General features: G+C 44.4%; 1 long non-coding RNA gene across 1 annotated transcript; it reads right to left on the bottom strand.

The window, feature by feature from the left end:
* Nucleotides 1-21833: 21833 nt before the first annotated feature.
* On the bottom strand, nt 21834-70888 carry LOC133160159 (uncharacterized). The gene is made up of 3 exons (XR_009715817.1): nt 70686-70888; nt 68633-68730; nt 21834-24122 (listed from the first exon to the last, which is right to left on the bottom strand). It is a non-coding gene; the product is annotated as an uncharacterized LOC133160159 (long non-coding RNA).
* Nucleotides 70889-72089: the final 1201 nt, after the last annotated feature.

Below are 72089 nucleotides of genomic sequence, written 5' to 3'. Positions count from 1 at the left end.
TGACTGTTTTGTCATAGCTCTGTTGTTCGTGAGTATTTTTAATTGAATGAAATTTCAATTGAATATACAGTGGTGTATAAAATGTGTAGTTAGGCAAACAAAATATTATTCTATTTACATTTTTCACAGCAAACATTTGACAGAGTGAATGTCAGTACACAGTTAAGGATGTGTATTCAGGAGCAGATACCATATTGTATTTTATTTTCACTATTTAAGTTACAGAGACAATAAGGTAACTGTGTCATAAGGGCATTTATCTATAGAAAATGAATTGGAAATAAAATTATTTTAAAAAATCTACTAAATAAAAAAAACATATTAATGGACATAGGTACTCAAATGTAACATTTGACACTAATTTAGACTGACAATTCAAAATCAAATGTTGCCTAACATAACCCCTGTTAGAAAAATGTATATATATGTTATCATGCGTTCTCTAATCAATGCCTTACCGCAATATTACTGCAATATATGCTTGCTGTTTGGCCTTTCTGTTTTTATGATGTACCACAGAAGGACAGTTCCTTTCTAACAAAGACCACTTTGTTAGACAACATGCCTCATTGCTGTCCTGCACCCCAGATGAACCTCCAAGTGACCATTAAAGTCAGGGTTTCTCAACTATCCTGATCGTAGGATTAGGTTGGAATGTATATAACCAGTAATAAATAACTTAGCTTGTTGCATCCTACACAATGTCGTAAAACTTCCCTTGCTATGTTTTAACTAGAGGTCAAAGGTTTTTTCTCCTGTATCCAGTCCACTCAAACTCCTCTTCCCAGATGTTCTTATCAGTATGTAAACACCTAGTGGTTTTTGCTTACGAGACAAAGCCCACATGCTTTCCTCCCCCCTTTAGTGGTTATGTCTCACACTGTGGGTAGGGCAAATCCAAATAAAAAGAGCGGGAGTGCCTACAGATATTCAGTGTGTGTAGAGATTGTATTATCTGTACTGCACTGCTCGCGAGAAAATACTTAATATTCTGTCTCACTTGTGGTTTGTTTGCTGTTGCTCTTCTTAATAGTTATTCAGTCAGCGAAATGAACCTGACAGAAATTGGGGGCTCGTTCCGGGATCTCAACACGCCCTGAACGGTTCCAGCGGGCTCTTCGACGCAGGTGACAATCCTCGGCCGAGGTAAACAAAAGCCCTTTGACGGGACTGTCTCGATCAGTCCGGCTGGACACCGGGAGGGTTGACGAGATCTTCCGAGGAAGAGAATCAGCAGACCGTGAGTAGGAATATTAATTCTACTAAATAGAAACAGTTAAATTCTGCAGGGGCGGATGTGGAGCCCCCTAGCTTTCAAGCTAGTTAAATTCCGCAGCAGGAGGGGCGGACTCCTCTGTTATTCACTTAAAAAAAAAAAAAAAAAAAACCTTGAGAATTCTAGACCCTATCAAGTACAATTAGAAACAGTTAAATTCCGCAGGGGCGGATGTGGAGCCCCCTAACGTTTTATGTTAGTTAAATTCCGCAGCAGGCGGGGCGGACTCCTCTGTTATTAAAAAACGCGCATGGTATGCTTGTGAACGGTTTGACTGAGAGTGATCTCATTTGAGCGCTCCTCTTAAATAGTAAGCGAAAGTCCCTACCCCGACATGAACTAAAATGCAAAGATTGGAAAATAATTGAAAGGCAGGATCCCAACCGATTAAAAAAAGATTGATAAATGGGTTAAAAAATATAAATTTGAGGGAGAACTAGAAGCAGTACAAAAACGAAAACAAATGAAAGCTTCAAAACACACTTTTCTGGTAGACCAGGATAGTGACACTTTTTACCAAAATGCAGGCAGAGGACAGAAAGGCCAGAGAGGGCGAGCAATGTCTAAAGGAGGCTTTAGAGGCCGAGGAAGAGGAGTTGTGAAACCTCCAATAAAATGCTGGAATTGCGGAGAAAACGGTCACATGGCACGTGACTGCACAAATTAACAGAAACACTATGACTAGGCCAAAATCAAATCAAATCAGGTTTCCATGTAATGAAGTGGGAACCTGGCTGCCAAAATTAAGGAGAAATTAGCTTAAATATAAGGAGATATTTATGTTAAAAGGATAAAGATAAAGAAACATTGAAGTTAAAATTTGCTAAATACCGTTTTTGTCCGTGTATAGTGCGCAAAATTTAACTAATTTATTGTCCTAAAATCTGGGGTGCGCATTATACATGGGTACAAAAAAAAAAAAAAAATTTTTTTTTAATTTTTTTTTTTTTTTTTTAAGTCCCAATGATCGTCACACACGCAGGGAGGCAATGGGTCCCATTTTTATAGTCTTTGGTATGGTCTTAACTAGGCTGGATGTAATTTTTTTTGTTGGCGTTGATTTCTCCGACTGCCCGTAAACGCACCACCGCGCTTCGTGCGCGCACGGGACAGCAAACGAGCAGGTGATCGAGCAAGCCTTGTCTGATACGAGAGCATTGCGGTCGCATGGAGCGTGTTTGAAGTGAACAGCAGAGAAGAAAGGAACAAGGCAAAGTGTTGTGAAATAAAATGCACAGAACGGATGCGCAAGACACGTCAGCTATATAAAGAGCGAGAGTTGTTTTCTTCCTATTAGTTTCAATTCACAGTTTAATTAGCAGTTTCAATCAGCAAATAACAAAATGCGTATTACAGGTAATATTTTATTTCACAACACTTTGCCTTGTTCCTTTGGTCTCTGCTGTTCATCCTAAAACACAAAGGCGCTCTTTAAGCAATGCGACAGTGAGCGCCCGGCGCGCTGCGGTTGCGCGACCGCACCAAATTAAGCTCCCTGCGCAGTGCGCACTGAGGTCCACTTAAATTTTAGAAAGTACATCAGGACTTTAAAAATATCTTCTAAATTTCAGCGACGGCTCTGTCACAATAATCGACCAGCCCGGTGCAGTTGGGCGGTCGGCGGCGCGCTACGGTTGAGCGTTCTCTCGCGCGCTCTCTCTCTCGCTCTCGCACACACGCAAACCGGATATCATACGGAGGCCGCCATTACAGATGCGCAGAACGGATGAGCAAGACACGTCAGCTATATAAAGAGCGAGAGTTCAGTTCTCTACCTAAATCCGTATTACAGGTAATATTTTATTTCACAACACTTTGCCTTGTTCCTTTCTTCTCTGCTGTTCACTTCAAACACGCTCTATGCGCACGGAGCGCGGTGGTGCGTTTACGGGCAGTCGGAGAAATCAACGCCAACAAAAAGAATTACATCCAGCCTAGTTAAGACCATACCAAAGACTATAAAAATGGGACCCATTGCCTCCTTGCGTGTGTGACGATCATTGGGACTTAAAAAAAAAAAAAAAAAAAAAAAAAAAATTTTTTTTTTTAAAAAATTCATAAAAATTGGGTGCGTATTATACATGGGTACAAGCTTTTTTCCAGCATCAGCATGCCATTTTTAGGGGTGCGTACTATACATGGGGGCGCACTATACACGGAAAAAAACGGTAAATAGAAAAGAATGACAAATAGCTTCTAAAAGTGAAATAGAGAATAAATCAGAAAAGTAACACAAACAAAAAGGTGTGTTAGTGGGATCGATGTGTATATGTTGAGCGTCATCCTTTTGTGCTGGTGTGTGTGTGCGTGTGCGCGCAGAGGATCCTCATGAATGGGTGTGCTATGAGTGCGAGTGAGATGTGTGTCCTATGGAAGAAATCAGTAATGGAGAATGTTCTGGAGGCTGTTGAGCAATAATAGGGAAATTGAGAAGTGGACAATGATGTGTCTAAGTTGGTTGGAGAAACTAAGATGAGCAGTGTGTGGCAGTAGAGAAAATAAGACGTGTGTGGCAGTGACTAGAATGGTGCCTTGATAGGACGAGAATGAGACAGCAAATGTTGTGTAGAAGACTGAAAGATGTTGAAGGTGAACATGATGAAGGGGGCAACGGCAAAGTTGGCCTGCCCTTTGAGAAGGTGAAACTGATAAGCGTGCCTGCGCTCGCGCGTTGTCGCGGGGCGGGGCTGTCCGCGTGGGCCTTTGCTATGCTCGTGTGGGCGGTGGGCCGGCATCATGGTTGTTGCAGGAAATGGCCAGCCTGTGACCAATCAACATTGATGCTGCGCCCCCACTTCTCGCACGAGGGGTGCTGTGGCTGCAGGCGAAGCAGGGAAAGTGTGAGTTTCTCAGAGAATGTTTGAATATTTGAAGCAGGGTGATGCTTGAGGAAGATGTGACAATATTTGCATGAAGGATAAAAGGCACTGATGAGAAAACAAAAGTATAACCAAAACGTCAAAATAGAGGATGACGTTTGCGCAGCGTTGTTTGGATTTATTGTTTGTGAGCTGTGTCTCTGCTGTAAGTTTTTGTGTTGTCTGTGTGCTGTCAGTGTTATGTGTTAAAATTGGCTAATGTAGGTGCACAAAAGAATTTGCTAGATTGTAGTCTATATGATTTGCACCGCAAAACAAAAGCAATTTTGTGAAAATAAGAAGAAAAGAAAGGCAAGCAATTTTTTGTGGGCAGAAACTGGTCCACACTGCATTAATGCCTAGCCCTGATGAAACAAAATTTGAAAGATGGAAAGAACTTGCTTTCTGGAATTGGATGAAGCAAAATTATTAAGTAACATTTCAAAGCTAAATTTAGAAGAAATAGTCGATTGGTTGTGTCAAGACTACACAAGTTTTTACATTTGAGAATAAGAGAGTGATTGAGTTAGTTAAAGTTAAGAAACAACAACAATTGACTATTATATTAATTTACTGGCGGTTACTTTGTTGTTTTTTATCTTTATGTTGATTGGTTTGACACCTGGAGGGAGGAAAGATTAGGATGTGGAACACGGGTTGAGACAACCAGTTACACACGCAAAACATGTGTGCACTGGGACACTGAGAAGCATTTTGTAAGGTGTGTCAAATTAAATGAAGATGAAATCATATGTAGTAATACAACACTTTACTACATATGGATTCTCTAAATCGTACAATTGAGTAAAATAAAACATACTTTTTGATTTTTGTTCAAATTACTAAGATTCTTGTGATAAACGATGAGAAACTAATTGAAAAAAAAAAAAACCTACAAGAAACTACAACTAAGCTAGTTGTGGAAGCAGTCCAATTGCCACGACAAATAGCTATATGCACGTGTGCAGGGCACGCACGAGACTGATAAGGTGTCAAGAAGTAACAAGCTTGCAGACGGAACCGCATAGCTGCGGTGCAAAAGACGCTTCAAATTTTATACACACAAGAAGCGGATTGAATTACTGGAATTTTTTTTTTTTTTTGGAGATGTGCAGCGACAAAGTCCATAGACTGAAACTCAATTATGGACGAAAAGTGGGGCATGAGTGGAGAATGGTATCTATAAATGACCAGAAGACTGACCTATCCTACAAAAAACCTATACAAATGGGCGGCAATATTGAGCCATGGTTGTATGTCACATGGCTCAAGAGGAGGGATAGTGGGGCAGGTCAGTCAGCTTTATACAACATACGGATTTGATTCATATTCAAAACATTTTCAAAAAAAATAAATAAAATAAAACAATAAAAAATTGTAGAGCTTGTTTAACATGTGCTAAACACAATCCACAGGGTTATAATGCCTGGTCATAATAGATGCATTCTCAAAATTGTTTGATTTGGTTTAAACAAAAACACTGAATGCCTTAACAGTTGCAAAAACGTTATGTAAAAAATAAATAATAATAATAATAATAATACCGAGATATGGGATTTTGAAAATTAATTCTCGTGACAGAACTGGTATAAAGTGTGGAAATGTGCATGGGAAAAATGGAAGATCATGGACAAAATGTTTAGACCTGGTCAAACTGTACATAAATATTACAAGTACTGTGGGTTTAACCCCGTATGAAAAATTGTTTGGGCGACAATATAGATTACCATGTTTTAAAACCAAGTGGGAAACTAAGGATGATTCAAATTTGGCATTTACATTTTATATTTATAATTAATATTTTAAAGGCAAAAAGAACAAAGCACGTTCTCATTAAGAGCATTGAAAACAAAACGCTGGTGTTCTTCCAAGGGGGGAAGGGCCACATTGAATATTGATAATTACATCAACTGCCATTAAAATAGCAGAAAGGTCAGTTGAGGTAGTCCTTGCAAATTACAAAAGGGTAATTTCTTTTGAGGTAACGTTCAATCGGGAAAAAGTGACCCAAAGGGAGCCTTACCTCTTAGAGAAATGCCGGGAACAAGAAAATGGAACAATGACGTTATTGCATGTAAGGTGGCTATCTTTGTTGCCACTTTGTTAACTTCAGCAATATGGTATTTGTGGGAACCAAGTCATAATGAGTAGGGGAGAGATGAGTGAACAACTTATATTGATCACTCCAAAAAAAAAATATATATATATATATGCCGCATTGTAGCAATTTAAAAGATCAATTTGACCTTTGCAGGATGATCTGCTGTGTCAGATCTGGACTGCCATGAGAGTATGATGTTTATATGTATACTTTGTCAACAACCGCTGTAGATGTTAAAGAATGGGCTGAATATATGTAAAGTGAATGTGGATCATTTGTTTCAGGTAACTAGTATAAGAATAAACTGCTAAACGAAACAATTGATTGCTAATGGCAAAACAAGCTGTAAAGACAATTGAATATGTCATGTGTATGGGTTTGCGACCATTGCTTTATGTTCTACCGTCACCATTGATCAAAGATCGTGTGAAGTCTATCACGTCGATTGGATTGTAAGATGTGTGACAGAGCATTCTATATAGTAATATCCATTGAAGAAAGAAAAAAGAAGCCATTGCTTTCAGAGAATGTAGTCAAGCTAAATTGTATATGTATCAACATCCCAAGATCTGAAAAAAGAAAAGAAAAAAAAGCTGGTAAAAACCAAAATATCTTTGAATTTGACAACCGACGATGATCTGACCGAAATTGATGCAATTGGTGTTCCCGGAGGAGTGCCGGATAAGTGTAAGCTGGTGAATCGGATAGCTGGTTTTGAATCCACCCTGTGTTGGTGGTGTACTCTTAACAAAAATGTTGACAGGATCAACTACATCCATTACAACGTGCAGAGGCTTGGAAATTGGACCGAGGCGGGTTTCAGGGCGGTCCACTCCCAACTGGCCGCGACTTCCCTCATGGCTTTCCAGAACCGAATGGCCCTTGACATGCTACTCTCAAAAGAGGGTGGTGTCTGCGCCATGTTTGGTGAGCAATGCTGCACATTTATTCCAAATGGTACTGCCGCTGATGGAAGCCTGTCCCAGGCCCTTGAGGGCCTGAGGACCTTGAATGGGAAAATGAAGGAACACAGTGGAGTGAACACGGAGGTTTGGAACGACTGGCTAAACGTGTTCGGACAGTACCGTACCCTGGTTTCCTCGGTCCTAGTCTCCCTTGCCGTTTTTTCTGCTGTTTTGACCTTGTGTGGATGTTGTTGTATTCCGTGTCTACGGTCTCTAATTAACAGGTTAATTACAACTGCTATCTCTCCAGTAGCTGAGACTTTTCCGTTGCTCCAAGGGGAAGACTTTGCGACTGGCGAGGGTTGTCGCTCTGGCGATGGCCCCATCTGTGAAGCTCCTGTGGTAAACCTGTCCGATTTGTTTCCCGACTCTGACATTGATTATTAAGGTTCGATCTCCCGGGTTTAAATTTGTTCTTATGAATTGTGATCCTACGGCTGAAAACCTTTTTGAAATGGCCGCTTATAGGTGATAAGATGGTCTCTGAGAACTTATGATAAACAGGAGGGAATTGTTAGAAAAATGTATATATATGTTATCATGCGTTCTCTAATCAATGCCTTACCGCAATATTACTGCAATATATGCTTCCTGTTTGGCCTTGCTAATATTCTGTCTCACTTGTGGTTTGTTTGCTGTTGCTCTTCTTAATAGTTATTCAGTCAGCAAAATAAACCTGACAATCCCTTTGAAATATTCTCTTGGTAGATTTGTACTGAACCTTAATTTACGGCTGTGTTTTGTCTTTTCCCAGTCTCCCTGATGTTCATTAGTGGGTGGAGCCTCTGGCCCCACACCTGTTCTCCATTAGTGGAGTTGTATATTTATTTAATAATAATAATAATAATAATAATAACTAGAATTTTGCAATTTCTGGAGAAATTGCGTGTGAAGGCGAAATGTATGAATAACTTCTTCGGGGAATGCTGCCGAACGATGTGGAAACGTGTTGAATTACTTGAGAAATGTCCCCCACCGTCTGTTGTCTTCCGGGTTAGAGCACGCTGGCGTCAGATTTGTTGACTGCCGCTTCTGTCCCGGACCGTGTCCGTTACTTGTTTTTCGTTTTCCCGTTTTCAGTCCACCCGTCTCTTCTTTTATTTTCTCGTGTTGTCTTCCGTCCACCTCGCTTCCCCGCAGCTCCGCTCTCACCTATCTGTCTCCTCTACCAACTACGTTAGCCAGCTAGCCAACAGCCAACTGGACAAAACCACCACCAGACCCTCCTGCCTCCCGACTCGGAGCCTGTGGCCGCCTGCTGCGGACTCGACGGCAGCTCTGGCCCGGTTCTCTGGCCTTCCGTCCGGCGTCCGCGTGGGACGGGCTCCACTCCCTGCGGGCTCGCCGACCGTGGCTCTGCTGTGTGCCGCCGTGGTGCGTTGGGGCCTGCCGTTCGAGCGGGTGCAGTCGAGGTCGACTGGCATCACCACCTGGTCCACTGCTCCTTCCACACGAGGCTGGGATCCTTCGCCGTCGCCGCTACATCTGTCCGGCATTTCTCTGATGGCTCACCCATCTTCTCTTTTTGGACTACCAACCCCCCGTCACCCTCACCTCCCGTACTGGCAACCTTAACAACCTCCGCTCCCGCCCCCGCCTTTCCTGCTCTTCTATCCATCCCCTTTGCACTGCTGACCGATGTCCTGTTAACTACAACCTACTGTCTCCCCCCCCCCGTCCACTCTTTTTTTTTTCTTATTCCATGTAAAGCGTCTTTGGGTTATTGAAAAGCGCTATATAAATTGAATGTATTATTATTATTATTATTAGAATATTTGGAGAATTTGTGGTGAATTTCAAAATAAAAGATGTGAAGTTTTTGGTAAGTTGTGGAATAGGTAGAAAAATGATGAACAGTTGAAAGTTGGAATGGGCTGAATCGGTTGAAAAATTTAGAAATGAGAAGGGAAAAAGGAATTGGGCGTGAATTTCAAAATAAAAGATGTGAATTTTTTGGTAAGTGGGAAGTTGTGGAATAGGTAGAAAAATGATGAACAGTTGAAAGTTGGAATGGGTTGAATCGGTTGAAAAATGTAGAAATGAGAAGGGAAAAGGGAATTGGGCGTGAATTTCAAAATAAAAGATGTGAATTTTTTGGTAAGTGGGAAGTTGTGGAATAAGTAGAAAAATGATGAACAGTTGAAAGTTGGAATGGGTTGAATCGGTTGAAAAATGTAGAAATGAGAAGGGAAAAAGGAATTGGGTGTGAATTTCAAAATAAAAGATGTGAAGTTTTTGGTAAGTGGGAAGTTGTGGAATAGGTAGAAAAATGATGAACAGTTGAAAGTTGGAATGGGTTGAATCGGTTGAAAAATGTAAAAATGAGAAGGGAAAAAGGAATTGGGAATGAATTTCAAAATAAAAGATGTGAAGTATTTGGTAGGTTGTGGAATAGGTAGAAAAATGATGAACAGTTGAAAGTTGGAATGGGTTGAATCGGTCGAAAAATGTAGAAAAAGGAAATTTTAGAGAATTTTGGTTGAATTTCAAAATAAAAGATGTGAAGTTTTTGGTAAGTGGGAAGTTGTGGAATAGGTAGGCAAAAGATGAATAGTTGAAAGTTGGAACGAGTTGAATCGGTGGAAAAATGTAGAAGTTAGAAGTGAAAAAGGAAATTTTATGAAGTTTTGCAAAATTTTATGCAAATTTTAAAAGTGAAAACGTGAAAATTTTGAATTTGGCAAGTTTGGGAATGTCCCCAATGTGATTTGAATGTGTTGAATCATGTGAATTTGAAACTGGAACAACGTAAATGTGAAATGTTGAATCTGCCATTAAGAATGAATGGGGCAAAAATCGCCATAAATTTGTGAATTATGCGAAAACGAAAAATTTTTGGAATGAGAAAAATGTGAGCACCCATGCCATGAATTTTTGGAATAAGTGAAAAGTGGAATGGAGTGAATCGGTTGAAGTATGTGGAACTAGTTAAGCGCCAAAGAAAGCTAACGGAAAGCTAGCGCAAAATGTTGATAGAATAACTATAGTTGTGAACATTAAGCGCCAAAGAAAGCTAACCGGCAAGCTAGCGCCCCTCCAATGTATGTAGAATAACATAGTGTGAAGGTCTTCACCTTCACACTAATTATAGATAGGGTTGTATCGATACATCGATACACAATTCGAATTTTAAAATCCCCCCGATATAAGTGCCTCTACTATACCCTACGATTATTGCAATCGATGCTAAACGTAAACATCGATTTATATCGCCGTGTTAGGACCTCGGACATTAGACGCGACTTTATTGTGTAATCAGTTCAATGTTGCTTGCTTCCTCTTTTCCCGGGCGTGTTGTGTTGTGAGCAGAAGCAGGCACGTGAAAGGGAAGTCTGACAACTCGTACGCGGCTCCTGGGCTGAGTGCTATGGCTAAGTGTCCAAAAAGGCAAGGAAATTGGCTCCCCTTTAGGCTTCAAGTCAATCTTTGGCAGCACTTTGGATTCTAAAGAAAAGATGACTCAACGGACAAGGACACATTGCTGTTTGTAAATCCTGCCCATGCGGTAGATCAAATATTCGGGGAGCACAAAAATCTTCGCCGCACATTTAAAGAAAAAACAAGCACATTAAAGTTCATGTGGTTAAATAAGCACTTTGTTATACTTACAAATACTCTTGTAATTTCCTAATTAAAAGAGGTTGCAGTACCATTGTTGATTTTGCGTATGAAATTGTTATAAATCAGGATATTGTTCTATATTTTTTATTAAAAAAAAAAATAAAAAAATCGATCGTAGAGCACTATATTCACGATATATTGTGAATTGAATCGCAGCAGGCTTTAAGATATCGGCTAAATATCGTATCGTAGTTCTTTGTATCGATATTATATCGTATCGTGACAAACCCGCGTTTACACCCCTATAATAGGACGCTCAGTTTTAATATAGCGCTTTTTTACAGGTTCGAGGACCCCACTCTTCACCACCCTGTCCAACTGTGCTTCCCCTTTTGGTTTGATGGCATATGAGACGGGTCTAGCTTTCAGACACCTTTGGTAGCTGCCTGGTTTCATATTCAGTGTCACCATAATGTCTGTCATGATCACAGCTGTCTATCAGTCAGTCCGGTAACTCCACCTGTCACACGCCCACTGCCACAGCCAAATCACACACACCTGGTGCTGGCTTGTTTACTGGGCTATTTAGGCACTGCCATTGGAGCACTTCTTGTCAGTCTGTCCCGTGATGCTGTTTGTAACCTCACTGCGTTCTCACCGTCTGACTCCTGTTGCCGAACTGCTTCGCCTGTTTGCCCGTCTTGTCTTGCTAGCCGCCTGTCCTGATCATTCGCCTGCTCTCGACCACGTCCTGCTTGACACCCGCCCGCCCTGACTCAACGCTCGACCTCGATTACGGTGTCCGCAAGCACACTTCCTCACTACGTGCTTGCCTCGCCGCTCTCTCCACCAACACAGCTACTTGGCTCAGCAGCGCTCCATGCCACCCCCACCTTGTCGCCGCCGTGCTCCACAATTATCTGCCACGCTGCGGAATGAGTTTCACCCGGCTATAAACCTACGCTTTCACTTCCCCTTTCCCCTTATTTAATATGGACTGTCAACTCACATTTGGCTGCTCCGCCCGCTCTGTTACAATGTCTTTCATGCTACCGAGTTCCCCATCAAAAACCTTGGAATGGTTTCTTAAGATGTCTTGTAAACGGTTAGTTTCTCCCTCTCGGAGAATGAACAATTCAGATTGATCTTCCTCAGCCACTTGCGACCCATCATAGCTGGTAGATTCCCTGAAACGATGTGCAAAGGGAGAGTCTTTTTCTGATCGTTGTGTTCCACGGTTACGTACACAACACCCAACACTGGGACTGGCGCGCCAGTGTAGGTCCTCAATTTCAGTCTAGTCCTTTGGAGGACCAGGTGTTTAAATTTGTCTTTATACACAGGTTCCGATACTATGGACACACGTGTACCTGTGTCCACCCCCATTCGGACTGGCTTGTTCTCAAGTAACGGTGTGACCCAATCGTCGTCATCATTGTCGCCACTCATAGCCAAAACAAGTACTGTGTCCTCTTCTAACTCACAATCACTAAGGTCATCCTCTTCATGCAGAGCAGAACAGAAAAGTGCGGTTTGACAGAGTCTTTATTTGATGCGGGGAAAAGGGAAATGGGCGTGCTGGCTGGAGGACGGGGAATGCTTTTGCCGCGGCACGGCAGATGATTCCGGGGCGCAGCGAGAAGCAGGCACATAGCGTGGAGAAGTGCCTGTGAGGAGTGAAGCCGTTGTCAAGCGTTGAATCCGGGCGGGCAGCGAGCAGGACGTGGTCGAGAACAAGCGATCGGTCAGGACAGGCGGCAAGCAGAACATGGTCAACAATGGTCAGATGATCAGGGCAGGCGGCAAGCAAGACGAGACGAGACAAGTCAGCGAACGGAACAGGTCGGCAACGGGAGTCAGGCAGGTTGAGAGCATTGATCATATGGGCAGCATCATGGGACAGACTGACAAAGAGGAGCACACAGACAGGGTTTAAATAGCCCCGTCCACTAACCAGCAGCAGGTGTGCGTGATCTGGCTACTAGGATAGAGTGGTGTGGTCATGCGTGTGTGACAGGCGGAGTTACCAGACTAGTTGATCGTGACATCATGTTGTATCTTATTTACATATTTCTTCCAGGTTACACCATCTCTCTGTTTCTCCTTATTTTGTTTGTGGGACTGAATTTTCTTATTTCTACAGATACGTTCAATGTGGCCCTTCTTACCACAGTACCTACAGTCCAAGTCCTTACACCAGCACTCTGGTGCCTGATGTCCGGTTTTCCCACACCGATAGCATACTTGGCTTGGTGATGCTTGCCTTGTGGACTATGCACTTGGGTGGATGTGCTTCGCAACTGAGCTTCTTTTGCAGCCATCTCCATGGCTGATGTGCTAATTTCAATTGCCTTCACCAGTCGCAAATTAGCTTCCATCAACAGTTGTTTTCGGATAGCCTCGGAGCGCAGACCACACACCAGCCGGTCCAGGGAGGTGTTATTTCGTGTAAGTCCAAATTCACAATGTTCAGATAACTGTTTCAAAACAGCAACAAATTGTGAAACAGATTATCCCTTTTGATTTATTTTATGGAACCTGAATCACTCGGCGATGACCAGCGGGTTTGGTGCATAATGATTCATCAATATTGTCACAATTTCTCCATAAGTCTTGTTTCCTGGCTTGTCAGGTTGGGCAATACGACGCAAAAGGTTGAATGTCGTTCCCCCCATAATACTTGGATAAGTTGGTACGACCACATCCACTCCAATCTTGTGAGCGAGGACAAAGTACTCAAACCTCTCGGTGTATTAAGACACTGAAGTTGGCCTCCTCAAATGGGCCTATATGCCCGATCGGCGCCGCCATTCTCGATATCCTCCAGCAATTAGCCTCTTGAAAACGTCTTCTATCCACCACAGGGATTTCTCCTCCCGACGCGGCGAACCACTTCCTCAACGCATGTTTCCGCCGATTCCTCCTCCTCCCAAAGCGCAGCTCCGGCAGCTAGCTAACACCACCGAACAATAGCTACAACAACGCGCGGCTCACTCACGCAAAAAAAACTCGGTTAAGACGGACTTTAGGCCGAAACAACAACGCAAGGCCCCACCTCGTCGCCAGTTTGTTTTAACTTGGGGTTGGGCGATTTAGCCGAGAATGAAGAATCTGGAGGCGACCATCCGTACTCACGAGCTTGTATTGTAGTTCAACGTCACACTTCAACAACGCATGTCATCATCCCACAATACCCAGCGAGCACCACGGCACATTGCTAAGAAACGTCAGAAATCAATACACAAAAGAAACGTTTGTAAGTAGAAGCAACTTTTCACATAGGAATCAATGTAAAAGCAAATAATGTGTGCCACACTATACCAAAAGTCACACTTTTTGCCGTATTACTTGAAAAATTACTAGAAAATGTCATTATTCTTGACTTCCTAGCTTTGCTTGGGGTATCCTGTTCTAATTTTATACACTTGCTAAATATACCCGCTAGAAGACAGTAAAAGTCTGGTCAATTATTGTATTCTTCCATGTACTCCTTGCAATGTGCTTACATAATCCTCATTACTTTTTGGTGCAATTAGTGACTGTTTCAATTGTGTGAGTAGTCAATGGATGCACCTCGCGCAGTGAAAACTTCCATCCATCCGGCCGGCCGTCCGTCCGTCCGGCACGCCCCGCACTAGCAGGGCTCATTGCCGCTGTCCCGCGCATGTAAAAAAAAAAGCATTGCCGTCCAAGAGTCAGGATGGCAGTGTTTTCTTTCCTACATGCGCAGAAGCCAGCCGCGCACCCTGCGCTTGTCGTCAGTGAAGCACATTGCTCAGAGGCACGCATCCACACCATGAGTCCTCATTCGCACTGTTCTGACCTGTTCCTTTGTGCGCGGCTGTGTCACGTCTCCGTTCTCGCCCTGCTTGCCACGCTAGACCTCAGGGGTGCGCATCACCAATACAGATATGCGCGTGCTAATCGGTGCTGATTGCCACCACCTGGCCCGTGTTCCCCACTGATTAGTAGGGGTGTAAATCGCGGGTTTTGTCACGATACGATATAATATCGATATAAAGAACTGCGATACGATATTTGCCGATATCTTAAAGCCTGCTGCGATTCATTCACGATATATTGCGATATAGTGCTCTACTAGGGGTGTAAATCGCGGGTTTTGTCACGATACGATGTAATATCGATACAAAGAACTACGATACGATATTTGCCGATATCTTAAAGCCTGCTGCGATTCATTCACGATATATCGCGATATAGTGCTCTACGATCAATTTTTTTTTTAATAAAAAATATAGAACAATAACCTGATTTATAACAATTCATATGCAAAATCAACAAGGTACTGGAAACTCTTTATTTAGGAAATTACAAGAGTATTGTAGTATACGAAGTGCTTATTTTAACACTGAACTTTGATGTCGTGTTTTTTCTTTAAATATAAATATAGAGATTTGTGGTCCCTGAATATTTGATCACCGCATGGCAGGATTTACAAACTGCACGTGTCTTGTCCGTTGAGCCATCTTTTCTTTGGAATCCAAAGTGCTTCCAAACGAATGACTTGAAGCCTAAAGGGGAGCAAATTTCCTCGTCTTTTTGGACACTAGTCATAGCACCAGCCCAGGAGCCGCGTACTAGTTGTCGACTCCCCTTTCACGTGCGTGCTCTGCTCACAACACAACACGCGCAGTGCGCTCCCGGAAAGAGGAAGCAAGCAACAATGAACTGGATTTCAAAATAAAGTCGCGTCTAATGTCCGACGTCAAACACGGCGATATAAATCGATGTTTACGTTTAGCATCGATGCCAATAAATCGTAGAGCATTATATCGATTAATCGATGTGTATCGATGTACCGTTACACCCCTATGCTCTACGATCGTTTTTTTTTTTTTTTTTTTTAATAAAAAATATAGAACAATATCCTGATTTATAACAATTCATACGCAAAACCAACAAGGTACTGCAAACTCTTTATTTAGGAAATTACAAGAGTATTGTAGTATACAAATTGCTTACTTTAACACTGAACTTTGATGTCGTGTTTTTTCTTTAAATGTGCGGCGAGATTTGTGCTCCCTGAATATTTGATCACCGCATGGCAGGATTTACAAACTGCACGTGTCTTGTCCGTTGAGCCATCTTTTCTTTGGAATCCAAAGTGCTTCCAAACGAATGACTTGAAGCCTAAAGGGGAGCAAATTTCCTCGTCTTTTTGGACACTAGCCATAGCACCAGCCCAGGAGCCGCGTACTAGTTGTCTCCTCCCCTTTCACGTGCGTGCTCTGCTCACAACACAACAGCGCCGGGCGCACTGCTCACGGAAAGAGGAAGCAAGCAACAATGAACTGGATTTCAAAATAAAGTCGCGTCTAATGTCCGAGGTCAAACACGGCGATATAAATCGATGTTTACCTTTAGCGTCGATGCCAATAAATCGTAGAGCATTATATCGATTAATCGATGTGTATCGATGTTTCGTTACACCCCTACTGATTAGTGTTTATAGACGCCGTTCGTCGATGGTCAGTCTACGCCGTTTCGTCTGCTTTGACACACGCACGGTTACCACCTGATTCTCGTTTGCCTGATCCGCTTTATAACGAGATGCCACCAAGACGCGAGGTCGCTGATCGGCTCGTCAGTCGCCTCATGCACACGCTATGCTGGCGTTCTAGCCTCCCTTTTCCTTTTTTCGCATTCCCTAAATAAACAGTCTGTGTTGCACATGGTTGTCCTGCGTCGTTCGTGACAGGCTGACTGCCGCGCTTCCCACGCTTGTCCGCAGTGACGCACATTGCTCAGAGGAATGCTCGTGCTGTTAGCGTGTATTTAAACATCATTCTCCCGTCACTGACAAACCTGTGAAGTAGCATATTCATGAAAATTGAAGTGCAAAGTGGCAAGGGATCACTGCTTAAGATCTCTACGCTAATTCATTCCAAAAGGAGCGTCGAGAAACGAGGCCATCGCGTTCTGAACCAACAGTTCATACAACGGTACATTAAACCACAAAAAACAACGAAAATACAGTACAATAATCCCTCACGGCTTCAGTACATCGCCCCCCCCCCCCCAAAAAAATCAAACATTCAAATATTCAAAATAAAAATTCAAAATTGACAAATTGTGGCATATACATTACATTGTACATTATACATTATTTTCTGTGGGTCATTTATTCTATTAATATAGTATTTAGACGTTTGAAGATATCATTTAATGTTCTAATGATAACAGATGCACGTATATGGTTTAATATACATTTAGTGATACACAAAAAATGTTTGTATGTTAAGAAGGAGAGGGTGACACTACTTTGCGGATTTTCACCTATCGCGGGTGGTTTTGGAACCAATTATGTCATGCCGTTATGGTTTGTGGATTGTTATTTTCTTGTCTTTTTTGTTGTATTGTCACTTCCTGTTTCATTTTGATGAGTAACTCTCCTCTTGTTTCAGTTCGTGGGCCCTTCCTCTGTGCGTCAGTCTGATTGTCCTCCCTGATCTGATTGTGTGCACCTGTGCCCTGGATACTAATTGTGTCCACCTATGCCCTTACACACAGAAGTGTGTATTTAGTCAGCATTTTCCCCTTGTCTTGTGCCAGTGCGTCTTGTCTCGTCAGGAGTACCAGCGATCACGTAAATCTAAAGATACTTTTGAGAACCTTGTTTATTTTGTGAAGAAACCTTTGTAGTCTCGCTTTGCTCAGAGAATTTCAGTTTTGTTTTGCCACCTTGTTTTCCCTCTTTGAGGTGTTTTTGTTTTTTGCCGGCCGGCTCAAGCCTGTCGCAATAAATTACTATTTTTTTGGTCACTCTACATCCGAGTCCTCTCCTTGATCCTAGTTTAACAAATTATCCGCGATAAACGAGGTACAGCAAATGCTTGGAGCACAGCCTTACATGGTCTGTATGCAGTGCTTGACATGTCGGACATTTAAAAGACAAATAAATGAAACACGACAAAATAACACTATTTAAACACAAAACGTACTTGCCCATGGTAGATGTTCCAGAAATAATGTCCGAAAATCGATTCAATGTGAACGAAAGGAAGGCTATTGTTTCCAAACACATTGTCACGGATAGAAGTGCACACAGGCACCCCGTACCGACTGTGTTATTGTGCATGTGCGCAAGTTGAGCTGGTGTGTTTCTCGTGGATATGTTCTTTACTGAAGAGGCCCCGCATTAAAGCTTGCTCTTAAAATCATCCGTCGTTCAGCCTCTTAAATATGACATACAGCAGCTCTCTTTTTATTCGGTTATTATCTTGTGAACTCAACTCTTCAGCGTGAACCCTCGTGAACCTGTGGTCTCGCTGGTGCAGCTTTCTGACTATTGTTCACAAATACATGCGGACAGTAGGTCTTGGCTTTTCTTGCATGAACTCAACTGTCAGCGCACAACTGCAGCCCGACATCACAATCATGAAAAATCTTCTTTTTTAGCTTTTAAATACATATTATTGTGCACTTGGAGTCTCCAAGATTGTAGAAAAGTTTCATCTATCCGTCCAGGAAACGATGGACACAGTAAAGCGGTAAGCTTGAGATGTCACAAAAATAATGAACTATATTCCACTTTTATACTATTGCGTGTCTATGATGCCCTGAGTCTTTATGCTGATTTTAGCGCTGTGCGCTCTGTTTTCACTTCTTGTGGATGTATTTTGAGTAGTTGTATCGGATGATTTGCATTGAAGGTGCTGTTTTATTGTTGTATTTGTTGCTTTGAAGACCTGTATTTAGCCACACTTGTTGTCAGTTATGTAAGAGACTTGTTCCCCAATTCTGCCACAATATACTGTGCTCCAAAAGATTAAAGGAACAGTGTTTTATCAGGGTATAGCATGAATTCAATTACACTTTTCTGATAAGGTTTTGGTCAGGTACGCGACAAAGGGGGTTGTTAATCAGTTTCAGCTGCATTGGTGTTGTTGGAATTAACAACAGGTGCACTTGAGGGGCAACAACGAGATAGTCCCCAAAACAGGACTGGTTTTGCAGGTGGAGGACATTTCAAGTTCCTCCCGCTTGAACTTTTTTAACTGGTTTTCCACAAGTGTTGGCTTTAGCTGGAGTCATTATCACAACTGGGAGCATGAGGCGATTTCTCAACCCTCCTGAAGTTGAGCAAATTGTCCAACTCCTCCAGGATGGCACATCCACACGTGCTGTTGCAAGAAGAGTTGATGTGTCACCCAGTGCAATCTCCAGAGCAGGGGTCACCAACTCCGGTCCTCAAGGGCGCCAATCCAGCCTGTTTTAGGTGCAGCCCTACAACAACACACCTGATTCAAATAATCAGGACCGCTATCAGCCTTAATAGAGCTTGCTGATGAGCTGATCATTTGAATCAGGTGTGTTGTTGTAGGGCTGCACCTAAAACAGGCTGGATTGACGCCCTTGAGGACTGGAGTTGGTGACCCCTGCTCCAGAGCATGGAGGAGATTCCAGGAGGCAGGCAGTTACTCTAGGACAGCTGGACAGGGCCGTAGATGGTCCTCATTCCATCAGCAGGTCGATATCTGCTGCTTTGTGCAACGAGAAACAGGTTGAGCACTGCCCGAGCCCTACAGAATGACCTCCAGCAGGCTACTGGTGTGAATGTCTCTGTCCAAACAGACTTCACAAGGGTGGCCTCAGGGCACGATGTCCTGTAGTGTACCCTGTGCTCATTGCTCAGCACCGTGGAGCTCGATGGGCATTTGCCATATAATACCAGAATTGGCAAGTCCACCACTGGCGCCCTGTCCTTTACACAGATGAGAGCGGGTTTACCCTGAGCACCTGTTATAGACGTGAAAAGGTCTGGAGAAGCCAAGGAGAGCGCTATACTGCTTGCAACATCATTCAGCATGACAGGTTCGGTGGTGGGTCAGTGAAGGTCTGGGGAGACATTTCCATAGAGGGACAAAAATACCTCTACAGGCTAGAGCAGTGGTCCCCAACCACCAGGCCACGGACCGGTACTGGTCCGTGGGTCACTTGGTACCGGGCCGCCAAGCCGCACAGAAAAAAAAAAAAAATATCGACGATCAATTAATTCAGGTCAAGACACTTGTCTTATTTCTGACATGTAACCGGTCCGTGGCGCAAAGAAGGTTGGGGACCACTGGGCTAGAGAACGGCAGTCTGACTGCCATTAGGTATCGAGATGAAATCCTTGCACCCATGGTCAGACCCTACGCTGGTGCAGTAGGTCCTGGGTTCCTCCTGATCCACGACAATGCCGGCCTCATGTGGCAGGAGTATGCAGAAGGAATCGACACAATTGAATGGCCCTCACGATCACCTGATCTAAACCCGATAGAACAACTCGGGGACATAATGTTTCAGTCCATCAGACGCCGCCAGGTTGCTCCTCAGACTTTACCGGAGCTCACTCATGCTCTTAAACAGATCTGGGAGGACATCCCATAAGAAACCATCCGTCGTCTCATTAGGAGCATGCCGCGACGTTGTCAAGCATGCATACAAGCACGTGAGGGCCACACAAGATATTGAAAATAATTTTGAGTTGCAGAAATTGAATTTAGGCAAAATGGACGAGCCTCCCACAACATTTTTTCACTTTGATTTTTGGGGTGTCTATATACTGAGCCCTCTGTAGGCTGAAAACTTTGATTTCCATCAAAAGATGTAGCATCGTTTTGTTCCTGAGACAAACTGTCCATATCAGTATAGATATCCAACATTTTTGTTGTCACCATTGAAATCTGATGTATTTTCAAACTGTTCCTTTAATTTTTAGAGCAATGTAGTTTAAAAGATGAGAAAATAATCTTTGCATGTAAAGCTGCTCATTATTCTCTGAGTAATCTATGCATGTAAAGCTGCTCATTATTCTCATCTTTAGAATTTACGGGGAAGAACATGAAGTCATAACTTTGAAAAGTTTGAAACCAAGCAAGATCAAAGTCAACTTTTCCAGACAGGGTGGGTTGTTCTTGAAATGATGAGACAAAAAAAAAAAAAGCTCCAGGATTAGTGCCAAGATTCTTACGACTTCAATAATACACACAATTATTAGCAATTTTACACGTCAAATGCTGCTTTCAACATCAAGGCGTGTGTTGACAGGTGTGCATACTTTCTGTCTGCCATGAGTTTGGAATTTCATGTGGAAAGCACCATGAGTTAAAATAGAACAGTAACACTGTCTGGAGGTAGCAACGTACAAAATAAGCCTTGTTATGACCCTGCTTTTTCATAGATGAGTCACGGTCTTAACCATAAAGATACACACACACACATACACGCACACACACACATACACACACACACGAGCAATTTCAAAAATACATGGATGGATGAGTTGTTTTATGCAACATAAACTACTTGTCGCAAGTTTTTTTTTCTTCGTCAGTCATTCTCAGGCCACACAGATACACGTTAACACTCGTGAACTGTTCAGACAAAAGTCTTCAGTTAACTTATGGAACCTTGAAAGGTAAGTCAGAGTGCCTGGAGAAAACCGGTTTGTGTGAAAAACAAACATGTCACAAGGTATTTTTGTTCAATTGTATTCATTTTCTTGAAACTCTTCAAAGTTTAACGTGTCTTCAAACAGTCGCCACAGTCGTGAGACTGTGCTCCTGTTATTTCATTCGATGTAAAATCCACAGCTGTATAATCCAATCCTTTCCCATTTACGTACATATGGCCAGTTATCTGACTAAGACATTAAATAACAATAGCATCTTGAGTCTCTCGTTATTTGACATACACTCATTTGAAAATGTAAAAAAATGCCCATTGATTAAACAAAAACAATGAATTCAAGTAAGATGCCTAGTGATTCTGAAGCCAACAAACAATTATCTAGTCCCAGTTATTAAAGGGGAACAAAGATCCTTTTTTTGTGAGTGGGGAATGAGAAAAACATATTTTTAAAAGGCTTGTGGTGAGATGGTAATGGGGAAAAAAGCCTTGTGTTGAGTTTGGGTTATCATAAAGTGTGTTGAATGTGTTATTACCTCATTAAGAAAACACATTTTTGATGGTACATGTCAGGTTTAATTTGCTGACTGAATAACTATTAAGAGAAGAGCAACAGCAAACAAACCACAAGTGAGACGGAATATTTAGTATTTTCTCGCGAGGAGTGCAGTACAGATCACTTCACAACAATCTCACTACACTAATTATCTGTATGCACTCCTGCTCTTTTTATTTGGATTTGCCCTACCCACAAAATGAGACAAGCCCTCTAAAAGGGGAGGAGGGAAGCACGTGGGCTTTGTCTCGTAAGAAGAAAAATCACAAGGTGTTACATACTGATATGGAACAGTGTGAGAAAGAGTACGAGTGATCAGCAACCATTCTTTGTGTCTGTGATGAATTCAGGAAACATGAGTGATCAGCGATCATTCTTTGAGTCTGTGATGAAATCAGGAAACATGAGTGATCAGCGATCATTCTTTGTGTCTGTGATGAAATCAGAAAACATGAGTGATCAGCAATCATTCTTTGTTGAAAACGAACTGTCTTGGTAGATGTCGTCATTTTGCTGAGTTGTCAGCTGCAACCTGTCTGACCCAGCTGTAATCTCTCTTTCTTCTGTGGTACAGCAAGGCCAAACAGCAAGCATATATTGCAGTAATATTGCGGTAATATTGCGGTAAAGCATCGACTAGAGAACGCATGATAACATATATATACATTTTCCTAACAGTACATGTGCATGTGCCAGGAAGTTGCCAGATAAGGAAACTACAGTGATCCCTCCTTTATCGCGGGAGATGCATTCCAGAATCACCAGAACCACCAGCGATAACCGAAAATCTGTTAAATAGAAACGGTATACGTTAGAGATGCACCGATCCGATATCTGGATCGGATATCGGCCCCGATATCAACAAAATAGATGGATCGGGTATCGGAAAATACAGCCGATCTGTGAGCCGGTACTTTCCTTAATCTATTGGGACGCGGGCTACGTCATACGTCAGCAGCACGTGTGCCGCATGCCACGAGAGTTTTCTAAACAAACGCAAACATGGAGCGAACGTTCGCTTCTCTTCCCCGGGTTGCTAAGCGGACGTCAAACCCTGCGCGTTCGCTTCTCTTCGGGTTGCTAATGGGACGTGAAAGGCTGCGCGTTCGCTTCTCTCCCGAAGGGGGGGGGGGGGGGGGCGGAGGCTAATCGGATGTCAAACGCTGCGTGTTCGCTTCTCTTCCGGGGGGGTGTTAATGGGACGTCAAACGCTTTGTGTGGCGGGCTCCATCTAGTGTGGAAACTGAGAAGCTGAGCTCAAGCTTCTTGTGCGGGCCATATTCAATTATGTTTTCAGAATTTGCTGCGGGCCAATAAAAACTGGACCGTTAGTTTGGACACCCCTAATTTAGAGCAAAGAACTGTGTAGTCTGCCTGATGCCATTGCCTTTGGTCTTTTCTGTTCCACATGTAGAGTTATGTAGCTTGTTAAGTCAACCATAATATCGGATCGGTATCGGGTATCGACCGATACGCAAAGCCACGGCATCGGTATCGGTATCGGAACTGAAAAAGTCGGATCGGTGCATCTCTAGTATACGTATTTATAAACTATTGTATTGGATCATTGTGTTTCTTGTTGCCCGCTAAGGGCCATGGGTGTATTGCAGGTTGAACACTCAGCTGTGGAATCACAGCGGGACGTGATGTACCAGGAAGATATCTTGTTAATTGGTTGCTCAGAAGACAATTGAATCGTTCTTAAATCTAACCCATCCATTTGTTATACCCCTTTAAGTGGCAATAAGAGTAAGTTAAAGATTTATAATTTTATTGGCTGGCTGGCTGGCTGGGTGGACAAAACATTCAAGTAAACAATACAAAAAATAAAACCAAGAAGGCACAAACAATGAACAAATAAGAGCAATGAATTAATAATAAATAAATAAGAGCAACATGGTTGAAACGGAGCAATTGTGCATACAGCAGACGGTCAGTATATAGCGCAAAAGTACAGGAGGAGTAATGCAAGGCAGCCAACATGGCCCAATAGGCCAGGACGTTATGCAGCCGAGGGTGGAGGGGGGAGAGAGTTCAGGAAGAGCCTGGAGTATGAAGCTGTTGGTGAGTCTGGTGGTGCGGGAGCGCAGGCTCCTGTCCCTGTTCCCAGAGGGCAGTAGATCAAACAAAGTGTGAGCGGGGTGACTCACATCCCTCACAATCGTGGTCGCCTTGCGGGTGAGATGGGAGGTGTAAATGCCCTTCAGGGAGAGGAGTGAGTAACCAATAATCCTTCCAGCTGTGTTCACTATGCGCTGCAGGGCCATGTTGTATTCAGTGCAGCTTCCACCCCACACAGCCATACAACTGGAGAGGACACTCTCAATGGTGCCACTGTAGATTGTGGTCATGATGGCTGGTGAAAAACTTTCTCGCCTGAGTTTCCGCATACCTGAAACACACATTAGGAGTTTTCAAATCTGTGACACCACACACAAAAGAAAACTAGAAAATAATAGAAAATCAGGCATTTAACAATTTTGGTCTTATTCTGTTTGGTCTGCTGCGAGAATCTCAAAACAGAACACATCAGCTATCACAGAAATTCTGCTCCACCACTGGTGAAGAATGTAGTCCTCCAACAGAGAGAGCTCTTGTTTGATCACGTGATCTCACAAACACCAAGTTGAGCAGACAGTTCTAAATATGGGTCGATCGGTGACGAGTGTTTCCGAAGAGGTCTGTAGGCAGTAGCCTAATATAGCAAGAAAAGAAAAGACTTGCTTTGGAAAATACTTCCTGCAGTCTTGGGAATTCATTTTTGTTTTGGAAAAATGCAAATATAATACATAAATCATTGCTCTTTGGCTATATTCCATTCACACCACAGTCCCCAAAGTCAAATTGCGTGAGAGTGGTTGTCTTTCCACACATTTTATTATTTTTCTTTCCTTTTTTTTGGTCATGATATAATATTGTCATGATATGATAATTATATTTAAGATTGTCAGCCCTAACGTGTTTTGTTTTTATCTAAATACCTAGCCTAAGTTTGTTTTCTCAGTACTTTGACCATGACCATGGATTTCTGATAAAACTGAATCTATTGCTCTCAAAATGTGTCAGCCGACACAATTTAATAGCAGCAGGCAAGGCACAACTGCAGTTTGTGACATCACTTCTAGTCTGCAACTGATGACGATTTTGGCAAATATGGTTGACACCATTGGTTGATGAATTATTTTTTGTATTTCTTAGTCCACAAAGACAATGTTAATCAGAGTACAGTGTTTTGACAGCTTCTAGAACACACAATCTTCTCTTGCTTTTAACATTTAAGGGTTTAGTTCTCCTTTAATACTCTTTTATACACTTTTACAAGCTTTTTGCAACACTGTCAACCGAGAACCCACTTTGATTCCCAGCTGTGTTCCCAAGCTTTCAAGCGATAATCCGTAAGAATAAGAACAGGACACATTTACTACAAAACGATCCACACCAATGAACAGTTTACAAGTAATGCTGATAAACAACCGGTTTCCTTTAAAAACAAAAACATAAAAAGACCAGTACATAAGGCAAAGAATTTACAGCCAAAATCACAATTGCGACATTTGTGGATGCGGCCAACACTGTAAGTGAATCTTTTTAATCCTTTGTGGGGAAGGGCGGCACGCTCCATCCTTGCATAGACGGTGGTTTGAATAATATTACGGTGAAAAATCTTTACACCTTGCCCCTCCTGACCAGTTGCCGATCTCGTTCCGTCTCAACTGACCGACTGATGCCTGAATGCCGCCAGCCCGACCAACCGCCCGTCCCAGACTACTGTATGTCTTAACGCTGTCATGTCATGTCACGTGCTGTGCTCCATGTCACCCAGCCGGTAACATTCCACCACACTCTTAGTCACAGCCACGCCCACTCATCTACTCAATCACCTGCACCTGTTCCTGCTCGTCAGCCAGCTCCTATTTAAACACCCACACACCAGTCACTTCCTTGTCAGTTTGTCCCCGAATGGCACATGTTCGTGCCTGCGCCTCGTACCCTGCTTGTTGTTCTGATTCCTAGTTGCCGACCTTGTTCCATACACCAGAGATGGGGACTCGAGTAACTGCGACTTGGACTCGAGTCGCTGTTTTGATGACTTGTGACTTGACTTGACAAAAAATGAAAAAACTTGAGAAATATCGATAACACGGTAAGAAGGCAGGCTGAGAATGGCGTTGTCATGATTGGATCACTACCCTGTCAATCAATCAGTCGTGCCCTCTCTACCTACCGAACGTGTTTATTGGAGAATCACGTCCCTTTATATCAGACATGCGCAAACATGTCAGCGGGGGCGGTACCGCAAGTCGACACCTTCGGCCTTTACAATTACTTTTATGACGGCAAAAGACAAACAGCACAGTGCGAGATATGCAACAAAAACATTTCGGACAGCCAGACGACAACTTAAAAGTTTGTCCGTCATCTGAAGTGCTTTTCATTTATCTAAATAGGTGTGTGTATATATAGCTTTAATGCAATGAATAAGATGATGAAACTGAATTAGGTAAATATGACTAATATGGAGCAAGTTAATAAATAAAAACTACAATTAACTTGACTTGGACTTGACTTGACCTATTTAAGGACTTGACTTGGACTTGACTTGACCTACTTAAGGACTTGACTTGCCCAAGAAAAAAATGACTTGGGACTTACTTGAGACTTGAAGGTTAAGACTTGAGACTTACTTGAGATTTGCACATGTGTGACTTGGTCCCATCTCTGCCATACACTGACAGACTACGCCCGACCGCCGCCTGCTCTGACCAATCGCCCGTCCACTGATCAAGCCCAAACGTCACCTGCCCTGACCAATCACCCATTCACCGATAAGCCTGAACGCCCTAAACCTCACCCTAACCCTAACCACCGACCACGTCTTCACCTTGCTCTTTGATCACGCCGAGCCCGATCCCCCTCAGCCATGAATAAGATGCATTTGGTCGTCCTGTCTATCTGTCTGCTGATACACCCGCCCTGACCGATCACCCATCCCCGAACAGGTCGTCGCCTGGCCCTCCGACCACGCTGCGTCCGATCTCTGGTTTGTTACATGCTTTAATGTTGATTTTAAGATTTTTTCTTAATTCTTAATGATTTTAATGTTTATTTTCCATTCACCACTTTGAATTGCTTTATGTACAAATCTAGGCATACAAATAAATGTGCCTTGCGTTAAAAACAGTTGGGTACAAAATTATCTTTTGTTGTCCACGAAAGCCAGAGTGTTCAGGTGACACAAAGCCAATGGAAAAATACCAAAATAATGTGTCAGGGAGAAAACACAAAATGATTAATAAATTGTGTAAAATCACCTGTCCCCTATGTGATCACTGCAAAATCACAACAGGTGGACGTGGTGGTTAATGTCTCCCTCAACTTCTGACGCATTCTGTATATCTGCTCCTAAACAACTAGATCTGCTAGCTTTTCAGTTTTGTAAAATCACCCTCATCTGTACAGTGACTTGCTATTCCATGTGTGAAGAGCTCAACTTCTAACTTCTGTATAGAAGGATATATTTTTCCTCTGGACAGTGCTTGGGCATATCGTGTATTTTCTCTTGTGCTGTGTGAGAGCTGAAATCTTTAACACTTCTCACACAACAATTCTAAATCTGCAGTAACTGGTTCCTGGTTGGTGTGAAAATATTTTGGAGGAAAGAGAAAACAAGGGTATAAAACAGCATTCCAAAGGGGCACAGGAAGGCACAAGTTATTCTTTGGCCTAGAACAACAATGTCTGATTCTGGGACATTCAGTGCATATATTGTGTGTGCGCGTGTGTGTGTGTGTGTCAGAGCTGTATGGAACACAAGGAGAGACAGATGAGACAAAAGATGAGAGTAGGATATCACAATTGACACCATTGAGTTAACAACAAAATACATCCAGGCAACCCCACCACTACCCTTCCATGCACACACGCGCGCACACACACTTGTGCGCACATGCACGCACACACACACTGCTCTTTTATTATGCCTGCCGAGGCATTTTTCTTCTTTTGTGATATATACAGTGCTTCAAACAAAGATATAAAAGTTTAAATTTTTGTCAAGAATCAACAACAAGTGGGACACAATCGTGAAGTGGAACAAAATTAATTGGATGATTTAAACTTTTTTAACAACTAAACTGAAAAGCGGGGCGTGCAATATTATTCGGCCCCCTTGCGCTAATACTTTGTAGCGCCACCTTTTGCTGCAATTACAGCTGCAAGTCGCTTGGGGTATAGCTCTATAAGTTTTGCACATCGAGACTGGAATTCTTGCCCATTCTTCCTTGCAAAAGAGCTCGAGCTCAGTGAGGTTGGATGGAGAGCGTTTGTGAACAGCATTCTTCAGCTCTTTCCACAGATTCTCGATTGGATTCAGGTCTGGACTTCGACTTGGCCATTCTAACACCTGGATACGTCTATTTGTGAACTATTCCATTGTAGATTTTGTCAGGTCTAAATACCATCAGACATTTATTTACACACTGGAAACAAAGAGGAGAAGACAACCAGTATTCTTTTGCTCGCGAGGAGAATTAGGTAGAGGGCCCAGTTCACAGTCTTCCACCAATTCTGACCTGCCGTATCGTCATCTCCTCTTTTTATATTGGATTGCCCTGGTTACAAGAGGCGTTGCTACACTAAAGGGAGGGGAGAGTGGGACTGTAGCAACGCTGTTCAGCTAGCTAATAATGTTGTGTGGTGCGAGGCCGCATGGCCTTGGCCGATCCGTGACCCCAGGAATGCAGAGTCTGTTCTTACATAGTTGGCAGCCTCGTTCCCGGCTGCAATCTCCAAACCTGGATGCCGTGTCCCTCTTGAGCATACACTCCAATAAACATTAAGTAGATGTGAGATAACTTGCATGAAGTCTACTTAAACAAACATTGAGTAAATATGGGATAACTAAAAAACTGTCTTGGACAAAAACAATCAAAAGAGAAAGGACTTCTCTTGAACTAACAAAGAACAAAGGTGTTCTGTTCATAACTAGTGAGGGCCTCTCACAGATAAGACAAGGAAGGGAGTATAAGGACTCTCCAAGGCTGGCTGGCAGATATGTTGGCTTGAGCGAAGATATGTGACCTCCGGTTTCAGGCCGACCAGCGCTTCAGCAAAACTAATTATTCTAACAGATTTGGCTTTATGTTTTGGATCATTGTCCTGTTGGAAGATAAATCTCCTTCCCAGTCTCAGGTCTTTTGCAGACTCCAACAGGTTTTCTTCCAGAATGGTCCTGTATTTGGCTCCATCCATCTTCCCATCAATTTTAGCCATCTTCCCTGTCCCTGCTAAAGAAAAGTAGGCCCAAACCATGATGCTGCCACCACCATGTTTGACAGTGGGGATGGTGTGTTCAGGGTGAATAGCTGTGTTGCTTTTACGCCAAACATATCGTTTTGCATTGTGGCCAAAAAGTTCGATTTTAGTTTCATCTGACCAAAGCACCTTCTTCCACGTTTGCTGTGTCTCCCAGGTGGCTTGTGGCAAACTTTAAACGAGACTTTTTATGGATATCTTTGAGAAATGGCTTTCTTCTTGCCACTCTTCCATAAAGGCCAGATTTGTGCAGTGCACGACTGATTGGTGTCCTATGGACAGACTCTCCCACCTCAGCTGTAGTTATCTGCAGTTCATCCAGAGTGATCATGGGCCTCTTGGCTGCATCTCTGATCAGTCTTCTCCTTGTTTGAGATGAACGTTTGGAGGGACGGCCGGGTCTTGGTAGCTTTGCAGTGGTCTGATACTCCTTCCATTTCAATATAATTGCTTGCACAGTGCTCCTTTTAGATGTTTAAAGCTTGGGAAATCTTTTTGTAGACAATTTGTGGAGATAACACAAGAACTCAATCAGAAAATTTGTGGTTTTCCTTTTGTTGTCCTTATTGTGGGTGAATTAGGTGTATAAGTCTCTCCATGACTCAGTACTAGTTGTACCTTTCTATAGAATTTACGAGAGAATGCAAAATTAGTTGTTTGTGTTCCAGGGTAGAGCAAAGCCTTCTCCTGGAAAAGAGGAAATTGAAGTCAAGTCACCCTCCAATTGTTGTCTCATTATTGTCAATTTATGTGTCAAGCCAACATTCATGTGTCACAGTAAATAACCTAAATGTTGATCTATTATTGATTTCCTTTGTGAGCAGAATGATTGTATAGATTAAAACATTTGATCGGGGGGGAAAAGTACATGCTATGTCTCTCAGCTGGCCGATAGCGTCTTGGGATTACCCGGGATGAGCTGGACGAAGTGGCTGGGGAGAAGAAAGTCTTGGAGTCCCTCCTAAAGCTGCTGCCCCCGCGACCCGACCCCGGATAAGCGGAAGATGGACGGGAAAAACATTGTTTTTCTCCACACACTGTGATGCTTACTCTATATTTTTATGCCTGTACACTATTAAAAAATGTGATTGGGGAAAAGCCAAAATTATTTCCGCACACTGTGATGCTTACTCAATATCTTTATGCATGTACACTATTTGTGGACATGGGGAAAAATGACTGATATGACCTTTCCTTTGGCCTTGACAGTGGTGGTTATTGACTGTGATGTACAATACAGCGAGTGAGAACTTATGGTCTGTGTTTATGAAATCAGCCTCCTAAAAAACTATTGCGACCAAGGATGTTAGGACATATGGAATATCATTCATTGATACAGTACTTGGATGATTTTTTTATTTATCCCAAGACCTAAATTACCGTATTTTCCGGACTATAAGGCGCACCTAAAAGCCTAAAATGTTCTCAAAAGCCGACAGTGCGCCTTATAGTCCGGTGCGCCTTTATATATGGACCAAATTTCTAAATTTAAACTGGCCCGAAGCATTGTGTTGTGAAATCAATCATAAGTGGCCCGCTGAAGACTATGAATCATGAATCAAAAAGACTATGGATCATTATTTTGTGATTATAAAGTAATTTGTTGCATCTGAAGTTGAAATAAAAATGATAAAATGGAGAATGATTTGATTTGGATTAAAAATCGGACATGATGCATTAATGGTGCGCCTTATAGTCCGGTGCGCCTTATATAAGGACAAAGTTTTAAAATGGGCCATTTATTGAATGTGCGCCTTATAGTCCGGTGCGCCTTATAGTCCGTAAAATACGGTATAAACAAAATGTAAAATACATTGTAGTCATTTTTTGTGTTCAGGTAGACAAATTTAATTGTGTAATCAATGTTAAAAAATGTAGGGTTCCTCTTCAATTCATTTATTCTTTTTGAGTCAAGTCATTTGCTTTTCTTTTTATAACTTCTGAATTCTAATCCTTTTTGCTTGCCCGACACAACTCTAGTTAACTGTAACAGAAATAATGACAAGGTAAATCAGTCACACTGTCCTTTTCACCACTGACTGCAATACATAAGTGAGTGTAAATAACAGTTTACACTCCTTGCCATACATAACAATGGGTGTGTACATGTAAAATCACAATAGCAAAAATAATTTCATGTTTGCCACAATGCTTTGAGGCATGTCACATGCTGTATTTAGCATATTGTTAACATGCATTGTGTCGATATGGTTAAAAAGTACACTTGTAAGCTGAGTATTGAAACAATGAGAATGCTTAGAAAAAGAAGCTTGCTTGCTTGCTTCTCTGTGACCAAAAACACCAAACAGCATGTATGTGTTTGAATAGCAATATTTGAGTAACTGTAAACTAAAATAATTTAAATTGATTTTTTTCCATCTATTCGAAACAGTTAAATTTTTGAAAAATGCGTGTTTAATGAAAGTCTTGGGGGTAAATATGTAAGTATGATGAACCTGCATGCATGTAACTACACCTCCAGTCCGTGTTTTGTCCAGTACATTGTTTTAGTGTACTTTCAAGTAGCTACTTGTTCTGTTTCACCACATCAGTGGGACTATCGTGGGAGTGGTACTCAAATAGTTCAAAACGACCGCCTTAGTTTTTGTTTAAGACTAGACCATTGTTGCTGCACCAGTTCACCAATGTAAAGGTCTCCTAGCTCTTTGCGCTCCTTCCACTGGTCATCCATATCACATCATACCATTGTAGTCAACACAGAAACTGTGCAGGTGTCACTGCAGGAATCTTGACTCAGGCCTTCCAGTGTATTTTGCCAATTCTAACTATGGCTCCGTGGGTTTTCTGCAAATGCTTCGTCTTCCAGCCACAATCCAAAACATGCATCTTTGATGACTCTTAATTGTTGACAAGTGACATGGTAAAATTAGGTAGTGAATTTGGCTCAGGCACATTGGCTATCCAAAAACATGTAGTAGTTCAAAATTTCACCAGGAGATGGTGGTAAAGCTTGACATAGGGGTGACCTGATGGAAATTAACAAATCTAATAAATCAAATAGTTAGCAATTGGGAGGACACGACCTGTTCAAACACGTAGCCACGCACAATTTTGGAATATGAATTTGCTCTGCCATAATTTTAAGATGCAACAGCTTGAGCAATATCTATATATGTGTTTAGGTTGGAAGAACCCATTATTGTGTTAAGTACTATTATGTGTTGAGATTGATCTTTATTAGACAAGATATATGTGATTCATGTTGCAATGTTTTGTCCAACCTGGACGGTCGTAAGGTTGTGGTGAGCTGTGGCTTTCCCACATCCCCGCTGTCTTTAAATGGCTTGCCCCTAATGTCAAGCAAGGAGAGCAGGCTGAGTGGAGCGCCTTAGATGGGGTGGCTACTCTGACCTGATGACTTCAGCAACGCAACTCGAGACGTCCCACGGCCTACCGAGACCATGGGTTGTCCTCGTTTTGAGACAGAGTGATATCTTGTCGCACCATCTGGCCTCTGGTTCACATGGCTTAGGGCCACCTGGACGGTTCACAATGCTTCACGTCCCACTGGCGGTGTGGCCGGTGTGTGGCTGTTAGCCTGGCTCATCGTCCTGTGTCCAAAGACTTCTACACCCGAGTAGAGGGACCCGATGCTGCTCCTGTCGTGGCTGTGTGACCCTCCCCTCGGCGCGGAGGACCTTGCCTCGGACATTGGTCCTCGGTGACTGCTTCTTCTTCGAGCCATCACTGAGGGGGGCGTCGACGTCAACGACAACATCGACAACAATGGCAACGGCAGCGACGACGACATCAGCGTCCGTCACGGCGGCCTGTTCATTCAGGACCGCGTGGAGCGCTTGCTTCGGACCCGGGAGGGGCTTGCGGGATAGGGCTGCCTCAGCCCGCCCGACGAACTACTCCCTGATTCCTCTGCTGGAGAAGTTGTGGACATATATATATTTTTATTTTTTTTCCGAGGACGAGATGCCAAAGTGGCTCCCAACTGTGGTGGGGGGGGGTTATGTTGCCTGTCCCGAAATTCATGGGGGGATGTCAAGTGACATGGTGGTACGAGATGGTGTAAAATTCGGTAGTGAATTTGGCCCAGGCAGATTGGCTATCCCAAAACATGTAGTAGTTCAAAATTTCACCAGGAGATGGTGTTAAAGCTTGACATAGGGGTGACCTGATGGAAATTAACAAATCTAATAAATCTAATACCGTTTTTTTTCGTGTATAATGCGCAAAATTTAACCAACTTATTGTCCTAAAATCTGGGGTGCGCATTATACATGGGTATAAATTAAAAAAAAAATATATATATATTATTATTATTATTTTTTTTTTTTTTAAGAAAATCATGGTACAACAAAACCAACAACAGGACTGACCGACAAAGTCGTGGAACTAAAAGACAGGGTGACATTACCAAAGACAGGAACAGAAACCAAACAGACATCATGACAGTAACACATGCAATGATCCGACGGTGAGCGAGGGGCAGACAGAACTTAAATACAAAACACGTTACATTGATTGAGGTGACACAGGAATGGAGGGGTGACGCGAACAGAAACTATGGCAACCTAGACACATAGCAAAACTGGGGACGAGACATGACAAATCTCCCTCGAAATAAAACTTGAAATCACCTTTCTTCTTGTTTGTTGTCAATCGCGCATCGCATTCAGCCATCCTGCCCAACACACTTAGTCAGTAAAATTCATAATTGACGACACATCGTTTGATGCGATGGTGCAATCCTTGATGGTGTGTTATTGTCAAATATTGTTTGTTTTTTAATCTCCATCGCGGACCGGACGTCATACGGAGGCAGTATCACTGCGCATGCGCACTATGGATCCGATGCGCAGAACGGATGCGCAAGACACGTCAGCTATATAAAGAGCGAGAGTTCAGTTTTCTTCCTATTAGTTTCAATTCACAGTTTAATTAGCAGTTTCAATCAACAAATAACAAAATGCGTATTACAGGTAATATTTTATTTCACAACACTTTGCCTTCTTCCTTTCATCTCTGCTGTTCACTTCAAACACGCTCCATACGAACGCAATGCTCTCGTATCTGACGCTTGCTCGATCACCTGCTCGTTTGCTGTCACAATGTACCCGACACAAATCCGAAACATTTGTTGCGGCTCCGAGTCACGACGAGGGGCAAGTTTTGGTTTCCAAGGGTGTTTTTTTTTTGTTCCTCTTCAACGTCCCTCCCATACAGAGCCGCCTTTTTCACATGTCCGCACGCCTTTTTTACATGTCCGCACTGATCGTGGTGGTGCCTTTACGGGCAGTCGGAGAAATCAACGCCAACAAAGAAAAATACATCCAGCCTAGTTAAGACCATACCAAAGACTATAAAAATGGGACCCATTGCCTCCCTGCGTGTGTAAAAAAAGAGAAAAAATTGGGTGCGTATTATACATGGGTACAGGCTTTTTTCCAGCATCAACATGCCATTTTTATGGTGCGTATTATACATGGGGGCGCATTATACACGGAAAAAAACGGTAGTTAGCAATTGGGAGGACACGACATGTTCAAACACGTAGCCACGCACAATTTTGGAATATGAATTTGCTATGCCATAATTTTAAGATGCAACAGCTTGAGCAATATCTGTATATGTGTTTAGGTTGGAAGAACCCATTATTGTGTTAAGTACTATTCTGTGTTGAGATTGATCTTTATTAGACAAGATGTATGTGATTCATGTTGCAATGTTTTGTCCAACCTGTATTTAACATTGGTGTTCTATACATACCTGAATGCATTAAGTTGAGAGGAGACTTAAGGGCTAATACTAAAAGTAAAGAACGAGCAAAACAGGAAACATCTGTTTCCGGTGATTGCTGCTTGAAGCAAGGTTGAGAAGACAACTAGTGGTTTCTAGCTGGCCTGGACAGGCATCAGCTAAGGAACATTCTCGAATCTTCCAGAAACTTCCAGGAAGGCCACCTGACGTGCGGGATGATGTAATTCCGATGAGCTAATGCCAGGAGCCTATAAATAGGTTGCCCGGACACAGAGCGGGCGCGCTTCTTCCTAGTCAGGGCGATGGGCGTGACGCTGCCCGGAGTAAAAGAACGAAGATGGATTTTGCATTCTTTTTGAGATTGAACCAAAATCTACTAAAATGAATTTCCATAGTCTTCGAATTGGACTTTGTCAAATTTTAAGCTTCGAGGAAAGCAGGGGAGAAAGCCACCGGGCAGAAAGGGGAAGTCGCCACTTTTACTTTCTCCTCGCGGCCAGACCTTTCCTCTTTTTTAAACAGAATTCGGATTTTGGAACAAAATTTCCCTATCATAGTCATTCTTTAAATCCGTTCAATTCTTTTTCAAGTAAAGACAGCTTTAATCCTTAACATCAGGAATTGTCAAATCTGGTTCGAAGTAGTTATCTTGAGCTCAGCTAGGGCGAGGGCGCTCTAGTAATTTAACGAATCCTTGAGGTTTTAACAAAGGCATCTAAAAAATATCCGTAACGTAATACCAGCATCAAACAACCGAAGGGAGCCATCATTACGGCGCGGTCATACCGGCGACTTGCCTCGAATTGAGTTACTCGGCTCACGCGTCGGATGACTTGAAAGGGGTTGGCGTCGTATAGAAATTAGATTGATTCTGGTAGAATTAATTTAACTCGGGTGGTCAGCTACGGACGAGTCCCTTCGCCCCGGCTTATTGAACCCGTTACTGGGGAGCCGGAGGCACTTCGGTAAAAAGTGGCGGTTGACATTTTGCAAAAGAGATGCATATGAACCTTAAATTTAATAACACATTAATTATTTGTTATACAAAGATTTTAAGGAAAAAAAGTGGCATTTTGGGTCCCTTTGGTCTTTTTATTTGATTTTAATCGTCACTATCCAGTATGTCCCATTTTCTCTGGTTTCCTTTAGTATTAAAGCTTTTTGCGGTGATGGATGGATGGTATGATGTTTGATGGGTGTCGGAGACGGGTGGGCTCTGGACAGAAAATGGAAAAGACCATTACTAAAATTCTTTTAATAGAGCACTTTAACAAAGAGGAAAGGATTTTAGGTGTAGGTGTTGAATAGAGATGACATTTATCTTCACATCCTCTGCAGAGAAAAGTTCACAAACATCATCCTGCTTCTCTTTTCTTTTTGCATCACACACCTGAGAAAATAATGGCAGCATTTTATTAAGTTGAAGGTGTGAACTCAATGCACCGCATACAGTAGAGTGCAAAAAAGCAACGAGCAAGAACATTATAATTTATTCATCAGGTTTTACACTTCTCCATTGGTGAAGGCAGAATGCGCATGCCACACATTTTGAGATACATGGCGCTTCAAGACTGGTTCTTCTTAGAGTTTGGGTGAGATGGAGCTTTTCTTGGATGGAGGTTAAAAAGCTTCTCGGTGGCAAAGCCCCAGGTGAATGAGCGCCATCTGGAGTTCCTAAATCCTACAGGCTCTGGATGTTGTGGGTGCTGTACTGGTTGACACTCCTCTACAACATCGTGTGGACATCGGGGACAGTGCCTCTGGTTTGGCAGACCAGGATAGTGGTCCCCCTTTTCAAGAAGGGGGGCTGGAGGGTGTGTTCTAGTTTAGGTAAGCCGATTTAGGATAAAAATAATCTTTACCATTACATCGTACTCGTCCGCTGCCAGGGAGGCAGAGCATGCTCCTCTCATAGCCTGTAACTGGCTATTCTTCATTTTCTATTTTAAATGTTAAATGTATAAGTGTAAAAAGAAGTTAGAAAGAAGGGAACTGTTTGGGGGTTGGAGGGGGCTTGTAATGTCATGTCAACCTCGACTTCATTTTTTGCGGGCATTATTTTAAATCTAGGATAATTGAGGTAACACTATTTCATTAAGTTCACAGGTACCTTCTCATCTGAATAACATTTCCTCTCAAATTACAAAAATAAACAAAGCAAAACTATAACAAATAATAGTCATAAGTAATAAATTAAATCCAGTAAAATTAAATCAATATTAAAGTAAAATTAAATACAATAATTAAAAAAACAATTTTAGAAATTAAAAATAAATACCAAAATAAATGTGAAATTCATTAACAAAATAAATATATAAATACAATTTAATATCTATATATATATAATAATATAATAATTCATTTATATTTAATTTTAGTGTGAAACGCTTTGAGGGTCTCAACAGGTGGAACAAGTGAAAGCCCTTTTACCATATATATTTTAATAAATTTTCTGAATGATACTTTTCATATTTGTTTTTAATAAATAAAAATACATATTTTTTGGTTCCGCAAGTATTTAGATTTCCACATTGGAACGTGACTCAATTCTGTGATAGTTGAGGCTTGGAAAGTCGGATGTAGAAGACAAGAAGAGTAAAAGAAAAATGAAGCAATAGGCAAGGTTCAAGTAATAAAAAGAAAATTATATGCCCAGGGCTAAGACAAGAGGCAGAACAGAAAGTAGTAGTAAGAAAAGGAACAGAGTATGACTTCAGATGCAAACCGAGCATACACCCTCCAGGTAGATCTCTCCTCGGTGACCAGACTATTGAGGACAACGTTGGTCAATATTGTGCCAATTCCAGTTGAAAGCAGACTGGATGATGTTGTGGGACTGACATTCAAAACACACAAACAATTATGTGAGTGCTCCGTTGAAAAATACAAAAGAGAGAGAAGAAGCAAGACAAAGACATGCAAAGAAAGGTCCATCCCTGGCCTGGGCAACTATCAAGGCAAAAATAATGTTCAAGCCTGAGTTGTATATCAGAGTGTGAAAGCACCCGTCATACCACATCCAGCTACTACACCGTCAAAGCTGTCAAAAATAAATGGAGATGGGCATGGCTCACAAAAACCAGGGACAAAAGCCTAGCGATTCGTGATTCAAAAAGTGAAATTGCCAGGTGTTTGTATGTGCGTGGTATGCCATAAATAAAAAAAATAATACAGTATAGCAGTAATGGCAAGAAGGTGCTAACACGCAATCAGGCAGAGGAGAGACATAAAGCTACCGTACTTTCACTTTAGTACACATCTTCTATGCCTGGTAAAAACCTCAACAACTGAGGTATGCGCATCTATGGTTGACCGTGTGTGCAACCTGAAACTGTGTGCGTGTGTGATTTTATAGTGGAGGACAATTCGACATTCATGTCACAGCCACTGGTTGAGCTCATTGTCACGTAATGTCAGAAAAATAAAAACAGTGAATAAAAAGATATATAAATGGTTTACTATTTGTATGATCAGAATACACTCAAGCCTTGCAAAAAAAAAAATTAATGAATCAATTGAAAACATTGAAATTACATAAGAACAAACTGCAATAAAAATCTGTTCAAAGTTACATTCTTCTTTTAAAATGGTCTGTGATATTAATTTTGTTTAGATTTAAACCTTCATAGCATTTGTTAGCTGTATTAGAAAACTCGGTCTATTGGGCTAAAGGCGTGTACATCACTATACTCCTTTCTACATGAAAACTTTCGAGAAGCAACTGTATGGCAAAAGAAATTATTGACTGCTGTCAATATGGATTGGCCTGAAAAAACTTTCAGTCAAAAGATTAGTTTTTTGCTTTAATCCTTGCAGATGCCATTACTAAAACACCTCATTACTCCCTCCCCACTAAACTCACAATTGCATTAATGCACAATATTATTTCTAGAAATAATTAAAATATTTACATTTGCACCGATGTTCCAACAATGCATCTCTCATCTACAAGAACAGTCCAGCGAACTAAACATTGGCACTTATACAGCGTCCAGCAAAATGATCAGATACACTTTTAGGTTTAATAGAATGCACATAAAGAAACAAAAAAGTTTTTATTTTTATTTTTTTGAATGCCATTTTGTTTCGTTTCATTTCATTTTCGTTTCCGAATAATGTTATGTAGGTCTTACCGCTGCCACATTTTCTGGAGTTCTGGCGGTCTGGCGTTTCAATGCTGATCCACTGGCTCTGAAGTTAGTAATCCATAACCAGATCGTGTGCCGAGCAGGTACAGGATCATGTCTACCAAGTCTGAAGCACAAACTGAATGCTCATTGTGTAGCAGTTACAGATTTGTTCTTGATAAACGTTTCCACAATGAAAGTGGGATGCTCACCGGTCCAACTCATGTTAGTAACCGAAACGAAACAAAACAACATTATTCAAAAACAAAACGAAAATTAAATTAAACAAAACGGCATTTGAAGACATGGGGTCAAAATACAAAAAGTCCTGCCTAGCTACATAAACCGATATGCTCAAACTTCATTGAATAAAGTACCGTATTTTTCGGACAAAAAGTCGCTCCGGAATATAGGTCGCATTAGCCGTAAAATGCACAATAACGTGAAAAAAAACATTTACAAGTCGCTCCAGAGTATAAGTCGTGTTTTGGGGGAAATTCGTTCGACAAAATCCAACACCAAGAACAGACATGAACGAGCAACAACAGGCTAAACGATAGGTATGCTAACTTGACATAAACACAAACGAAGAGCTGAGAACGGGCCTGACGTAACATTCAGTTATTCAAAAAACTATTACATAAATAACACGTTTATAAAACCATCTGTGTCACTCCAATTCATTAAATCCATCGATCGTCCTTTATGTCAACAATGCGTGCGCGCCGCTGACGGCGTTTGCACTTCAAAATATTCCACAGGCCCATGTAACGATTTATAGATTATATACTATATCAAATAAGTATTATATAAGCAATCATATTATCAAACCATCTGTGTCACTCCAAATCATTAAATCTGTCGATCAAATTCCTCGTCCTTTGTCAACAACGCCGCGCGTGCGCCCTGACGTCAGCCTTCCACAGATCTACTATATAACTATATTGTAGCGTTAACAAAGTAATGGGAAAGACGTGGGTTTGGTAAACGGCTCTTTATTTAACAAAACAAACTTCCAGGCGTGTGGGGGCGTGGACTTCCAGCCACGGAGGTGGAAGAGAGATCCATGGAATAGGACCGGGCGTTTGTAAAAGCCATGACCGAGCCCCATACACCGTCCCCGGACAGCCACCCGGCCGAGCGCCGGCCCCCGACTTCGATCCATGGAGGTGAAAGAGAGCTCCGTAGAGTAGGACCGGACGTGCGTAAAAGCCATGTCAGAGCCCCAACCACCGTACCTGGACAGCCACCCGGCCGAGCGCCGGCCCCCGACTTCAATCCACGGTGAAAGAGAGCTCCGTAGAGTAGGACCGGGCGTGCGTAAAAGCTATAATAGTTTTTCAAACCTTCACTCCAAATCCTTAAATCCTTCAAACTCTTCGTCCTCCGTGTCACTTAGAAACAAAGCCGCTAATAATGCCGGTAGTACGTGGGGCCCTTCGTCATCTTCGTCATCCCGTGATCAATCTTTGTCCTTTTTGTAAACAACCGCCGCGCCGCGCCCCGCTGCTGACGTCACTTGAAATTCAAATTACAGTAATCCCTCGCTACATTGCAGTTTGTTTATCGCGGTTTCACTACTTTGCGGATTTTTCATTTAAAAGTTGAAATAAAACTTCTAAATTGAGGAATTATGGCACAAAGCTTGGCCACACGCCAGCAGTAGGCAAGGAGTGCCCACACAATTGCAGTGCGTACACTTGTACCCTTTTATAAAGAAATTGTTATAATAAGAAGAGATCTCAAAACATATTTCCAGTGTTGTACCTTGTTATAGAAAAATTGTTATACCGTTTTTTTCCATGTATAATGCGCCCCCATGTATAATACGCACCCTAAAAATGGCATGTTAATGCTGGAAAAAAACCTGTACCCATGTATAATACGCACCCAAATCTTGAGTCCTACTTAAGTCCATAAACGTAAAATTATTTCAGAAAAAAGATCATCTTTGGGAACAACCGGATGTTATTCTGTCGGTCAGTATCACTGGGCATGCGCTAGCAAACTCGATAGCGAAGAAATGTTTCAGATTTGTGTAGAGTACATTGTGACAGCAAACGAGCAGGTGATCGAGCAAGCATCTGATACGAGAGCGTTGTGTTCGTATGGAGCGTGTTTGAAGTGAACAGCAGAGAAGAAAGCGCATCTGTAATTGTCACATACTGGCGCCACCTGCGACAGGACCACACCCCCCCCATCAGTGGAATCGCCGCCACCTGCCACAGCCACATGGACGCCGCCAGCGCAGACCTGATTGTCCGTCTGTCCCGAGATGTTGTGTAGCTCTCCGGTCCACGACGATCTGACGTCAGTGGAGAATTCGAGGAAACAGAAGAACCGCTTGTTCGTCGAAGCAGATCGCCGATCCAGCTCCGGCTCCAGCTTCGGCCACCGTATCCCCCACCCACAATAAACCTCTATCGTCACGCACTTGGCTGTACTCTCCAATCCCTTACAGTACAGACGGACCATCGCTATGCAGCCAGCGGACGATGAGACGGCATTCGCCCGGCTGGAGCGAGCCGAGACCGCCATTGGCAGCCTATCCGCCGACATCCGGAATCTAATCGGGGTGGGCCAACGGCAACAGCAACAGCAGCAGGAGATGGCCCAAGCCACGTTAAAGGCACGTGTCCAGCTTGCGGCGGGCGACCGGAACGTGGCGGCCCTGGTGGATTCCGGGGCAGAGGGTAACCTCATGGACAGTCGCCTGGCACGCCAGTGGGGGATTAACTTCCTGCCTCTGAGCCCGGCCATTCCCGCACGCGCCATCGACGGACGTCTGATTGGCGAGGTGGCCTTTGTGACTGAGCCAGTCAAGGTACTGCTCTCCGGCAATCACCACGAGACCATCCAGTTTTTTCTCCTTCCCCTCCCAGGACAGCAGCTCATCCTGGGGCACCCTTGGCTGCGGCAGCACAACCCGGTGCTGGACTGGGAGGTGGGGGTGGTTCGGCAGTGGAGCGAACGCTGCCATCGGACGTGCCTGAGGGCGGCCACCAGCCCGCTCGGTGGAGCCCCGCCCAGGTACAGCCCCGACATCTCCACCGTACCGGCGGTCTATCACGAACTCAAAGAAGTTTTTAGTAAGGCCAGGGCCACCTCTCTTCCTCCCCACCGGTCTTACGATTGCGCCATCGATCTGCTGCCCGGCACCTTCCCCCCCAAGGGACGCGTCTACTCCCTGTCCGCTCCTGAGCGCCGGGCCATGGAGGAATACATCCGTGAGTTCCTGGCGGCCGGCATCATACGGCGGTCCTCATCACCTGCGGGAGCGGGGTTCTTCTTCGTGGAGAAGAAGGAGGGCACGCTCCGCCCGTGCATCGACTACCGGGGAATAAACGCGATAACCGTTAAGAACCGATACCCCCTGCCTCTTCTGTCTTCCGCCTTCGAGAGCCTTCAGGGTGCCACCGTCTTCACTAAGCTGGATCTTCGCAACGCCTACCACCTGATCCGCATCCGGGAGGGAGACGAGTGGAAGACGGCCTTCAACACCCCGAGCGGCCACTACGAGTACTTGGTGGTTCCGTTTGGGCTCACCAACCCCCCAGCGGTTTTCCAGTCCTTAATAAACGACGTGCTACGAGACATGCTGGACAAGTTCGTGCTCGTTTATTTGGACGACATCCTCATCTTCTCCCGCTCGCTCCCTGAAGACATCAAGCACGATAGGACGGTGCTACGCCGCCTTCTGGAAAACTCGCTCTACGTGAAGGCAGAGAAGTGCGAGTTCCACGCCTCCTCTGTCAAGTTCCTCGGCTACGTGGTGCGCGAGGGATCAGTCGAGATGGACCCAGAGAAAGTGCAAGCGGTCACGTCATGGCCTGTCCCCGAGACACGCAAGCGGCTGCAACAATTCTTGGGGTTCGCGAACTTCTATCGCCGCTTCATCCGTGGGTACAGCACGGTGGCTGTGCCCCGCCTCCCCGTACAAATGGACGGAACGGGCAGAACAGGCGTTTCAGGAGCTCAAGAGGAGGTTCACGTCCGCTCCCATCCTCCGTGTCCCCGATCCTGACCGGCAGTTCGTGGTCGAGGTGGACGCCTCGAATGTGGGTGTTGGGGCGGTGCTGTCCCAACGCAGCTGCCAGGACGATCGCCTCCACCCGCGCGCCTTTTTTTCGTGCCGCTTGTCGGCCTCGAAGCGGAACTACGACATCGGCAACCAGGAGCTCCTCGCCATCAAGTTGGCCTTGGAGGAGTGGCGACATTGGCTGGAGGGCGCCACCACGCCGTTCATCGTCTGGACCGACCACCGCAACCTGGAGTACCTGAAATCAGCCAAGAGGCTGAACGCGAGACAAGCAAGGTGGGCTCTGTTCTTTGACCGGTTTGAGTTCTCTCTCTCCTACAGGCCGGGTTCCCACAACGCGAAGGCGGATGCCCTGTCGCGTTCGTTTCCTGGCTGGGAGGAGGAACGGGGTCCGTCTTCCACTATTCTCCCGAGCTCGGTGCGGGTAGCGGCGCTGTCATGGGAGATTGAACGCCAAGTGGAAGCCCCATCACGTGACCAACCCGGTCCCAGCAACTGCCCGGAAGGTCGCCTGTTCGTCCCTGAGGGCCTGCGCTCGTCCGTGCTGCAATGGGCGCACGACTCACGCCTGGCCTGTCATCCCGGAGCTGCGCGCACGAGGTACGTGGTGGCGCAGCGTTTCTGGTGGCCCACCTGGCAGGTGGACACCAGCGATTACGTCAGAGCCTGCTCAATATGTAACCGCTGTAAGACCCCCACCCGTCCTCCGGCCGGGCTACTCCAACCCTTGCCGGTTCCCCGGCGTCCCTGGTCTCACCTGTCCATCGACTTTGTCACGGGCCTTCCCCCCTCGGAGGGGAACACGGTGGTCCTCACGGTGGTGGACCGGTTCAGCAAGATGACGCACTTCATTCCCCTGCCTAAGCTTCCGTCCGCGAAGCAGACTGCGTCCATCATGGTGCGGGAGGTGTTTCGTCACCACGGCCTCGCACAGGACATCGTGTTGGACCGTGGCCCGCAGTTTGCGTCCACCTTCTGGGCGGAGATCTGCCGACTCCTCGGCGCTACAGCCAGCCTCTCGTCGGGTTTTCACCCTCATCCAACGGTCAAACGGAGCGCCTGAACCAGGAGCTAGGTAGGTCCCTCCGATGCATGGTCGCCGGGGACCAGCGTGGGTGGGTCCAACAGCTGCCTTGGGTGGAATACGCCCACAACTCCCTCCCCAGCTCGGCTACGGGACTGTCGCCCTTCCACTGCGTCTTCGGGTACCAGCCACCCTTGTTCGCCCACAAGGAATGCGTAGCGGCGTGCCCGTCGGCCCAGGCTTGTGTCCGCCGTTGTCGTCGTGCCTGGGCGAGAGCCCGGCCCGCTCTTCTCCGCTCTGTTTCAAGCTACGCCCGCCAGGCAAACAAGCGCCGGTCGCCGGCCCCAGAGTACAGAGTGGGCCAGCGGGTGTGGCTCTCGACGCAGGATTTGCTGCAGCGAGAGAGGTCCCGCAAGCTGGCACCGCGCTTTGTTGGGCCGTTTCCCATCCAGAAAGTGATCAGCCCGTCCGCCGTCCGTCTACTCCTTCCGGAGTCCATGAAGGTACACCCCACATTTCACGTGTCCCGTGTGCGGCCCGTTTTTGGGAGCGCATTGGCACCGGCGTCCGTGCCGCCGCCCCAGCTCGTCGAGGGGGGCCCGGCTTACGCCGTCCGCTCCCTGCTCCAATCGCGGCGGCGTGGTCGTGGCTTCCAATACCTGGTGGATTGGGAAGGCTATGACGACGCCCACCGCTCCTGGGTCCTGAGCCGCTGGATCCTCGACCGTTCGCTCATCGCGGAGTTCCATCGCCGTCACCCGGACCAACCGGGCCCCCGGCGCGGACGGCCGAGGACGGTTGAGGGGCCAAAAGGTAAGCGCCCGAGGCGACCTTGTCCGCCGGTGCTGGAGCTTTCTGCCCCCGCGTCCGTCGATCCTGCGTCCGACGAGGAATCGGACGTTTCGACGGAGTACTAACCCCCCCGCCTGGTCGTCCGGGGGGGTTGCCTTCCTCTGCCGTCTGATTTTCTTTGTGTTTTAGTGCTCTGGGGACGTCGGGAGCCGTCCCTTGTGGGGAAGGTTCTGTCACGTACTGGCGCCACCTGCGACAAGACCAGGCCCCCCCCCCATCAGCGGAATCGCTTCCACCTGCCACAGCCACATGGACAGCGCTATATAAACGCCGCCAGCGCAGACCCGATTGTCCGTCTGTCCCGAGATGTTGTGTCACTCTCCAGTCCACGACGATCTGACATCAGTGGAGAATTCGAGGAAACAGAAGAACCGCTTGTTCGTCGAAGCAGATCGCCGATCCAGCTCCGGCTCCAGCTTTGGCTACCTTACCCCCCACCCGCAATAAACCTCTTTATCGTCACGCACTTGGCTGTACTCTCCAATCCCTTACAGGCCTCCGTATCATATCCGAATAAAAAAAAAGAAAAAAAAACTTTTTTTTTTGTACCCATGTATAATGCGTACCCCAGATTTTAGTACAATAAATTAGTTAAATTTTGCGCATTATACATGGCAAAAAACGGTAATAATAAAAGAGTTCTAAAAACATATCGGTTACAGTGGTACAGGAGTCAATGACGATGTAAATGGGTCTCCTAACAAGAGAAATGAATGAGCACTTGTGTCTAACCTTTAGGACAATGTAATATTGCTCCAAATGTTCGTTTAAATTCCTTTAGAGGTCCGTTTACGCGTGTTAGCAGGATCGCAAATTAGCACGATCGCAAATTAGCATCTTTCCGCTAACTCGTTAGCCTGCCCAGTACTTCTTGTTAACATGTTACACGCACACACGTATAATATCTACATTTTCAATATTAAAAAAAAAGAAAGTACAGATGAGAGGGTGACCGTACTTCGCGGATTTCACTTATCGCGGCTGTTTTTTTTGGACCCAATTATTTGTATTACTTATATATATATATATATATATATATATATATATATATATATATATACTAATATATTAATATATTACTTTATTGTCAACGTCTTCACATGCCGAGACACACAAAGAGATCGAAATTACGTTTTCTCTATCCCACGGTGACAAGACATATTACACGATAGACATACAAGTAAACGACGCAATATAAAAAACAAGAAGGCACAAACAATAAATAATAAGAGTAACAATAAATAATAAATAAACAGATAACATGACAAATAAGAGCCAGTGTGCATACAGACAGTAAAAGTACAGGACGCTACGCAGAACGGGGAAGCGAGTTCAAGATCCTAACAGCCTGGAGTATGAAGCTGTTTGAGAGTCTGGTGGTGCGGGAGCGCAGGCTTCTGTACCTCTTCCCAGAGGGCAGAAGCTCAAACAAAGAGTGAGCGGGGTGACTCACATCACTCACAATCGTGGTCGCCTTGCGGGTGAGATGGGAGGTGTAAATGTCCTTCAAGGAGGGGAGCAAAGCACCAATAATCTTACCAGCCGTGTTCACTATGCGCTGCAGGGCCTTCAAGTTGTAGTCAGTGCAGCCGCCACCCCAAACAGCAATACAGCTGGAGAGGACGCTCTCAATGGTGCCGCGGTAAAATGTAGACATGACGGCCGGAGAAGCGCTCACTCGCCTGAGCTTCCGCAGGACGTACAGGCGGCGCTGGGTGATCTTTGCCAGTGATGCGGTGTTGGTGGACCAGGAGAGATCCTCACTGATGTGCACCCCCAGGAACTTGGCGCTGCGCACTCTCTCCACCACAGCACCGTCGATGGTCAGCGGCAGGTGTTGGGTGTGACCCTTCCGGAAGTCCACAACAATCTCCTTGGTGTTGTCGACGTTCAGCAGGAGGTTGTTGTCCCTGCACCACGTGGTCAGAAGGTCAACCTCCAGCCTGTATAGAGTCTCGTCTCCATTGGTGATGAGACCCACCAGAGTCGTGTCGTCAGCAAACTTCACTATGCGGTTGTCGCTGTAGGTTGCAGTGCAGTCGTGCGTCAGGAGGGTGAAGAGCAGCGGACTGAGCACGCAGCCTTGGGGGGCCCCCGTGCTCAGCGTGATGCTGGCGGAGATTTTGTCGCCAACACGTACCACCTGTGGCCTCTGATAGAGGAAGTCCAGTAGCCAGTTGCAGAGGCAGGTACTGAGGCCCAGCGTGTCAAGTTTGCTGATGAGGCGTTGTGGCACAATGGTGTTGAAGGCAGAACTGAAGTCCACAAACAGCAATTTCACATACGAGTCCCTTCTCTCCAGGTGGGTGAGGGCTGAGTGGAGGGCAGAGCAGATGGCATCCTTAGAGGACCGTTTGGCTCGGTACGCAAACTGGAAGGGGTCAATGGTGGGGGGGGGGGAGAACGGATCGGATGTGCTCCAAGACAAGCCGCTCAAAGCACTTCATGATGATGGGCGTAAATGCCACGGGGCGGTAGTCATTGAAGCAGGACGAAGCGGGTTTCTTCGGCACAGGTACGATGGTGGCAGCTTTGAAACACGACGGGACGATGGCCTGCTGCAGGGAAGTGTTAAAGATGTCTGTGAAGACATCTGTCAGCTCACCAGCGCAGTCGTTTAGCGCACGACCCGGGATGTTGTCAGGGCCCGCCGCCTTACGGATGTTGATAGCGGCAAGCGCCCTCCTCACGCTGTCGGCGGAGAGACACAGGGGCAGCTCGTGTGAAGGGGGAGTGGCCTTCAGCAGGCAAGTGCTGTTCTGAGCGTCGAAGCAAGCAAAGAAGCGGTTAAGGTCATTGAGCAGACGGACGTCCCCTTCACAGCTCTGCGGTGCGGGCTTGTAGTCCGTGATGGTCTGAATGCCCTGCCAAAGGCTCCGTGCGTCCCTGCTGTCCTTTAAGTGGGCGGTAATTTTGCAAGAGAACGCCCTCCTTGCTTCTTTGATGCCCCGGGACAGGTCGGCCCTCGCAGTCCTCAAGCCAGCCTCATCCCCCGCTCTAAAGGCTTTGTCCCTGGCCCTCAGCAACCTGAAGACAGCCCACATCATCAATGCACTTCCTGATGTAGAAGGAAACAGAGTCAGTATACTCCTCAATGTCTGTCCGATCGTCGCAAGTGGAAGCCCTTCTAAACATGTCCCAGTCAGTAGAGCCAAAGCAGTCACGAAGCGCATCAGAGGCACCCTCAGGCCCCACCCGTACCCGCTTTCGAACCGGTCTGGATGCTCTCACCATTTGTCTGTATGCGGGCAAAAGCATAACAGTGATATGGTCAGAAAGGCCAAGATGGGGGAGGGGGGTGGCTTTGAAAGCTCCTTTATGCGAAGAGTAGACAAGGTCCAGGAAGCTGTCGCCACGCGTAGGAAAATTAACATGCTGGTTAAGCCTCGGAAAAACAGGCTTCGGGTTAGCATGATTAAAATCCCCAGCGAAGATGGTGAAACCGTCAGGGTGCGCTGTCTGTTGTTCACTGACAGCCTGGTACAGTTCACTAAGAGCCGCGATCCTGTCGCCTTCGATGTTGGAAGGCGGGATGTAAACCGCGACCAGCAGAATCGCAGGTAAAAAGGACGGCACTTGATGATCACAAACTCTGCCAGTGGCGAGCAGTGCTTGCATACCACTACAGAGTCCCGGCACCATTCGTCACGGATGTAGACGCATATTCCACCTCCATGAGATCTTCCCCCTTGTACAATGGCCCGGTCCGCCCGATAGCAAGCTAGCCGCTCCAGATGTACGGCAGAGTCCGGAATGTTGACGGTCAACCAAGTCTCAGTGAACACGAGCACACAGCAGTCCCGCACTGTCCGGTTTGTAGATTGCAGCAAGCGAATGTAATCCATTTTGTTGTCCAGCGATCAAACATTCGCCAGAAGAATGGAAGGCACGGCCGGGCGAGCAGGATTGGCCGCCAGCCTGGCCCGGACGCCCCCGCGCTTGCCCCTCTTCAGCCTCCTCGCACACCGCTTTCGACGCTTCCCAACCGGGGGAGGAATAGCAGATGGATGGTGTCTTGTGAGATGTCCTCCCAGATCTGTCTAAGGGCATCAGTGAGCTCCTGTAAAGTCTGACGAGCAACCTGGCGGCGTATGATGGACCAAAACATTATGTCCCAGAGGTGTTCTATCGGGTTTAGATCAGGTGATCCTGAGGGCCATTCACTCATGTCAATTCCTTCATCCTCCACATACTGTCTGCATACTCTTGCAACAACAGGCCGGGCATTGTTGTGGATCAAGAGTTCCTACTGCACCAGCGTAGGGTCTGACCATGGGTGCAAGGATTTCATCTCGATACCTAATGGCAGTCAGACTGCCGTTCTCTAGCCTGTCGAGGTATTTTCGTCCCTCCATGGAAATGCCTCCCCAGACCATTACTGACCCACCACCAAACCGGTCATGCCGAATTATGTTACAGGCAGCATAGCGCTCTCCTTGGCTTCTCCAGACCCTATCACGTCTATCACAGGTGCTCAGGGTAAACCTGCTCTCATCTGTGAAAAGCACAGAGTGCCAGTGGAGGACTTGCCAATTCTAGTGTTCTATGGCAAATGCTAATCGAGCTCCACGGTGCTGAGCAATGAGCACAGGAAACACTACAGGACGTCGTGCCCTGAGGCCACCCTCGTAAAGTCTGTTTCTGGCTGTTTGGGCTGAGACATTCACACCAGTAGCCTGCTGGAGGTTATTCTGTAGGGCTCGGGCAGTGCTCAACCTGTTCCTTCTTGCACAAACCAACAGATATTGGTCCTACTGATGGAATGAGTACCGTCTACGGCCCTGTCCAGCTCTCCTAGAGTAACTGCCTGTCTCCTGGAATCTCCTCCATGCTCTGGAGATTGTACTGGGAGACACATCAAATCTTCTTGCAACAGCACGCATGGATGTGCCATCCTGGAGGAGTTGGACAATTTGCGCAACTTCAGGAGGGTTAAGAAATCGCCTCATGCTCCCAGTTGTGATAATGACTAGCTAAAGCCAACACTTGTGGAAAAACAGTTAAAAAAAGGAGAGGGAGGAACTTGAAATGACCTCCACCAGCAAAATCAGTCCTGTTTTGTTGACCATCTCGTTGTTGCCCCTCTATTCCATCAACACCAATGCAGCTGAAACTGATTAACAACCCCCTCTGCCACGTACTTGACGAAAACCTTATCAGAAAAGTCTTATTGAATTCATGCCATACCCTGATAAAAAACAGTTCCTTTAATTTTTTTTGAGTAGTGTATATTGCACTTTGCTGTTGGACTTAATGGACCTTGGACTTCAAAATTTTGGGACTTGTCTGGCAGTTATTTATCCAAAATTAATGCAGTGGCGAACATACTAGTTGCTGCTAAAGATGGCTGCATCTGTGAGTGATGGAGCCGGGAGGTCAGGCAAACAAGGTACTCCTGACTGTCTCACCGGCAGTGGTTAACAAATTTGAGAAAGTAAATCTTGAATATTCTGCAGAACGCTTTCAATATTTTACATGTAGAAGAGAAAAAGAGTAGAAATGCTCATAGAAATGTTGGTCCCAAACAATCATTATTTCATACACTTACTGACAACAGAACATGACAAACCAACTCAAGAAACAATATGCATCACAATGCTTGCCTCCCTCTTATGACGTAGACAGGCAAAGATAGATAAACAGGGAGCTAAGCTTCAAAAGAGGGGGGGAAAATTTTTTGTAAATCTCATTCCAAACAAGCCCTTAAATCATGACAGATTTTTAAGTGGTGTGAATCGTAGTGCTGAAATCATTTTTACGAATATCGTATTATCCGGACTATAAGTCTCAGTTTTTTTCATAGTTTGGGGTGCAACTTATACTCAGGAGCGACTTAGCAACATGTGTGAAATTATTAAGTCGTTATTATATAATTTCACTTGTTATTTTCACACTAAACCGCAAGAAGGCGCTCTATGCCTGTGGAATAATTGGAACTGCAACTGACGATGAGTATAACGTAAGCCACCTCGAAGAGGAAGCGTAGCATTTTCTACCTCTGGAGTTAGCAGAGTTGTCTAAAAGTGACACAAAAGATGAAGATTTCATTAGATTTAGTGATTTGGAGTGACACGGATAGTTTGCTAAACTTGTTATTTATGCTCTACATAGTGATCTGAATAACTTAATGTGTCACGTCAGGCACGTTCTCAGTTCGATATTTATGCTTCATGTAACGTTAGCATACCGTACAATTATTCAGCCTATTGTGTTGCCTCTATTCTATTTTTATTTTAAATTGTCTTTCAAGCTGTTCTTGGTGTTGGATTTGATCAAAAACATTTTCCCCAAAAATGCGACTCATGTTCGCCACTCCAGTGCGATTTATATATGTCTTTTTCTTCTGTACTCCAGAGCTATTTATAGTCCGGAAAATACGGTAGATCTGTTATCTGAGTGCCAATGTTAAGCTCAAGTGTCCGTTAAAATAGGCTGTTTCAGTCCACCCACGTACACTTATATATTGAACAATTTGAAACAAACCTTCAATGTCCATCTTTTGATGATCAGTACTGATAGAGATCTGAGTCACCATTGGTCACAGTCATTTTGTGATAGCGCTAGCTTCAATGCAGTTATCACAGTACCCAAAATCAGCACGCTATGCTTTGAGGTTTCATGTAATGGAGGGCCTTCTCTCATGAGCTGCAATCCGTGGTTAAGTGCATGTTTATTTTTGTGAAGGCAGGACACAATGCACTGCTTTTCATTTTCTCACTCTTCCCCTGGGATGGAAGAAATATTCAGTCAAAAAATTATACACTTACTAACTGTGAACTTTCTTTCTTTTGTTTCATTCTCAGGTTTTGAGGTGACTGAGGTCAAAAAGACACAGATGCTCTGGTTTTGTCAGGCAGCAAAGCTTATTCTCAAATATTTGACCTGTTTAGAAGCAATTTACTGATCCCTCAGCTTCTCCGTAGGACCGCAGCCACCGCATGGTTTGTGCTGAGTAAACAACAGTGGTTTCTTGAAATCCACAATAGCAAGGCAGTCTGCTTCGTGGCTGCATTTTGTTTGTCCTCTAAGCTGAGACTTTTTCCAGTGAGCAGAGAGGAGAACAGAACAGTTCAGTTTTGTTGATTGATCAGGTGTAATAAAGATGGGGGATGAGTGTTTGTTTTTCTATTTTAAGACACCAGAATACATTTATTTAACAAAAAGTGCTTAAAGGATTTATGTTTTGATAAGTATGATCTGTTTTTACACACAAGGTCACTATGCTTTTCTTGGTCAATAAAATGAACCTGCCTTTAATTTTTAATTACATCAATCAGTTTTAGAGTGATCCATAAATGAATAATTGCCCTTAAAAATACCTACTTTTTATACCCCAAAATAGGTCTGACGGAGGTCTCCGTGTACACGTCAGCAACAGATTTGCAGTGTTATTAGTGTGAACAATAGGCATGTACTATACTGGACTATACCAAACTATTAAGTGCCGGTATTTAGTTATTGTATACATATTGTCGCGGTCAGGCGGAATCTTCCCTGATTTGTGAACTATACTAGTGTGCAGAGGGGTGGGTGTGTGTGTGTGTGTGTGTGTGTGTGTGTGCATGTGCGTGCGTGTTCAATAAATAAAAGATTAAAGAAGCTCGAATTATGCTGAACTTGTCCTGACAACCTTCCCAACGAGAGTTTTTTAAGTTACAAAAATGTGTTTATTAGCAAAACGGGCAATAACAATAATAAATCCTAAACAGAATGTTCACTGTTCCATTACAACCAAATCCATGCTGGCAATCTATAAAATCAAAAGACACAATGTCATTAATTGAGGAGGAGATAAAAAAAGGCGGACATAGTGATAAGTCCCTTTACGTTATTTTCTTTCATCAGTTGTTTCCAGATTTGTTATTCTTATTTACCGTGATTTCCCATGCATAATGCGCAAGATCTAACTAATTTATTGTCCTAAAATCTGGGGTGCGCATTATGCATGGGTACAACACTTTTGGAAGAAAATCTCCCTCGAAATAAAACTTGAAATCACCTTTCTTCTTGTTTGTTGTCAATCGCGCATCGCATTCAGCCATCCTGCCCAACACACTTAGTCAGCAAAATTCATAATTGATGACACATCGTTTGATGCGATGGTGCAATCTTTGATGGTGTGTTATTGTCAAATATTGTTTGTTTTTTAATCTCCATCGCAGACAGGATATCATACGGAGGCAGTATCACTGCGCATGCGCACTATGGATCCGATGCGCAGAACGGATGCGCAAGACACGTCAGCTATTTAAAGAGCGAGAGTTCAGTTTAATTAGCAGTTTCATCAAAATGGTTAAGAGAGCAAGTTATAGTATAGCATTTCAAAAGAAAGTCATTGAAGTGGCAGAAGAATTAGGCAATAGGGCAGCTGCGCGCCAATTTGATGTCAATCAATCAAACATAAGACTCTGGAGGAAGAAAAAAAATTAATTTGATACAGCGAAGACTTCAGCAAGAGCACCTGGAAGAGGAAAGAAAGTGGTTGTTCCCAAAGATGATCTTTTTTCTGAAATAATTTTACCTTTACGGACTTAAGTAAGAGTCAAAATTTGGGTGCGTATTATACATGGGTACAGGCTTTTTTCCAGCATCGACATGCCATTTTTAGGGTGCGTATTATGCATGGGGGCATATTATACATGGGAATTACGGTATTCAACATGTTGTAGTCTTTAAGTATGCAACTTTTTAAGAAATTCAATACTTTTTTTAAATTCTCTGGCAAGCTCCATGGTTGTAGGAAAAATACACTGTCTTGCTAAATAAATACTAATACCGTTTTTTTCCGTGTATAATGCGCCCCCATGTATAATACGCACCCTAAAAATGGCATGTTGATTGTTAGGGTTTGCAGAATATCTTCATCGTATGATTATGTTGGAACGTAACCTGTAATAATTTAACTAGCTTGTCCTGTCTAGACAAAAGTAGTTGACCAAAGTGCTAAGATCTTTTCAACTGATTGACTAGACGCAGAGGAAGCAATCAAAGTTGCTTTGTTTACAGAAAGTTGTAAAAGGCCCCCTGCTATGCTTTGATCAGCAGGGGACCGGCCTCACCCTATCCTGTGTGTTCCCACACCCCCACTTTCAACCCCACTCTGTTTCTCTCAATAAATAAGCACCTGACGAGGCCTGAGTCAGACTTCATTCGACTATCGCTGTAAGCACAGCCACGAGTGAACTCTCCCCCTGCAGATGTCTAAAATGACTTGCTTGACTCCTGTGTGGTTCTTGCAAAATAAGTTAGAGTGAGCACCACCCTAACATTTTGGTGCCGAAACCCGGGACCCTCATACCCGCCATCTGGCTGACGGAGGAGGACGTGCTGCATTGTCGACAAGCCAGCGTCCTTTATGGGGACCTGGAAAAGAAAGTCCTGGGAAGAGAATTTCTTCGCTGGGCCAGCATCTTAGGTCTGCCTTCGTCTGTCAGAGGTGGATTGACGGGGTCCGGCATTGCAACGGACCGAGGAGACAAGTAAGTCATAGAAAAAAGCGCAGATACGGCTTTGGTTTGTCCAAGCTATGAGATACGGCTTTGCTTTGTCCTAGCTATGAGATACAGCTTTGCTTTGTCCTAGCTATGAGATACGGCTTTGGTTTGTCCGGGCTATGAGATACGGCTTTGGTTTTTCCAAGCTGTGAAACAGCTGGGGTTCAAGTCCCAGTGGAAGGAACGGGCTAAGAAAAAGAACAGAGCTTTTTCTTAATTGAAGAAGGGCGTAGATTCTTTTTTTTTTTGTCCGTTGTTCCAAGCTGTTTGCATGAATGTCGTGTGGTTGAGAGTGCGACTGGTAGGATAAATTGACTGCAGAGGGAATTTGGTGAAAGGTCAATTTAAACCTGCATTGAGGATCCTCAAAGAAAAGAAAGACAGAATGTAAAAAATTGTATAAATTGTATAAACCTAAAATACCAAATTAAGATGGGAAATAGGAACGGTAGATCTCTAGCTCTTGAAGAGGATGAGAAGTTCATGGCGAGTAAATTTCTTAATTGTATGCAATACATGCCAAAGTGGAAGAAAAAGTATGGAGTAGAAGGGAAGTTGAAAGTTTTGGAGGAGAGTGTAGATAGGATGACAAAGGGACAGAAAAAGAAAAGGAAAGAGAGAGAGAGAGTTGAATTGTGCTAGAATGTGGTTGAAAGCTTCACAAGAGAGAAGAGAACAAATTCAAGAGACAAAAAATGGAAAGATAAAAAGTGATGAGACCACCATTCAATTAAGATTTGGAAAAGAATTCTGGTTTCACAGTGGCATCCCATTCGATGATGCAGCTGAGAGTGCCTATCAGCAACATCTTAGAAATGTGCTCCTCACTGTTTCACCCCCCGACATAGGCAACTGGGTGAGGAAACACTTGCACACAGGCACTGCTTGCGTTGTGACGATTGAGAAAGGCAAATGTTGTGATGTATTTCATCTAGATGATGGTAATGATCTAGATGAAGATACAACGGTCTTCTTCCGAAGTTCCCAAAAGGGCAGAGGAAGAGTTAGAGACCAACAAGGCCGCAGGCCGCCATTCAATTCAAACTCCAGCTCAAATTTGGACTGTTGGAACTGTGGGAAACGGGGCCACTTGGCGAGAGTGTGTCGTCGTGTAAAACAATACCAATCAAAGGGTGGAGGAAGAGGCAGAGGAAAAGCCAAATTTTCAACATGTCAAGCTTCCCCCCCCCCCCCTTTTTGACCGCTCATGCTAATACAGAGACATTGTATGATACATTTAATGGAAATTATTGATTGGTTGTGTTGTAGGATTGTACAAACTTCTATATGCAAGCTAAATCTGAGAGATTGAGTTCTTTGAATTTGAAAACGAGGAGAAAATTCGGATTACCGTTTTTTTCCGTGTATAGTGCGCCCCCATGTATAATACGCACCCTAAAAATGGCATGCTGATGCTGGAAAAAAGCCTGTACCCATGTATAATACGCACCCAATTTTTATGATTTTTTTTTTTTTTTTTTTCTTGTTTTTAGTCCCAATGATCGTCACACACGCAGAGAGGCAATGGGTCCCATTTTTATAGTCTTTGGTATGGTCTTAACTAGGCTGGATGTAATTTTGTTTGTTGGCGTTGATTTCTCTGACTGCCCGTAAACGCACCACCGCGCTCCGTGCGCGCACGGGACAGCAAACGAGCAGGTGATCGAGCAAGCGTCTGATACGAGAGCATTGCGGTCGCATGGAGCGTGTTTGAAGTGAACAGCAGAGAAGAAAGGAACAAGGCAAAGTGTTGTGAAATAAAATATTACCTGTAATACGGATTTAGGTAGAGAACTGAACTCTCGCTCTTTATATAGCTGACGTGTCTTGCGCATCCGTTCTGCGCATCTGTAATGGCGGCCTCCGTATGATATCCGGTTTGCGTGTGTGCGCGTGTGCGTGTGTGCGCGTGTGTGCGAGAGCGAGAGAGAGCGAGCGAGAGAGAGAGTGCGAGAGAGAACGCTCAACCGTAGCGCGCCGCCGACCGCCCAACTGCACCGCGCTGGTCGATTATTGTGACAGAGCCGTCGCTGAAATTTAGAAGATATTTTTAAAGTCCTGATGTACTTTCTAAAATTTAAGTGGACCTCAGTGCGCACTGCGCAGGGAGCTTAATTTGGTGCGGTCGCGCAACCGCAGCGCGCCGGGCGCTCACTGTCGCATTGCTTAAAGAGTGCCTTTGTGTTTTAGGATGAACAGCAGAGACCAAAGGAACAAGGCAAAGTGTTGTGAAATAAAATATTACCTGTAATACGCATTTTGTTATTTGCTGATTGAAACTGCTAATTAAACTGTGAATTGAAACTAATAGGAAGAAAACAACTCTCGCTCTTTATATAGCTGACGTGTCTTGCGCATCCGTTCTGTGCATTTTATTTCACAACACTTTGCTTTGTTCCTTTCTTCTCTGCTGTTCACTTCAAACACGCTCCATGCGACCGCAATGCTCTCGTATCAGACGCTTGCTCGATCACCTGCTCGTTTGCTGTCCCGTGCGCGCACGGAGCGCGGTGGTGCGTTTACGGGCAGTCGGAGAAATCAACGCCAACAAAAAAAATTACATCCAGCCTAGTTAAGACCATACCAAAGACTATAAAAATGGGACCCATTGCCTCCCTGCGTGTGTGACGATCATTGGGACTTAAGAAAAAAAAAAAAAAATTAAAAAATTTTTTGTACCCATGTATAATGCGCACCCCAGATTTTAGGACAATAAATTAGTTAAATTTTGCGCACTATACACGGAAAAAAACGGTAATTTGCAAGCAGGTTTTTTTGTGTGTTGAGTTTTCTTTGAATTGGTGGATTGTTCTATCAGGAACCTTGAGTTGAAAATGGTATGTAAATGTTGTGTGGAGTGCTTGGATGAATTGGGACCAATGTGATGGAAAGACTCCTTTTTGGAGACTGTGTGTGAGATGCAAATGAGCATTGATGACTGAATGCCCGACTGAAGGGAAAATACAGATTGAATGGTTGAAGTTGTTGGAGACTGCTATGGACAAGTAGTTGAGCGACTTTGAAGGAAGAATGATTTTGAGTAAGTTAGATGCTAGAAAAAAATAAAAAAAATAAAAAATGCAAGCAAAAGAAAAATAAAGGTTGCTTTTGACAAGAGTTGCAAAGAACAGACGAAGAACAGTCCTTGATTTGCGTTTGGCGGTCGTCAATGTGGTTCCAAGACCTGCATCTTGTGGTTTGTCATTTGTAACGTTTGGCTGTTGTGAACTTCCCAAACAGACATAAGTGACTTGGGCTTTTGTTGTTGGTTGTAATTGGTTAGTGGGAGGACTGCTAGAGCTTGCTCCTTCGGTGTCTCACCTGTGCCTTCCAATGTCTCCACTGAGACTGGACTGTGGAGGGGGGAGTGTGGTATTGTGGTGTGAAAAGGGTGTAGGAGCCGGCTCCTGTGGTGATTGATGTTGTAATTTGATTGTGGGGGAGACTGATGTAGGTGTGGGGCTCTGGACTCTGCGGGTAGCTGTTTGCTGGGTTGGCGGGGGTGGGGGACGACGGCCTTGATTGTCCCAGTACTGGCCAGGCTGGGATAAATCAGTATGAAAATGCCGGCGCCCCCCCCCTCTTGCTTCCCTTGCTGTGGCTGCGCGCGGAGTGGGGTCGTACCCACTCCAGGGCTGTGCTGAGTGCATGGTGGCAAGTGATATTGATGCAGGGTGATGCTTAGGGAAGGTGTGACAATAGTTGCACGAAGGATAAAAGGCACTGAGGAAAGAAAAAAAAAAAAGAAAAGAAAAGAGAAAAAGTACAACCAAAACGTCAAAAAAGAGGATGGCGTTTGCCCAGCGTAGTTTGTTGGTATTGTTTGTGATACTGCTGTTTTTGTGTTGTCTGTGTGTTGTGTTATGTGTTAAAAGGATGAAATTCGCTAATATAGGTGCACTAAAGAATTTATTTATCTGTAGTCTATCTGATTTGCACCGCAAAACAAAACCGATTTTGTTAAGATAGGAAGGAAAAATAAAAAAGCGAGCAATTTGTTTATGGGCAGAAACTGGTCCACGCTCCTTTAATGCCTAGCCTTGGTTAGACAAAATTTGAGAGATGGAAAGAACTGGTTTTCTGGAATTGGATGATGTACAATTATGAAATACCTGTAGTGGGGTGACATAATTCACCCGGAACCAAAGTTCACGTTGCCGAGTTCCGGTGGGATGGTTTACACGTGTGGGAGTTTCCTGTTTGGTTTAGTGTGTTAGGATCTCGAGGGGAAAAGAGTCGGCCCGTGGTTGAATGAAGCTAATTATAAATGTCATTAAAACAACTGCCGTTGGCACTGTCATTTGTCACTCCGCCTCCGACTCCAGTCCTTGCACACCACATACCGACTGTTGGAATAATTTAAGTAAAGCCTTGTCATTTATGAGTTTATGGCTTTCCTTTCATCTAGGTTCTTTCTCTTTAGTGACAGGGAAGTCTTTTGATCTCTGTCAGCCATATGTGTCCTTCCTGTCCTTATGTTATCTGTGTGTTTTTGTTTCTGTAAGAGGCCTTCAGTAACAATGAGCAGAGCTTATTTACATAGGCGAAATGTTCTTATTTGGTTGAAAGAAGCTTCATTCCTTTTAGTTAACTGTAGGTTTGGTTCATAGATGGTTACAAGTTATCCCATATTTACTCAATGTTTGTTCCAGTGTTTAGGACAAGTCACTATTCTTATTGCGTGTTAATTTACTAAGTAGATAAAGTCTAGCCAAGGTTTAGTTGCATTGTTCCACAGGAAAGCGGCAATTGAAGTTATCTGATCTCGCTCGCGGACTACTCGGCCAACAACTGGAGAAGAACAGATGGACAAACTCTGCGGGGGTCACGGGCCGACAATGAAGTGCTAATTCACACCACACTACATTCCTTAGCTAATCAACGTTGCTACAGACACAATCTTCCCTCCCTTTAGTGTAGCAACGCCTCTGTAACCAGGGAAACCAAAACATTAAATAGAGGAGCACGTGGAGGGAGAACTCAGAATTGATGGAGATTGTAACCGAGTTTCCTCTCTCTATCGTTCTCCTCGCGAGTAAACTGTAAACTGTAAATCTGGTTCTTTTCTCCTCTTCCTTCCAGTGTGTGGTTTAATGTCTGATGGTATTTAGACCTAACACCGACATTTCAAAGCTAAATTTAAAATTTGAGAATAAGAGAGCGATTGAGTTAGTTAAAGTTATGAAACTACAACATCCATCCATCCATCTTCTTCCGCTTATCCGGGGTTGGGTCGCGGGGGCAGCAGCTTCAGGAGGGACTCCCAGACTTCCCTCTCCCCAGCCACTTCATCTAGCTCATCCCGGGGGATCCCAAGGCATTCCCAGGCCAGCTGAGAGACATAGTCTCTCCAGCGCGTCCTGGGTCGTCCCCGGGGTCTCCTACCGGTGGGACATGCCCGGAACACCTCCCCAGGGAGGCGTCCAGGAGGCATCCTGATGAGATGCCCGAGCCACCTCATCTGGCTCCTCTCAACGTGGAGGAGCAGCGACTCTACTCCGAGTCTTTCCCGGATGACCGAACTTCTCACCCTATCTCTAAGGGAGAGCCCGGACATCCTGCGGAGAAAACTCAATTCGGCCGCTTGTATCCGGGATCTCGTTCTTTCGGTCACGACCCATAGCTCGTGACCATAGGTGAGGGTAGGAGCGTAAATCGACCGGTAAATTGAGAGCTTTGCCTTTTGGCTCAGCTCTCTCTTTACCACGACGGACCGGTACAAAGTCCGCATTACTGCCGACGCTGCACCGATCCGCCTGTCGATCTCGCGCTCCATCCTCCCCTCACTCGTGAACAAGACCCCAAGATATTTAAACTCCTCCACTTGGGGCAGGATCTCATCCCCGATCCGGAGAGGGCATTCCACCCTTTTCCGATCGAGGACCATGGACTCGGATTTGGAGGTGCTGACCCTCATCCCGACCGCTTCACACTCGGCTGCGAACCGCTCCAGTGAGAGCTGGAGATCACGGCCTGAAGAAGCCAACAGCACCACGTCGTCTGCAAAAAGCAGAGACGCGATGCTGAGGTCCCCAAACCGGACACCCTCAACGCCTCGGCTGCGCCTAGAAATTCTGTCCATAAAAACTATGAACAGAATCGGTGACAAAGGGCAGCCTTGGCGGAGTCCAACCCTCACTGAGAACGAATCCGACTTACTGCCGGAAATGCGGACCAAACTCTGGCATCGGTGATACAGGGACCGAACCGCCCTTATCAGTTGGCTCGGTACCCCGTACTCCCGAAGCACCCCCCAGAGAACCTCCCGAGGGACACGGTCGAACGCCTTCTCCAAGTCCACAAAACACATGTGGACTGGTTGGGCGAACTCCCATGCACCCTCGAGGATCCTGCTGAGGGTGAAGAGCTGGTCCACTGTTCCACGGCCAGGACGAAAGCCACACTGTTCCTCCTGAATCCGAGGTTCGACCTCCCGACGGACCCTCCTCTCCAGCACCCCTGAATAGACCTTCCCAGGGAGGCTGAGGAGTGTAATTCCCCTGTAATTGGAACACACCCTCCGGTCCCCCTTCTTAAAGAGGGGAACCACCACCCCAGTCTGCCAATCCAGAGGCACTGTCCCCGATGTCCACGCGATGCTGTAGAGACGTGTCAGCCATGACAGCCCCACAACATCCAGAGCCCTTAAGAAATCCGGGCGGATCTCATCCACCCCCGGGCCTTGCCACCGAGGAGTTTTTTAACTACCTCAGTGACTTCAACCCCAGAGATTGGAGAGTCCGCCTCAGAGTCCCCAGGCCCTGCCTCCACAATGGAAGGCGTGTCGGTGGAATTGAGGAGGTCTTCGAAGTATTCTCCCCACCGACACACGACGTCCCTAGTCGAGGTCAGCAGCACGCCATCTCCACTGTAAACAGTGTTGACGTTACACTGCTTCCCCCTCCTGAGACGCCGGATGGTGGACCAGAATTTCCTCGAAGCCGTCCGGAAGTCATTCTCCATGGCCTCGCCAAACTCCTCCCACGCCCGGGTTTTTGCCTCAGCAACCGCCGAAGCCGCGTTCCGCTTGGCCATTCGGTACCTGTCAGCTGCCTCGGGATTCCCGCAGGCCAAAACGGCCCGATAGGACTCCTTCTTCAGCTTGACGGCATCCCTTACCGCCGGTGTCCACCAGCGGGTTCGGGGATTGCCGCCACGACAGGCACCAATGACCTTACGGCCGCAGCTCCGGTCGGCCGCCTCAACAATTAAAATTTGAGAATAAGAGAGCGATTGAGTTAGTTAAAGTTATGAAACTACAACATCCATCCATCCATCCATCTTCTTCTGTTAACTACAACAGTTAAGTATTATATTACTTTACCAGCAGTTTTTTTTTTTTCATTTTTTTTATTCGATTGGTGGATTGGGTTGTTACGTTGAGAAAGGAAAGGAAACGATACAAATGGGCAGCTGTATTGAGCCATGGTGTTGTCACGTCCCGTTGACACCTGGCTCAACAGGGGGGATGGAAGGGCAGTTCAGTCAGCTTTATACAACATATGAATTTGATTCATATTCAAAACGTTTATAAAAAAAAAAATTGTAGAGCTTGTTTAACATGTGCTAAACACAATCCACAGGGTTATAATGCCTGGTCATAGTAGATGCATTCTAAAAATGGATTGAATTGGCTTCAAAATAAACACTGAATGCCTTAACAGTGGCAAAAACGTTATGTAAAGAAATAATACCTTGTCAACAACTGCTGTAGATGTTAAAGGATGGAATCACTATCTCTAAAATGAATGTGGATAGTTTGTTTTAGGTGACTATAAGAGTAACTGGTAAAATAAACAATTGATTGCTAATGGCAAAACAAGCTGCAAAGACAGGAAAAATAATGAATGTCATGTGTATGGGTTCACGACCAATTCTTTATGTTGTACCGTTGCCATTGATAAGAGATTGTGTGAAATCTGTCACGTCTACTGATTGTGAAATGTGCGACAGAGTGTTCTATATAATATCCGTTGAAGAAAAAAAAAAAAAGAAAAGAAACCATTGCTTTTAGAGAATGTAGTCAACCAAAATTGCATATGTACCGACATGCCAAGATCTGGGAAAAAGCTGGAAAAAACAAAAACATAATATCTTTAAATTTGAGAGGCGGCGATGATCTGACTGAAATTGATGCAATTAAAGTCCCCAGAGGAGTTCCTGATAAATAAGAATTAATTGACCAAATTGAAGCGGGAAGGGAGTCCTCCATTTGCTGCTGGTGGACGATGAACAAGAACGTTGACAGGATAAATTACATCCATTGCAACATGCAGAAATTGGGCAAACGGACACAAGCGGGACTTGAGGCAGTGCACGAACAGCTAGCCACGCCTTCCCTAATGTCAATCCAGAACCGCAATGCTCTTATGTTGTTGTCTGGGAAAGGAAGGGTCTGCGCAATGTTCAGGGAACAATGCTGCACCTTCATCCAGAATGACACCGCCCCTGATGGGAGCCTGACGAAGGTGATTGCAAGCTTGCAATCCCTCAACACGAGGATGAAAGAGCACAACAAGTGGATGACTGCTTTTGGGAAGTATAAAGCCCTTGTGTCCTCAATTACTGCTATACTCACCTTGTGTGGATGTTGTTGTATTCCATGTCTCTGTGCTCTGTTTAATCGTCTTATCACTACAGCAATCTCGCCCATGGACGACGAGATGGCCCGGGTATGCCTAATGTCTGAACGGCAGCATGTTGATGATAACGATGATGATGTGCAATTTTTGCACTCGAGTTTACAGACTTTTTCCCAGATCTGTGTGTTGCCGAATGATGATGTCGCAACATTTATCCTCTTTGGTGGAAATATTTGTGCGCATACTTGTGATCCAACAACTGAAAATCGAGAGAAGTGGTTGTTTTTAGCAAATGTGTGATAAACAGGAGGGAAAAGTGAAGCCTTGGCCTGCCAGACCTGGAGGCCTTGTCTTTACGAGTTTATGGCTTTCCTTTCAGCCTTTCGTCTATATATAGACGCTCCAAGACAGCAGACAGCTGTTACGTGTAAAACACAACTATCTCTGAACATTCAAATAAATTACATGACGCTACACTTGCAAATCGTCAGAATGCTCCGATTTTTGTGCACGTATCAGCACATAGTCTATATATAGATGCCGCATATTTCATATACGCGACGTCATAACCAAAAAAGCGCGGCATATTCGTACTTAGGGACACCTAAGGACCCAAAAAATATGCACCTTTTTAGAAATATTAATTTGGGCAGAAAAGGGATTCTTCCTCTTTAGTGACAGGGATGTCTTTTGATCCCTGTCAGCCATATGTATCCTTCCTGTCCTTATGTTATCTGTGTGTTTTTGTTCCTGTAAGAGGCCTTCACTAACAATGAGCTTATTTGCATAGGCGTAATGTTCTTATTTGGTTGAAAGAAACTTCATTCCTTTTAGTTAACTGTAGGTTTGGTTCATAGATTGTTGTTGATCAGAACTGTTTTTCTTTGTTAAGTGTTAAACACAGTTTGAAGTAGTTGCGTACAAGTTATCCTATATTTACTCAATGTTTGTTTAAGGAACTGCATACCAGTTACCTTACATTTACTTAACATTTGTTTTAGTGTTTAGGACTTAGTGTTACTTATTGTTATTGAGTGTTATTTTACTAAGTAGATAAAGTCTAGCAAAGGTCTAGTTGCATTGTTCCACAGGAAAGCGGCAATTGAAGTTATCTGATCTCACTCGCGGACCACTCGGCCAACAACTGGAGAAGAACAGATGGACAAACTCTGCGGGGGTCACGGGCCGACAATGAAGTGCTAATTCACACTACACTACATTCCTTAGCTAATCAACGTTGCTACAGACACAATCTTCCCTCCCTTTGGTGTAGCAACACCTCTGTAACCAGGGCAACCAAAACAGTGATGAGAGGAGCAGAAGAAACATCTTAAATGACTAATGCAAAGGTTGCAGAAAAGGTGCTGTTTTTTTTGCTGTTTTCCGGACGTGCTGCTGTCCTTTCGGTGGCGGATCCAGGTCCCAAGAAGGAGGGGGACGGAGCCTGCGTGGACTGGACCCTATAAATTGGTGGTGCTAATTCACACCACACTACATTCCTTAGCTAATCAACGTTGCTACAGACACAATCTTCCCTCCCTTTGGTGTAGCAACACCTCTGTAACCAGGGCAACCAAAACAGTGATGAGAGGAGCAGGAGAAACATCTCAAATGACTAATGCAAAGGTTGCAGAAAAGGTGCTGTTTTTTGCTGTTTTCCGGACGTGCTGCTGTTCTTTTGGTGGCGGATCCAGATCGGGATTTGGTCAGCAAACTACTGCGGATACGGAAGCAAAGACCGAGGTCCAGATCACCCCAACGTTCTGGCTGAAGGTCCCAAGAAGGTGAGGGACGGAGGCTGCGTCGCCTGGACCCTATAAATTGGTGGAGCGCATCTCACATGCCGTCCGGCTGGCCGGCAAAGGAGATTCGTGGTATCATCTGTCCCAGTGCGCCCTAGTGAAGGGTTCCTGCAAGGAACCAGATCAGCCATCGACAGTCCCTGCCCCAGTTCATACAGAGGCAGATTAATCATCTTCCCCCTTGGTGGCCAGGTAGTCCACCCTGAGCCACTGAAGACAACGACCACGCAGCAGACATTCCCAAGTTCTCGCCGGACGGAGCAGATCTGCGAAGGGGGTGAGAATCATGCTCACCCTCCACCAGTGGGCGTGCCAAGCCCCTAACGGCTGAACAATCGAGAGCAATTTTTAGCTTGATTGATAACATTCTGGTCGCCTAAGGCAGAGGGACCGTGTAACTCTTTTCCTGCATTTAATCTGGCCGCAGGTTTTTAAATTACACACACAATTTGGACTGGAGTATTGAGGAAAAACCTCATCTTCGCTGGAGGTTATTGCTTTCATTGTATTTTCTTACTTATGTTTGACTGATCGAGGTTGACAATCATATGATAAAACAGGAGGGATATGTTAGGGTTTGCAGAATATCTTCATCGTATGATTATGTTGGAACGTAACCTGTAATAATTTAACTAGCTTGTCCTGTCTAGACAAAAGTAGTTGACCAAAGTGCTAAGATCTTTTCAACTGATTGACTAGACGCAGAGGAAGCAATCAAAGTTGCTTTGTTTACAGAAAGTCGTAAAAGGCCCCCTGCTATGCTTTGATCAGCAGGGGACCGGCCTCACCCTATCCTGTGTGTTCCCACACCCCCACTTTCAACCCCACTCTGTTTCTCTCAATAAATAAGCACCTGACGAGGCCTGAGTCAGACTTCATTCGACCATCGCTGTAAGCACAGCGACGAGTGAACTCTCCGCCTGCATGTGTCTAAAATGACTTGCTTGACTCCTGTGTGGTTCTTGCGAAATAAGTTAGAGTGAGCACCACCCTAACATTTGATGCTGGAAAAAAGCCTGTACTCATGTATAATACGCACCCAATTTTTTTTTTTTTTTTTTTTTTTTTTTTTTTTTTTTTTTTTTAAGTCCCAATGATCGTCACACACGCAGGGAGGCAATGGGTCCTATTTTTATAGTCTTTGGTATGGTCTTAACTAGGCTGGATGTATTTTTTTTGTTGGCGTTGATTTCTCCGACTGCCCATGAAGGCACCACCGCGTTCAGTGCGGACGTGTGAAAAAAGCGTGCGGACGTAAAAAAGGCGCCTCTGTATGGGAGAGACGTTGAAGAGGAATAAAAACACCCTTGGAAACCAAAACTTGCCCCTCGTCGTGACTCGGAGCCGCAACAAATGTTTCGGATTTGTGTAGAGTACATTGTGACAGCAAACGAGCAGGTGATCGAGCAAGCGTCTGATACGAGAGCATTGCGTTCATATGGAGCGTGTTTGAAGTGAACAGCAGAGACGAAAGGAACAAGGCAAAGTGTTGTGAAATAAAATATTACCTGTAATACGCATTTTGTTATTTGCTGATTGAAACTGACTATACTTGCAGCCTGGAACATGCACTGTTTGATGAACTCTTTGAATGGCTTCCCTGCTTTCGCAATCATCTCACTCACCACGTAGCTAGCTTTGATAGCCGCTTCACTCTTTGCTTGCTTTTTTGAAAAAATCTTGTTGCCTCTCTAGACATGTTTTAGTTTGGCGACCCGGTCCTCTCGCTCATCCCCTAGGTATTTTCCATACTCCTCAGCATGTTTAGTTGAGTAATGACATCTGGTGTCATACTCCTTGTGTACCGCAACTTTATCCTTGCATATTAGACACATTGGGATGCCCCTGTGCTCAACAAAAAAATATTCCGTCTCCCACTTCTCCTGAAATTGTCTGTGCTCAACGCCAATTTTTCTCTTCAGGACAGGTTTTGAAAAAGACATGACTGGGGCTGACAAAAACCATATAGCACTAGGTGACAAGATATATTTTCCCTCCACTTGTTCATCCAAACATGTTAAAGTGACCAATTGCTAATTCGCGCTGTCGCCACGAGCCTGAGCTACGGGAGCCCACAGGTGTTACAAAATATGTAAACCCCCAGATGCATGTGAGAAAAAATGCGCGGGCAGCATTAACACAAAGATTTTATTTCAGGCAGGGGGCCACAAAACATTGTCCTTAGGGCTGCAATTGGCCCGCGGGTCGCGAGTCTGAGACCCCTGCATTAAATATAATAGAACTGGAAACACTGACAGTGTTATTTCCCATTCTTATTCCCTAATTGATTTGTTACTGTGTGGCTCTGCACAGTCTTTTTCATTTTACAGTCAAACCTCGGTTTTCGACCACAATTCGTTCCAGAAGGCGGTTCGAGAAGTGAATCGTTCGAATTTCGAATCTATTTTTCCCATTAAAAATAATGGAAACAATTTTAATCCGTTCCAAAACTAACAAGAAAACGCCTTTTTTAAGCATTTTTTCAATTGCGCATTTTTGTCCAATCGCGCAACTGCAGTGCACCGCCGAACGCGCAACCGTAGCGCGTCGCCTACCGCCCAACTGCACCGCGCTGGTCGCATTATTGTAACAGAATGGTGAAATTTTGAAAATATTTTTTAAGTCCTGATGTACTTTCCAAAATTTAAGTGGACCTCAATGCGCAGGGAGCTTAATTTGGTCCGATCGCGCCACCGCAGCGCGCCGGGCGCTCACTGTTGCATTGTTTTAAGAGCGTCTTTGTGTTTTAGGATAGCTTTACTGCTCCCACTTGCTTTCTTTGGGGGCATGATTAGGGGTTAATACAATCCTCAAAGTAACGAAAATATAATAACAACGAACGGAGTCAGTCGGCATCCGGGCCGTGCGGTCGGGTTTTCTCGGGTTCTCTCGGCTCATCTTGCGAGGTTCGACCTCCGAATTTTTGTTCGACAACCAAAGCAAAAAAAGCTCGAATTTTTCGTTCGAATTCCGATTTGTTCGAGGACCGGGATGTTCGAAAACCGAGGTTTGACTGTACTAAACTTTTGACTTGGCTTTATACTTTATTTTCTCATTATTTCCTCCTTGCTTGGCTTTTGAATCACCATTTCTTTACACTGTTCATTTAAAGTCCCAATGATCATCGTCACACACACATCTGGGTGTGGTAAAATTTGTCCTCTGCATTTAACCCATGCCCATGTGATTTTGATTCATCCCCTGGGGGAGAGGGGAGCAGTGAGCAACAGCGGTGCCTTGCTAAGGAATCATTTGGTGATCTAACCCCCCAATTCCAACCCTTAATGCTGAGTGCCAAGCAAGGAGGCAATGTGTCCCATTTTTATAGTCTTTGGTATGACCTGGCCGGGGTTTGAACACACAACCTTCCAGTCTCAGGGCGGACACTCTACTACTAGGCCACTGAGCTGGTTGAACTCACTGGTTTCACTCTTGCTGCTTCCTCATACAAACCCACTTGTGTCTTCTGAGGTCTGTTTTCAAATATTACAATCTGTCAGCTCATTGGCCAAAAGCCCCACTATGGTATTGTCACTCTGCCCAGCCTACAGCATTGCTGGAGGGGTCAGACAGACACACAGACAAGGATGTCTTACTGCAGGCTACGGGGTAAAAAAAAAATGGAGGGTGGAAGTGATGCATAACAGTGTTAGAGAATACAGTGTGATGGCCATTCACACAATTGAACGAGTCACTTGAAAATACCTACAGTATAAATAAAATAACCTCATACACACACACGCATGCACGCACACATACACGCACACGCGTATATTTATCCATTATCTGAATCGCTTCTCCTCACAAGGGTGTGTGGGAGCCTATCCTGGCTGACTTCGGGCAGTAGGCGTGGGACATCCTGAACTGGTTGCCAGCGACATAGACAAGCATCTGCACTCAAACTCACACATACAGACATTTTGGAGTACGCTTACCATGCTTGTTTTGGGGATGTGGGAGGAAGCCGGAGTACCCGGAGGAAACACACGCAGTCTTGGGGAGAACGTGCAAACTCCATGCAGGAAGGGTGGAGCTTCACAAATGAAATTTGAAAGAAAAAGGGTCAAGCACATCAGCAAACCAATTTCTCCCATGTGCATTATTCCAAAATCAATAACAATTAAGACAAATAAAAACAATTAAATGAAATATGAAGCTGACCAAATAAAGCAATTCAAAAGTCAGGGATCTCTTGCATCAGTTGTATTAAAGCATTATGGGAGAAGCTTGAACTACAGTATGATAGTATTAAGGTTGGTTGTACACCAGATAGTACAAGTTTAATATGTATATAATTACTCCGTTTTATAAAAACAGTTCCTCCACCTCCTACTTAGTAACAGCATCTACATAGGTGTAAAAATACAACAGGTTAGTAGATAGGTAAATAGAGATAACAAATTGGCTGCTTTTAAATATACCGTATTTCCTCAGTTCATAGACTGCCCCCTAATAGTAGCTTGCGTTTTAGTAACATGGTCTAAAACGTTTTTATATAAATTACCGTTTTTTTCGATGTATAATGCACCCCCATGTATAATACGCACCCTAAAAATGGCATGTTGATGCTGGAAAAAAGCCTGTACCCATGTATAATACGCACCCAATTTTTTCATTTATTTTTTAAAGTCCCAATGATCGCGCATCTGGGTGTGGTGAAATTTGTCCTCTGCATTTGACCCATCCCCGTGTGATTTTGATCCATCCTCTGGGGGAGAGGGGAGCAGTGAGCAGCAGCGGCGCCGCGCTCGGGAATCATTTGGTGATCCAACCCCCCAATTCCAACCCTTAATGCTGAGTGCCAAGCAGGGAGGCAATGGGTGCCATTTTTCTAGTCTTTGGTATGACCCGGCCGGCTTACTTAAGTCCGTAAACGTAAAATTATTTTAAAAAAAGATCATCTTTGGGAACAACCGGATGTTATTCTGCCGGTCAGTATCACTGCGCATGCAGTAGCAAACTCGATAGCAAAGAAACTCTCAACGGGATCACCAATATTTGAGTGGTTCCAGTTATTTATCACAATTATTTATTATTATAATAATAATAATACATATAATATATATAATAATTATTTATTTATACAATTGTCATGGTGATCTTTCTGGTGATTTCTTAACTAGGCTGGATGTATTTTTTTTGTTGGCGTTGATTTCTCCGATTTCACAACATTTTGTTCCTTTCTTCTCTGCTGTTAACTTCAAACACGCTCCATACGAACACAATGCTCTCGTATCAGACGCTTGCTCGATCACCTGCTCGTTTGCTGTCACAATGTACCCTACACAAATCCGAAACATTTCTTCACTATCGAGTTTGCTAGCGCATGCGCAGTGATACTGACCGGCAGAATAACATCCGGTTGTTCCCTAAGATGGTCTTTTTTCTGAAATAATTTTACGTTTACGGACTTAAGTAAGAGTAAAAATTTGGGTACGTATTATACATGGGTGCAGGCTTTTTTCCTGCATCGACATGCCATTTTTAGCACGGGGGCGCATTATGCACGGAAAAAAACGGTAATATGTTAAGAAGTCCATCCATCCATCCATTTTCTGAACGGCTTAGTCCCCACGGGGGTCGCAGGAGTGCTGGAGGCTATCCCAGCCGTCATCGGGCAGTAGGCGGGGGACACCCTGAACCGGTTGCCAGCTAATCGCAGGGCACACAGAGACCAACAACCATTCGCACCCGCACTCACACCTAGGGACAATTTGAGGTCTTCAATCGGCCTACCAAGCATGTTTTTGGGATGTGGGAGGAAACTGGAGCGCCCGCGGAAAGCCCACGTGGGCCCGGGGAGAACATGCAAACTCCTCACAGGGAGGGCCGGAGGTGGAATCGAACCCGCACCCTCCTAACTGTGAGGCGGACGTGCTACCCAGTGCCCCACCGAGCCGCCGACCTGTTAAGAAGTCAATATATAAAATAAATTAATGGGAATGGGTAGCCTAACTATAAAAAGAGGGGTTACGTTGCCTTGCTTACCTGACTGCTGTTGTCTTTGCTCATTGTCATGAAGACGCCTCTTTCTTTTTTCATTACCTGATTTAAAATGACGGGACATCTTTGCGACTATGAGTCTACTCTACGACGACAAGCCGCCATACAGCGCTACTAGTCTAGACAAGTTACAACACGTAACAGAATGATGACGTCATGCGAGTCGCGCGAAGCCTAACGCTAACTGTGTAGTGCGTGGATTGAGTGCGCCGGGACTGAGTGGTACTCAAACTGGAAAACAAAACAGAACAAAAAAAAACCCCCATCAAATTCAAAGAAACATTTTGAGTGGCAACAAGTTGTGTGAAGCAGAAGTGCATGGTTCATGTGCGTGCATGTGCGTGTGCGTGTGTGTGTAGACACACAAACATGGACGCTGTTATCAGGATTAATTTTAATACAAACCTAGCAAGGTTCTAATGGGACCAGATACTTCAAGTGTTCTGTCATTGTCAAACCCGAGACAAAACAGTTTATTCAAAAATGTTCAGTTGTGACTCACTGAAATAATTTCGTTACGTCACGAATAGGGAAAAATATTTTTGTCTGAAAATGCTTTGTCACCATGAACTATTGCTTTGTTTTCCCTTGAAGGCAACTCTTGAATGTCTCTAAAGCTTCCTGGGGTGAAAGCTTTTTCTAACTGTGGGCCTCTTCCTTTTACCAAACACTAACATTTGCAACTTAGACGTCTGTTTTGCCCGAGGTTATAAGCAAGGCGTGTATCATGGAATAAATACCACCTACACCTCCGTGCCTTTGACTTTTGACCTCTCAAATAACCAAAAGCCAGGTTTGTCAGCATTCTCTCGTTTCCTGTGTGAAAACACTTTCTCGTCTCCATTTAACATTCCGATTTAGTAGAGTAGGTCATCTCAACAGAAATTTATTTATCAAGCACTTCAAACAAGCAGACACAGCGATTAAAAACGGTATTTTTTCCCATGTATAATGCGCAAAATTTAACTAATTTATTATACATTATACATGGGTACAATTTTTTATTTTTTTTTATCCGGATATCATACGGAGGCCGCCATTACAGATGCGCTTTCTTCTCTGCTGTTCACTTCAAACACGCTCCATACGAACCAGGGCTGTGGACTCGGTCAGATTTTTGCTCCGAGTCCGGCTGTCCTTTTTTTCTGTTAATTCATGTGACTGCTTAGTCTTTATTCAAGGCTAATTTAGATCAAAATCTAAATAATTACAACAGTTTTGTGATGGCTTTGTCTTTATTAAACATATAAACGAATACAATAAACAGATACTTTCAAGTTTTAATAATTAATTACACCATTATAGCTCAGACATTTATCTAAACACAAATAATTACTGACGACCCCACAACTATCGAAACACATCAATGATATAAGCTGGGTGACATAA

This window comes from Syngnathus typhle, linkage group LG9 (genome assembly GCF_033458585.1).
Source record: "Syngnathus typhle isolate RoL2023-S1 ecotype Sweden linkage group LG9, RoL_Styp_1.0, whole genome shotgun sequence".
NCBI classification, from domain to species: Eukaryota; Metazoa; Chordata; class Actinopteri; order Syngnathiformes; family Syngnathidae; genus Syngnathus; species Syngnathus typhle.
Note: the sequence above shows the minus strand (reverse complement) of the source record. Positions and strands in the feature narration are given on the sequence as shown.